This window comes from Hyaena hyaena, unplaced genomic scaffold (assembly GCF_003009895.1).
Source record: "Hyaena hyaena isolate Hyena2069 unplaced genomic scaffold, ASM300989v1 scaffold_495, whole genome shotgun sequence".
NCBI classification, from domain to species: Eukaryota; Metazoa; Chordata; class Mammalia; order Carnivora; family Hyaenidae; genus Hyaena; species Hyaena hyaena.
The window spans coordinates 552,199-624,287 of record NW_024081128.1 but is presented as its reverse complement, the minus strand read 5'-3'; the positions used below and the strand labels follow the sequence as shown (position 1 = coordinate 624,287).

General features: G+C 40.6%; 1 long non-coding RNA gene across 1 annotated transcript; it reads right to left on the bottom strand.

Annotated features, from left to right (window-relative positions):
• Positions 1-60,471: 60,471 nt before the first annotated feature.
• LOC120246949 lies at positions 60,472-61,662 on the bottom strand. Its single transcript, XR_005532191.1, has 3 exons — positions 61,595-61,662; positions 61,213-61,374; positions 60,472-60,529 (listed from the first exon to the last, which is right to left on the bottom strand). It is a non-coding gene; the product is annotated as an uncharacterized LOC120246949 (long non-coding RNA).
• Positions 61,663-72,089: the final 10,427 nt, after the last annotated feature.

Here is a 72,089-nt window from a genome sequence, read left to right as displayed (position 1 = left end):
CATATGTATCTGAAGTGTAGGTATTTATCTAAAAGTGAAACTGCCAGATCATAGGATATGCTATGTCCATCTTTTATGGATCCTACCATTCAGTTTCCTAAACTGGCTGTGTCTATTTATACTGCCATCAGAGGTATAGCCATATGGCTGGTGCCCAGTGGCATTGAACTATAGCTTAGCTTGCATCTCCCCAGTGGCTAAGAAATTTCTAAGTTCTTTTCATATGCTTATTGGCATTTAAGAAATCCTTTTTTTGCTAAATATCTGTTACAGTCTTAGTGCCCACTTTCCCCCTGGGTTCTCTGCTTTTTTTCTCCTTGGCTTTTATAGTAAGAAACGAAGGATAGGAATGAATCTTGTCAGATAAATGTATTGCAAATATCGTCTATGTTCCATGGCTGGCCTGACCACACTCTTAGTTATGGTTTTAATAAGCAGAAGTTCTTAATTTCAGTGTAAACCAACTTAGCAATTTTTCTTTATCATTGGCTTTTTCTGTATCCAATTTATTACATCTTTGCCTTCTCTAAGAAGTCAACCTACTATCAATATCTTACCCAAAATTAGGTACTACGGCTAAGTATTTCATTTGGAAGCTATTGCTCCCTATGTGATCCCCAAAACATGTAACACCATGGACTATGGCACTCACTTCAATGAGTTTGACTACCTTGTTTTGTGAAGTATATAAACGCCTCATAGCACAATACTGAGACACTGATACACCATCTGCCATAAAGGCCAATCAAATGTTTGTTGCATTTGGGGCCCAGAGACAATGCATGGGATTTGGAATCAGAAGAATTTGTACCCACCTGCATTTCCATCATTTGCTTTTATTAGTCACCGGGGAGACCCACAGTACTTAAACTTGCTGGGCATCCGTTTCTGCATCTGTAAAAGGGGGATGGTAATGATTATTTTAGAGTCTGGGAGAGGCTCACATGAGATAATATGTCTGAAAATATTTGCATAATCTAAAACGCACCTACAGACGATACAGATACAGATTGCCTACGTTTTAACGGCAGTGACGAGGAATTCTAAACACAAATTAATTAGATCGATAATAGCAACTGATACCTATTGAACTAACAATGGGGGCGGCACTGTTTTAAGCCGGTTACAACTCTTCATTCATTTAAATCCCTCACAACCCACAGCTTGGGTTCTCTCAAGAAACTCATTTCCAGAGGAGGCCAGAGGAACAAATAGGCTGTGACTCAGCAAAGGTCAAGCATCTAGAGAGAGCAGCAGAATGTTAACCAAACAAATGGCTGCAAAGTTTACATACTTAAGGGAATTATGCGATGCCATGGCCTTGGGCTGGATTCATAGAGAGAGGCCTCCCAGCCTGATGATAAATACAGTCGGAAGGAATGGGAAGCTTCTGTCCAAAGCTATCGTCAGGCCACTTGAGTGAAGGATGGGGCTTCTATTAAACCTCACAGAAGCATGTTTTAGAAGAAGAGAGGGGATTCATATGTGTTGAAGGTTGCCCAAAGGGAGTGTTAGGTACTTTACAATCACCTGGAATAGACCTTGTCATTCCTATTTTACAGATAAGAAACAAAGGTTTCTTAGGTTCAAAGCTTTGCTCCGATTTACAGATCTAGGGATAGCATCAAAATTTGAAGCCATATATAAGCAGCTTTTTGCCCTAAACCACATTTCTTAGGACATTTAAGAACTCCAGCTAAGGGTGTTGTAGGACTTGTTTGTGCCTGAGGAGTCAGAAAATTAATAAGCCGCTGCCATCAACCACCACCATCAGACATGTAATGTTAATAGCACTCAATCTATCCTAACTCCTAGGATTTCTTAAAGACAGAATTGAAAATGGTTGGAAAGGCCAGGCAAAAGCATAGGATCCTCCTCTTGAAACAATGGCGATGATGAAACTATGAAAGGATCAGAACAATAAGAAAATTGTTCCATACTCAAGAGCGGCCATTCATTCATGATTTCCACCAAATCAGTGAAAACCAACAGTTGCCTCCGATTGTTCAATCTGCTTCTATCTGTGCTGCCTCAGAGGGACCCAAAATTAGACATGAGACAAGTTAGCATTCCTGATGAATGGTGCTTCTGTAGAAGCAACAATCCGAGCAGACACCTAATAATAAGAACAAGTTCTGGAAAGTTCTGGAAAGTGGCAAGAACTGCAATGAAAAAAGAAACAGTGAGTCACTGATCTATAAACATTTTCTCCAGAATGATAAAGCCTATCAGGAAAATGAGCAACAATAGCAATGAATTGTCCTTTGATTTGATAAGATTAAAAAACTGGGAGAAGTACATTCATTTTCTAGATTTTATACACACCCACATATATGAGAATTCAAAAGTGTGTATCTAAAAACAGCTAAAAATATGTTTGTTTGTCCACAGATAGGATGGGTCTGGTATTTTCTCCCCTTTAAAATGGAGAGAATGCTTGCCTGTGATATTTTTATGATTTATATCGAAGATTCAATATGTTAAAGATACAGAGCTATATAATGTTAAGCTAACAGTCATTGCCTTGTAAAATAGGGCCTCTATTAATTAACAAAAAGATGTTTTATTAAAATATATCATTGAGCCTGATTATGTCACTCGTAGGTTAAAGGTCGAGCTAAAAAGAAAACTCAGCCACTTTACAGGATGAATAGAGTTCATATCTTCATTCTACAAGGATAGCAAAAGAAAAAAAATCTGGTTTTGGCTATCCAAATGTTATATTCTTTCTTCCTAGAGCAAAAGAAAGGAGAGAATTAAAAAGAAAAATTACTAGCCCTAAAATGCACAAATCTGAAACAAAATAAAGCAGTGGCTAAGGCTTCCCTCTGACCAAACTTCTGTGGATGTTTTAGGTCTAGGGGTTAAACCGTGCTGGCCTCAAGTCTTTGATCTTTATATCCATTCTCTCTGTTCTGCAGCCACCTTCTGGAACTTTCTCCATCCTCCCTCATCTTCAATTCAGGGATATCACAGAAAAAGGGGCAAGCAATAAGTTGGTTCTAGGGCTTTCCTGGAATGATACTGTGATTTATCATCTACACTATCACTGTGGCACAGAGGAGATTATGGAAATCAGTACGGGTCAGAGTTTGGCCACTGAAACGGAAATAGGTACTTCTTAGACAAAATGGCAACAGTTCATTCAGATGAAGTTGCATTCCAGAAGTTACCTTTATCAATGCAGTTCACAGAGATACATGCAAAAGAAGTGTTTGAATTGAGTCGCATAACTTTTTTGGAAGTTTTTGGTGGTAGGGAGAGAAGGAATCTGAGAAAAAAACTTTTGGTACAAAGGCTCTGATAGCAACAACCGTGAGGGTACTGGTCGAGGGGAATGTAAACAAACACAGAATTAGGGAAGAGCTTTGTGGGGATAGAACTGGGGAAAGTGAAGCAATCTAGACTCATGTCTTGATATTCTAGAATAATGTATTGTGAAAATAAGGAGGGAATAAGTACAAAGTAAACAAATACATTAGGCTGCCTCTAAGGTTAAGAGATTTGGTCCATTTTCTCAGTATTGATTTTCAAAGTCAGACCATTTCCTCTTAATGGATTTTGCTTTTTCTGCCGACATGGTCATATTAGGTTCTTTTTTTATTATTTTTTTATTTTGTTATGACTCCTCAATAACAATGCTCTCTTCTGTTCCTTAGAAAACACCCTTAGTGGCACTACTTGCTCTTTTTATCTGCTCCCCACTCCCAGTCCGTGAGGCTTACGTGGAAAGGGTGAAGTTGGGTTAAACACAGTCCTACATTTCACTTCCTTTTCCCTTTTGTCTTAACGTGTAGAGCTCATTACATTACACTGTACACTGTGTTACATATAGTAAGGCATTCATGGGCTTCCTTCCTCATGGTGCACAAAGCAAACTCACATATACTCCCCACTCATTCGTTCATTCCGTAAACAATTAGCAAGACCACATTAGGCTCCACCACTCTCCTGGCACCAAGCAGATAGACCAATCTTAAGCAGGCAGTGTTCTCTTCATCTTTTAGGCAGTAAAACTATGCTCCAGATCAGCGACTGGATGAAACGAGCCCAAACAGGAAAAGCATGAGTAGAAGACACCAACCTGCTCAAGACAGTTACTCATCAAGGGACCCTGAGCTCATGATCTAATCTCTCCGAGGTTCCGCTTTCCAGTCTACAGCGCAGAGACCATGATTTTACCTCATGGTGAATTCTGAAAATGAAGCCAGACACTGTGTGCCAAGTGCCTCGTGCAATTGCTGCTCATGGTACACTCTCCAGGAAGGCCAGTACGAGCAGGGACAGAGAACGCCAGATGTGTTCCTGGGAAGAGAAGAGGGCGGGATCCTGCAAACATGTGCCCCAATCTTTGCTCTGCCCCTGGGGAGACAAGTGACTAAAAATTCTGCCTCTGAGTCTCCATTAGCCGTAAAACAACATAATCATTTTCCCTTCCTAAGAGAAGTATTAACAAACTTAAATGAAAAACAGCACATTTCCTACGGAATCATATGCTCAGGGAGAGGGGATCATGCATTTCTTCAGGACGCTGCTTTCATTGCCTGGCCCCGCACTCTGCCCCAGGCTTACGGGTCTCGGGAGGGAGCCTGGACACCTTGGCTCATTGCACTGGTACATATGGCAACGGTAAGAAAGGGAGAATGAATACCCAGGTCTTCTGAATCAAAGTCACATTTTCTCTTCTTTAAACATCAATACTGTTTCATGGGGGAAGGAGGAGAAGCATGACTCAAAGCTGAATGGTGAGAGAGAGAGAGAAAGGAAGCAAGGAAGGAAGGAAGGAAGCAAGGAAGGAAGATATAGGTAAAAAAAAAAAAAACGCCCACATACAGTCCCAGAGAAGAATGATTAGAAGGAAATATACCCAAACATTGGGAAGATTGGTAGAACCACTGCCGATTTAATTTCCTCTTCATCTTTTTTCAATTTTTCAAAATTTCACCAATGAACATGAATTACTTTTATCATCTGAAAGGCAAAGAAATAAAAATAAGAAAATAGTGATAATTTCCAAAATGGGATTGCAACCATACACCATAGCACACATGGAATGATAGATCTCATAATCTTCCTTCCTGTAATTCACTTGGTTTGAGTTTCAGTCACTTCAGTTGTCTGACATAACTCTGCAATGTCTTGACTGGTACACAAGTTTGAAGGACCTCCGTCCTTCAGATGGAAGATGGCTATTTTCAAGATATAAAGATGCTCTCCCCACAAGAGTAAGAGGAAAGCTAGCCAAGGAGCTAAAATACCAAGAAGTCATTTGGGGGGGAATGGCAAATCTGTTTGGAAAAAATTCTATCATTTCCGGTAGCAAAACTCTTTAAAGGCATGCTTGCTGAACAGGAAAATAAATGATTCTTATTGAGTTATGGGGTAAGCCTTGGATGATCATTACGAAGGTTTCTGTTGTGGGTGTTTACCATAAAATATTCAGCATCTACATGTAAATTAAGGAAGTAACGGTTTGTGTAAAGGAGAAATGCAGCCTGCTTGCTGTCCGGCTTCCTAGCCAACGACATGCAGTATCTGAATGCCCATGGCAATGAGAGAATGTGCCAGCCATTCATCCGTAACCAGGAAGAGAAGACACATCAATCTGACCGAATATTCCATTTCCACGCTATGAAACAGCATGCGGTGCCACGGCCACATTTAATGGCCCAGACAAAGTACAAAAGGAAACCTGTCATCCTGTTATAAATATCAAGCGCTGAAGACTGAAGCTGGGACCAGAACGTGTGGAATGTGCTTTTAATACACTTCTGGGTTCCCAAAACAAGCAGAGGTTGATTCCCAGGAGCTGTTCCCAGCTTACAAGCACAACGTCCTGCAGTCTTATTTCAGAAATTGCTCTGAAATTGTTTCCTAGACTTGTCTGAAAGCAAAGCATTGTCTAAAACCACGCCAAGCGTTTCATTTTACAGCACAGGAAATATTTTCATCTTAAAGAGAGCAACTGCGTTCATAGTGGGGTAGTAGCTTAGGTATTAAAATTGGCTTATTTGGCTATTTTTTTCACCAGCGAATCTACACACTAGTAAGAGCCTGTGATCCTAATGTCCACTGGCTTTGTAGCTATCACATCCACAGTGAGAGGACCTTGTGACCGCTCTTTACCAACTGACGTAGTCTCCATTTATTTCTTCAAAAGCACAGACGGCTTCCTCCCATGGCCCAGTCAGACAGCGTCACCGTCCGTACTGTGCTCTCCTTCTTCTACCCCACTTGTCCTGATCTGCATGAAGCCGCTTGAAACAGCCTTGCTGCCATCACTATATGTCAGGCAAATGCACTGTCCATGCGCCCAAGGCGGTCTCTGACTGTCCCCTGAACACACAGGCATCACCGTCCCAGACTGCACGGGGTCCTATGCAAAGCCAGGGGAAATCCTCTCTACCCAATCCAGTGCCACTGCCGGTGAGCCTCACAAGGTGTCTCCTGAAGATGTCTCTTGCCTCCTAGCCTGTACTTCATGCCCAGAATAATACCATGTTTCTCATGAATACCCATAGTGAAAGCATCTCCAACAAAATGTGCAGAATTTGAAAGGGGGGTAGCTGCTCTAATACTTCCTCCATACTCCACACCTCTCAACTAAAGCCCCTCCCTCCTTTACCAATTTCAGAAGTCCCCATGGGTTTCCCAGTAGATTCACGTAGATATTGGTTTGGGGAAGGAGGAAATCAGGGACGCAGAGAGGAAGAGGAGGAGAGGTTTACATAGATAGTAGCTTTGTCTCAGCTCAGCCAGACCAAAAGCCCCAGAAGTAAGATTAATGAATATCATTCTGTACCTACACTCAAGAGTGGAAGATTCCATTGCTAGGCTCATTCATCACACCTGACATTTGCCCTCTAGCTGAAACAACATATAGTAGAATATGGAGCTGTTGACCAGAAATTAGGAAATTTTGATTCCAGTCCTCAGCCCGTCCGTTCCAAGCCTTGAGTCCATGGACACACAAGAAGGGACGCACTTTGTCTTCTCCAGAGCTCTGTTCTCACAGCCGAACAACTGCTCGGCTAATGTTTTTACCTCAGATTCCACTGAGCTCCCCCCTCGCATTGTCCGTAGAGTTGAGACGATAACAGCTATGTTATCTGCCAAATGGGGCTGTAAAATTAAGATATATCACATGTGAACATATACATTAAGTGTCTCCCTTCTCCCACGAGTCCAAACACAATCTTAACAAGACTGATAAGTCACAGATCACACTACTGTAACTCCTCATCCAGGAAAAGAACCAGGGCCCAGCTTTTCAAATCCTTCCATGAAAGTACTCACACATCTCCTTCAGGGGATCCTTCACGGACAGAATGGATGAGCCCATCCTCCTCACAACCTCCTTTAATTCAAACACTAGCATTCAAGAAGAATATTTTAATGTGTTTATTATTTTTGTTTTATTTCCAGTATCTTCTACCAGCTTTCGTTATAAAATGGCTAGTACTACAGCAACTGAAAAGGCCACGTATGCCCAATAATGTGTAACAGCGGACCCTCTACTCACATGGCTCCTCAAGTGGCTGCAGAGAACAGAGTCCATGCCCCCCCTCATTGGACGTGTATCAAGAGGAAGGAGCAAACTTTCTTTGTGTCGCCAGAATGTCAGAGGTAATCTGGAGACTCAGAGTAACTTACTGTATCCTGACAAAATAAAACGATAAAAAAAATTTTTTTGTTGGTACTTTCAGATAGGTTAGCTATTGCATGAGTTAAGAATATGCTGTGTATTAGAAGCCACAGTAAAAACATTCCACACAAGAAGTCGGAGATCCAGACTCCAGCCCCACCTGGACCGCCATCTTGTCATGTGGTGTCGCCATCTCTCTGTTATAATGGCTTCTTTCTTCTTTTAAAATAAACAAGATAGAAGACTCATTAGCTTCAAAGGGCTTTGAGGCCTAGCATTCTGTACATGAACTTCTGATTGCTTATCTAGGACCCTATCCACTACCTATAACTTTCCATAGCCCTGCTTTCATCACAAAGGAAAAAATATATAGTGACTGACAATTGTTTGGAGCACAACCCATATTTTAATATATTTTTTAAATTTCTATTTATTTTTGAGGGAGAGAGATAGAGTGCAATTGAGAGACAGGCAGAGAGAGAGGAAGACACAGATCCGAAACAGGATCCAGTCTCTGAGCTGTCATCTCAGATCCCCACACGGGACTCAGGCTCACGAACCCCAGATCACGACCTGACCCAAAGTCTGGCGCTCAACTGAGCCACCCAGGCACCCAGAAACATAACTCATTTCTAAGTGTAGGGTGACATTAAGGTCAGAATCTCATTTATCACCAGGCTACCTATAAATCCTGCACTTGAATATTTCTGGAAGGGGTGTGGGCGAGCCAACACATCTCTGGTGTTGGGAGTTGAACTACTGGCTTGTGCTGAGGTTTCCTGCAAACATTGGCCTTGGTGGCCGTGCTAAGCATCAACTGCATCCATTAACGTCTCATGCTTTGCTCGATCCGTGCCCTGCTTGTCATCTAACATTTTATCTGAGTCATTTTCAAATTCTCTCTTCTGAACAAACCTGTACTGACCCCACGATTGGGTGCCAACAAAATCAAGTCATGTTTGTACATTCGTTTTTACTGCTTCGACCTGTGTTGAGAAAAATGAATACCTTTTGCTTTTGAATAGTGGATAAAGAGTGCAAATTTGTGCAGGTTAATTTTGTCTTAAATGCTGATCCTTATCTTGTGGTTGAGTTACCTGAGTTATAATTTAAATATATATACATTATTTATTATATATATACACACACATATATATATTACTATACACAGAAAGTAGAATCAGAGTTCAAATGAATAATAAAAATATATTACCCCCTCAGAATTTATACTATGTATAAATACACGCACATATATATTTACTCTCTGATGCTAATTTGTATGTTGTAAGAATGGGTCTAAAACAGGGGAAATAAATATAAGTGGAATAATATTTTGAAAATCACATATGAGTTTTCCTTTCCACCTTCCATGACCTTGCACACTGGCCAGCACAAAGCATCCCTGTGGCTAAGCGGAGATGAGAAGTTATTGCAACAGTTAAGGAGAAAGAATGTGACAACGGTCCGCATGGGACATTCACAACAGGACAAGAGACTTGAAGGCCAGGCATGGCTGAGGAGGAAGGCTTTTCCAATCCCCTTTTCCCCCCTCCCTTATTTTATGCGCCTCAAAGCCAGAAGACCCGTGGTCTGTGTGTTCTCCTTAACTTGTAAGAGACTTATTTTCTACGCAAGAGGTAGAGGCCATTAACTCCATCCTCGGGATTTCGGGAAAATTCAAGCAACACCGACTCCTTTCTGGTCCCACGAAATGTAAGAAGAGCAAAGAGAGGGAGAGGAACAGGTCAGTAAGAGGCCCAGAGGGGGTGAGGTAAGGATTAGGCACAGAATTACTGATGATGCACAGCCCACTGCCTCCGTTTCTCCTTTGGGTCTTGGGGCAGTGACTTGCTGACAACAGTCCATGGCGGCTGTGCAGCTTGCGCGGCACAGGGGGACTTGGGGGACTTGAGGGACTTGAGGTCTTACTCTCCCAAACTCTCCTTGGTTTTATTGCGGGACGGAAAGTTGTGGCAATTGAGGGTCCAGCTGGTGAGTTTGTGGGGGTCGAGAGTGGGGGCTTAACACGGTGGGACAATGTCCAGTGGCCATGACCGCAAGAAGGTCACCTGGCGTGTGACCAAATGGGAATCGCAAGCAGGACATTAGAGGAGTCTGTTGTGGCAGGGAGGGCTTGGGGCACCATGGGAAATGGCCTTGGGTTCACCAGCCACTTCAACAACCGGGGCAGCAGGATCAAGCACCCAGACCCACACCCCAAGAAACCAGAGGACACGGGGGCCTAGAAGCCCCCAGTGTCTCCCTCTGCTTTGCAGTCAGTTACACTTTATTTTTTTAATGTTTATTTACTTTTGAGAGACAGACAGAGCATGAGTGGGGGACGGGCAGAGAGAAAGGGAGACACAGAATGCAAAGCAGGCTCCAGGCTCCGAGCCATCAGCACAGAGCCCGATGTGGGGCTCAAACTCATGGACCACAAAATCATGACCTGAGCCAAAGTCAGACGCTCAACTGACCGAGCCACCCAGGCGCCCCTCAGTCAGTTATACATTAGATGCCATCTTGAAGAGAAGGAACCACGAGAGAGATGGAGACTGAAAAATCAAAGACACATCACATTAACAGAGGTGACTATCAAATTAGTGTCTCCTTATTCATAGTTGTGTGCTGAATGTTAGTTACTCTCTCCCACTGACCACTGTTTCCACTCATAAAGGAAACAAGATCACCATAAATAAAGTAAGCTACATTTTCGTTACCAGTCCAAGCTGTCATGTGCGTGAAAACTCTCTTCTAAAATTTTTTTAGTTAATTTATGTTTGAGAGAGAGAGAGACACACAGAACGTGAACAGGAGAGAGACACAGAGAGTGGGAGACACAGAATCCGAAGCAGGCTCCAGGCTCTGAGCTGTCAGTACAGAGCCATACATGGGGCTCGAACCCACGAAACAGGAGATCATGACCTGAGCTGAAGTCGGACGCTTAACTGACTGAGCCACCCAAGAGCCCCTAAGTGAAAACCTTCAAGACACTTCACAAATCAAAAGAAAGTGGCACAGAGGCACCTGGGTGGCTCAGTCGGTAAAGCGTCCGACTTCGGCTCAGGTCATGATCTCATGGATCCGTGGGTTCGAGCCCCATGTCAGGCTCTGTGCTGACAGCTAGCTCAGAGCCTGGAGACTGTTTCAGGTTCTGTGTGTCTCCCTCTCTGACACTCCCCTGCTCATGCTCTCTCTCTCTCTCTCTCTCTCTCTCTCTCTCAGAAATAAATAAAACATTAAAAAAAATTAAAATAAAAAAAAAAAAGAAAGCGCTAAAGTAGATTTGAAAGGAAATAACGTAAGTACCTTTGACTCACACTGGAAGAATTACGATGCTATAAAAGCAATGTAGGAAAAGATAGCATAAAGTAAGTTTGTTTTTATAGTTATTCTGCGCTCCCACTCAGTGAGGGGTACAGATGCAATTGTCTGCATTTTAAAAATATTTTTTTATGTGGCATAGATCGTATTAATACCAATAGGCATTAGGTGCCTTTTCCATAAGGGGTTTAGTCACTTCACCCCTCTACACTGAAGTGTGGCCATATGGTTTGCTTTGTCAAAAAAAAAAAGGTGAAGAGAAGTGACTCCTCTTACTTCCGCACAAATCCTTAAGAACCAGATTACGGTTCACCATGATTTTTTCCCTTTATCTCTGGGTTTTAGAAGCACAGGCCAATGGAGACACCATCAACCTGAGCTCTTCAGCAACTAGAAGAAGCAAAGCCCCCAGCTGACCCAAAGGAGCATGCAGCATGGGTGACAAATAAACCTTTTTTAGGCCACCAAATTATTCAAGCTGTATGTTATCACCATAAAAGTGAGTCTATCCTCACTAACACATATGAGAAGTGTAAACTTTAATGTTTATGGTTTTGCTTTTGGTGAGTTTGAAGAAATATTACAGAAATAGTACAGGAAATATTAAATAAAAATTTAAAGGGTGTCGGTTATATTCAAATAATTTTAGAATCTTGACAAGACATAGAAGAGAAAAGAAACCAGGTTAAAAAACCTATGATGAATGACCGAAGTGCTCATGAATAATATCAATATTCCATGCAATGTCGCTTTCAAAGAAATTCTCTGTTAAGGGAATAAATACCATTCAAGCAATTGAGCAGAAAATAATCTCTCATCCAAAAATTAATCAAGGTCGTGAACTTGTTCAGATTTAGTGAAATGAGAATGGATGGAAAAGGACACACGTGCCAAGAGAAGCAGAAGACATTGTAATGGATATTATCTTTCTTTTCAATCATTTTTATTAAGATTCTTGCCTTTTTATCCTGGAAATTTGCGAACATATATAAAAATAAGCAATGTGAGCCTCAGTGTGCCCACCACCCAGCATCCACGGCCAGCTCGTGCCCAGCCTTATTTCTTTACCCATCTTCACTTCAATCCACCCCTAATTATTTTAAGCAAATCCCAGACATCATGTCATTGATAAGATAGATACATAGATACATAGATGATAGATACTAGATATAATATGTGATGATATAAATACATATATAATATGTAATTATATATGCAGCATATATAATTACATACTAGATGTGATAATTATTTTTGTATATGCCTTTAAATGACAAGAATTCTTCATTTAAACATAGATAAAAATTGACTACTGCAGTCCCCTAATATCATCAAAAATCGAATCAGTGTACTAATTTCCTTGAGTTTCCTTCCTATTTTTATTAGCTGTTTGGTAGTCAAACAAGGTCTACACACTGATTACACTTGATCTGTATGACTCATGTCTCTTTGGCTTATATGTTCTTCCTTAATTTTTGTTCCCTCCTTATAATCTTACGATTATGGTTGAAAAGACAGAACCATGAGTCTGAGATTTCTCATGATCTAGATTTTGCTGATTCTATCGTATGGTGTCAGTGTATGTGTTCCTCTGACTGCTCTCTACCCTCCTATCGTATATTGATAGCTCGGTCAGTAGTTAGATTAGGCTTGGTCACGAGATGTGTTTCAATCCATAAACTATCGATCGTGATTATTGTTTCTCAAATGGTCCCACCTTTGGTCTGTGGCAACTTTCCAATTTGAGTCCTGAAACTTTGTGCCATGACCCTAGTAATCTTGGATGCCTTTCTTGTTCCTTTAGAACAAGATGTTCAAAGATCATCGTTCGTTTCCTGCACAGATCTGGGTTCTGCCATTCTCCAAGAAGCCTTCGTTTCTTTAGGACAAATTGCATCCTGGGGGTTCTCACTATAGCAGAGTTGGGCATTTTGCTCTAACATATTTTTAATGGAAGAAGCTAGAAAAACAACTTTTAAGATGGAATATGTCATACATTTATACTTAAATTTTAAATTCAAAATCAGCTCTCTGAGACGGTCTACATAATCTCATCCATCTTACATCTCTTCACACTCTGAGAATTCCAGTTCTTAATGTCAAAAAGCAAATTAGCTCATCTGTTCCATCACATATTATACACACATGGTCTCAGAATAACAAATCAACATCACCATCAAACATTTAAGATTTCGGGAGGGAGAAATATTTTGTCCTTAGGGTATGTTCCACTAAGGATGTACAGCTAAATTACTGGGTTGTAAAGTACTTGCAATAATTACTCTCTGAGTGGTTATATTGTCAACCTGATATACAGTTAAGTTCATTTGCTTCATTTTAATCCTGACTTCTGAGGGTTGCCTTTTTAAAATTTAATTTTCTTTTCTAGTTATACAAAAGATCTACATTGTTTTAAATTACAAAATCATATATACAAAATAAGACATATTCCAAAAAATTTTGCTTCTATTCATGCCCCTTCCATTCGATTTTCTCCCTCCTACCTTGGGTAACTTTTAAAAATGTCACTATATGATTTATTCCTATATTTTTAACATATATATTAAATATAAGAATGTAATATAAAGATATATGTGCCTGTGACTATCTGTGTGAATATATATTCTCTTCTTAGATTGTAATATATTATACACACATTTCTCCATCGTGCTTTTTCTCGCTTATAAAAATGTATTGTACAAATTGATCTAAAGTAATATAGAAAGGTAGTCCTCACTCTGCTTTAAAAAACACATAGTATTCCATCACGTGACTATGCCATAGTTTATTCACTCAGAGCACTCATAGGGCGAATGAAAGAGAAAAATGTTTATATAATTTCACCAGACATTGCCAAATTCTCTTCCGTAGATATCATACGATTTTGCAATCCTAACAACACAGTAGAACATTGCCTGTTTCTTCACAGTCTACCAACAGATTATTTTAATCTTTTGGAGTTATGCAATCTGATAAGTGAGAACATGTATCCCATCGCTGTTTTAATTTGCATTTTTCCCATTATAAACAATGCTTTTCATGACTGAGAACCATTCGAATCTTGTTTTCTCCGATGCAGTGTCCATATCTGTAGCCCATTTTTTTCATGACAATCGTTGGCCTCTTCCCCCCTCTATTTTGAGAAGCTCTTATATGTTAGGAATACTAATATTTTGTGAATATGTTGCAGTGAATATCTTTGCAGTGTGTTATTTTTCTTTTTGACTCGGACTGTTTTTATTGTTGCTTGGTTTTGTTAAGGGAGTGATCGTCACACAATGGGTGATCTTTTAATGTAATCAAACTCATCAATCTTTTTCCTTGTTTCTGAATTTTGAGTCATACGTCAGAAAGTTTTCCTTTCTAGCAGCATACAGGGAAATTCACCCATAATTTTGTCTAGTACTTGCTTGATGTCACATTTTTAAATGTAACTCTCATATATTTACAATGACCCTGGAGTTCGATACAAGGAATAAATCTTTTTTATGCCATAGTTGGTTTTTTTTTTTTTTTCAGTAATCCCAGTGCTACTTATTAAAAGTCCATCTATTACTCATTTATTTAAAATAACACATTTGTGTGATTGATAAGTGCCATTATGCAATGGAATCTGGTACTAGATTTTCCATTTTGTCCTATGGCTCAGTCTGCCTAAATCAAAATCAAACCTTAATTACAGAAGCTTTATGTTATCTTGCAATATTTAGTGGAGAACAGCTCAATCTGTTGCTCTTCTGTTTCTACATGGTTTTCTAGCTATTCTTGTAAATTTTCTTACAAATGAAAGCCACCTCCAAAAAGTCTCTGGTGGCATTTTTAACAGAGTATATTAAACATATAAATTGCTTTTAGGAATAACTGACTTTTTCATGATATTGAATCTTGTTAGTCATAAGCATGGTGCTCCCTTCTGTTTATCCAACTCAAATGTTATGTCTTTCAGGGTGTTCATGGTTTTCCTCATAGAGAATTGTGAAATTATTAGAAAGTTAATGCCGTGGTATTTTGTCTCTTTTTCTGTCACAACCATATTCTTTTGTTCTATTATATCACACTGGTTTGTATTTGAATATGTGAATATATGTAGCTTTTCGGTAACCTGCTACTTTATAAGTTGTATTTTTTTTACAAAATCAGCTTAGTGTTAAAGGTAACTTTCCTTTTACTCTTTGTATTTTTCAAATATAGATAATGATATCATTGAGAAGTACAGACAGTTTTACCTTTTTCTTTCTAGTTCTTAGGCCTCTAATTGCTCTATTTTTATCTAATTGCATTGAGAAATTCTCCTAACATAACGTTAAATATAAGCCCTTTCTTCCCCTCACTTTAACAAGAAAGGCTGTGGTGTTTCTCCAGTAAGTAAGATGAAGGTTTTGGGGATGAAATACACATGTGTGCACACATACACACACACACACACACACACCATGCATAGTATAAATTAAAGAATTATCCATTAGTTTCTACTTCATTTAATCTTTTTCACATGAACAGGTGTTGAATTCTGCCCAATGCATTTTCTGTGTCTATGGAGACAATCATATTATTTTTCTCCCAAACCCTATTAATAAGATGGATTATAAAAATGGATTGTCTAATATTGATCTACCCTTGAATTTCTGCAATAAAACCTACTTGGTCATAGTTTCTTAATTGTAATGTGCTGTTGGATAATACTGATAATTTATTTATGATTTTTACATCAATACTAATAACTGAAATTGATCTGTAATTTCCTTGTTGTTGTAATCTTCACTGAGTCTGGGGACCAATGTTATATTCACTGTATATAAAGAATTTGAGGGGCACCTGAATGGCTTAGTCGGTTAGGCGTCCAACTCTTAATTTGGTGTCAGGTCATGATTTCATGGTCGGTGGGATCAAGTCCCACATCAGGCTCTGTGCTGACAGCTCAGAGCCTGCTTGAGATTCTTTCTCTCTCTCTCTCTGCACTCCCCCTTGCTCACATACTTCCTCTCTCTCTCTCTCTCTCTCTCTCTCCCTCAAAATAAATAAAATTTAGAAAAAAAGAACTTAAAAATGTCCCATTTTTTATATATTCTGTTTTCAGTAGAATTTGGATTATTTTCTCTTTAACAGTTTGATAAATATACCTGATAAGCCATATGGTCTATTTCAGTTGGAGGAACTCTAATTTCTTTACTCTATTATAATGAGTCTATTTAGAATCTCTCTCTACGGAGGTCAGTTTTGGGGTTGTATTTTTCTTTGAAAATAATTATCAATTTAATTTATTCCTTATTCATTTATTTCATTTACTACTAAGCCTGTTTGGGGCAGTGAAGCTCTGCATACATGCTGCAATCTGGAACTTGAGAAGAGAAGACCTTGTACATTGAAGCTCACTGTCTTGCTGCACTTGAAGGGTTGGGACCACCCGGTAGGTGAGCCTGAGCTGGCTCCTCATGTGAGGAAGAAAGGCCACGCAGAAAGGAACCAAGAGGCCACAACCATCAGCCTACCAAGAGTCAGAGCTACCAAGAGCTCACAGAACTCAAGAGAGAGAAAAATCATCCAGTCAAACTACAAGGAGAGAAAAAACAGAGATTATTTTAAGCTGCTTCCTCAGAGGTTGTTACTCAGAGGTTGTTCAGAGCTGTTTGTTATGCAGCATGAACTTACTGATACAGAAGTCAACCACAAAAAGGATTATAAAATTCTGGTAGTCTCTTCAGATACACAGTCTCTGAAGAGGTAATATTTATGTTGAGATCTCAAAGATGGGAAGAGCCAGATTTTTGAATGTGATGAAATTGGGGATGAGGGAGAGGATGGAGAAGGAGCCACAATTAACATGGAGCTGAAAGACTATGCAGAGGATTATAAAAGAACAGACAGAGTTCAAATTTCAGGGACAATAAGAAGTCATTAAAAAGGCTCTAAGTGAGGCGATCAAATTTTCAGGGTTTTTTTTTTTAAGCATATAGATGATTCTAATGCATAGACTGACATTGAGAATCACTAATTTTGAAGCTGTAAGAAAGGCCATCAAGGAGATGTCTGAAATAAACCACTAGTTGCTTTAAGCTGCTCTTTCATTTATTTCTTCAGCCATTTGTTTAGTTTCTACCATGCACCAGGCCCAGTGATCATGACTAATGATACAAAGAGGAATGATAAATGCACTCAGGTCAGTGGGAGAGCAAAATAAAAATAAATGATGCTGATACCAGTTAAAATTCAGTTGTACCTTTGACTAAAGTCAATACCATAGTTTATAAGCTGAAATGATCTCACACTTTTGTAATTTAAGTTATTTGCTTGACCTGCAAATACTGAATAAGAATAGAAAAAGAGAGAGGCAAAAGGTGTCACAGAAAAATAGAAAAGAGCTTAAGCTTATTGTAAAATGTGAAGGCTCGGAATGCCGTGATGAAGGGAAGAAAGGAAAACAAACATGGCACCTGCATCCAGGGATCAACTCTAAAGCCAACATGTGAGTATCTAGTGGTACAGGAAAGGGTAAGCCTGGCTTGGGTCAGACAGGCCAGGCTTCAGCCTCCAAGAAAGACTGATTTTGTCGGTAGCAGCTCAAACTTCCTAAGACTGGGACATCCCAGGCAGTATCAAAGCAGCACTCTGGGACCTGCGCACGGTGAGCTGCGTCCAGCAACATCAACTCTGGCACAGCCCCCACTGGGCTCGGCATTTCCATTTCCTATTTACAATCTGATCTGCGCAGGGTTGACTCAGGAATTAGGTGGGAATCATAAGCCAGGTGGTAATCCGAAGGCATAAGCTCCGAAGGGTGGTCAAACCAAATGCCAGTCATGTAGGAGTCAGGCAAGTACAGTAAGAAAATAAAACAGGAGAGATTTTCAGGCATGGAGCATTCTAGGAGCACCTGGGTGGTTCATCTGGTTAAGTGTCTGACCATTGATTTTGGCTCGGTTCATGGGGTTGAACCCCACGACAGGCTCTTCTCTCTCTCTCTCTCTCTCTCAAAATAAATAAATAAACATTTTTTAAAAGGAGGGGCATTCTACTGTTACCCTATTGGTTTGCATTATTGTTTTTCTGTATTTCAACTATGTCGGGGGGGGGATGTTTTAGAGAGTGGTGGGGACTGTGGCAAACTTTAACACTCACCTCTGACCAAAGGTGGCTTCCAAGGCTCTGGCAACATTTTAAGTATTAAGGGCCCAGGGTTCCTACACCTTATAATTTTTCAATATAATACAGGAGATAACCAAAGGAAATCTTCCAAAAATACCATGACTCTTAAAAATTTTGATTGCTAAGGAGGGAGGCAAACCATAAGAGATTCTCAAATAATGAGAACAAACTGAGGGTTGATGGGAGGTAGGGGAGCGGGGAAAGTGGGTGATGGGCATGGAGGAGAGCCCTTGTTGGGATGAGCATCGGGTGTTGGATGGAAACCAATTAGACAATAAATTATACTAAAAAATAAATAAAGTATGCCAAAAAAATTCTGTTTTTATTGCTATCCTCTTCAACAACAGCAAGAACAAAAAGAAAACTACACGTGTCATACATCTGTATGCAGGAATAAACCCCCCAGTTTCTAGTTTATGAGTTACCATCTATGAAAATTTCATCAAATGGGCAAGAAAGGGTCAGAATCTGACAAATGAGGTTTTCAGCTAGGGAATGAATTCCTGCTACCCCAAGATGCAGACAGCAGTGGTACAGAGCTTAAAAGAAAGTTGGTGGACAGATGGCGATTATACATTTATACCAGGGGCCAGCATCAGCCAGTATTTGGGGGTCATTTGAGGTTAAAACCAGGCCTTCAATATAGAACCCTAAAGAAAAAAAAAAAAGTTGCAATGTCTTTGACTTGAAGAATCCGTTTTTCATGGGGGCCGGGGTGTCTCAGTCATTTAAGCCTCCGACTCTTGGTTTCGGCTCAGGTCATGATCTTACAGTTCGTGAGTTCGAGCCCCAGGTCAGGCTCCGTGCTAACAGTGTAGAGCCTGGTTGGGATTCTCTGTCTCCCTCTCTCTCTGCCTTTCCCTTGCTCGTGCTCTCTCTCCGTCTCAAAACTAAACATGAAAAAAAAGGAATCTTTTTTTCCTCTATCTTCTTTTTCTGGGTTTCTTTAGCAAGTTGTTCCTTTCTGGCTCCTAATTCCTTCTGGTCCTCTAGTCAAATGAGCTTTCTGTACAATATGTCCCCATTCTAGGATTTATTTCTCCAAGATTCTTCAAATGAACTCTTTTCCCAACCTCAAAAGTACATCTTATGGTAAATAAGTACATAAAAAGATTGCAACACCATTAGTATTCAGGGAAATGCAAATTAAAATAACAACCAGATAGTACTACAGTACACTCTTGAGCATGACTGTAGTAAGGAATGCGGACAGCAGCGAATCACTCACCTATTTTTGGTGGGAATGTAAAATAGTGCCATCACTCTGGAACACAGTTTGACCATTTCTTATCAGACTAAACACGCAATTCCTAAGCAACCTGTAATTGCACTTGTGGGCATTTATCCCAGAGAAATAAAAACTTATGTTCAGACTAGAACCTACACACAAAGGCTTGTAACAGCGCGATTCGCAATATCCAAAAACTAGAAACAACTCAAACGTCTTCAGGACATGAATAGTTAAACGGAAGTGTGCACAAACCATTGGTAAGAATGAACTACTGACCTTATAATTCCGGTTTTCTTATTAAAAGCTTTAATCCTTTCAGATTTCTTCTTTGTAAATAGCATAACAAAGAACTGTAGCTTTATTTATCTTAGTGGCCCAGTACTTCCAACACCAGCGAATGAAAAACCCATTTCCCCAGGGTTTTGACGTGCCGACTTTTTCATATACCAAATTCCTGGAGACATACTCCTAAAGTTTCTATTATGTTCCATTGGTCCATTTGCATGATCTTGCACCTTTGCCTGTAGGTTTTTATTATCGCAGTTATGTAGTACACACACACACACACACACACACACACACACACATATATATGTACTCGTAGTATATATTGATGGTTGGCCTGGGGAGTTTCTCCTCTTTGTTCCTTTCTGTAGCTATCTTGCCATTTACGGATATTTAAAATCTCCTATTCATTTTCAAATAGGTCTGTCAAGTTCTCCAAAAAATCCTACAGGAAGTCTTACTGAGAGAGCATTGAATCTGCATATTATTATATTTGCATGTATATATTTACACAAACACTCGAGTTGTCTCACCCAAGAACAAACTGTATGCTTTAATTTAATCAGATGTTTGCATCTTTTAATAACATAATAAATTTTTGCCGTGAAGTTCTTAGTCATCACTCGTTAGCTGAAGTCTTAGGTCCTTGATTATTCTCGCTTGGTTTTGTAAATAATACCTTATTTTCTCTTATACGTTCCAATACCTTGTTTTCCATTCTACTTTCTATTAGTTTTTGCAGCATCGTGGAACACTGTTGATTTGATACATTTCCCTTGAATATGCAAACTCGTACTTTTATTAGCTTTTCATCATTTTTCTGTTAATTCCGTTGCCTTTTTCATGTAGATAACCATACCGTGTGTCAATTATGGCACTTTATCAAATGTATCATATTACGACAGGTCCAAGTCTTTCTTCTTAGGTGGTTTTCTTGTCATACAGCAATAGCATCACTTCCAGCCATGTCACTTGGTACCAGTAATAGTGAACATCATTGTCATGTCCTAATCTTAATGGAACTGCCTCTCTAGCTTCTCCACAAAGCATGGTGCTGCTTTGGGGCATAGCCCTGTGCCAGGCAGGAACTCATCTGCCCTCAAATTCACTCGTGCCCCTCCCCTGTTCTATAAGCCCTTTATTACAGACAAATGAACCCCTATAGCTGCACGTCCGGGTGCCCTCTCAGATCATTCCCAACTGGGTCTAGCCCAAAGCCCTGGCAAGAGATTGGATCACAGGGGAAAGAGAACCAGGATATCTCTCCACTTCTCTCCTTCCTTCTCTTCTTGGTCCAGTCTTGCTCTCCTTGGTCTCCAACAATCCTTCTGAGACTCCCATTCTGCAGGGTGACAGCCCCTGGGCTCTGGTGGCTCCACCCCTGACCCCCCCCCGTGTCAAGTTGCTAAGGCCATCTTCTCCCTATGAGCACCCCCCCCCCAGTGCTGGGGTGCTAATGACTTCCCGCTTGCTAGTTTCATCACCATCCCATGTTCAGCATCCCACCCGTTATCTGTGAAACAAATCCCCTGCATTAAATTTCCTTGGATGTAAATAGTAAAGTGGTTTGTTTTTCTGGTGAGGCCCTTGGAGCGTTGCATAAAAGCTGGAGTCTTATCAGGGTGATAAATCTCCCTCTAAGGCTAGTTTCTGAAAGTGTTATGAAAATAATAAACAGGTATTTTCCTTTATCAAATATTTCTTCTGCACCATTTGGAAGGCAGCTCTGCTCACCACTATACCACCAATGCCGGCCATATTTTCATAATCATATAGTTTTCCTCTTTTTGTTTATTGATGTGAATATTATGCTGATAGTTCTGCTATGGAATCATCAAACTATTTGATTGCCCTGATTACCCACTGTTTTGTTTAAAATGATTGAAATTCTTCTGCTACCGCTGTTAACCTGAGTTATGTGTACGCTTGCTGTGCTCCTTCGCAAGCTGCCCCGGGCTGCCTGGCCACCCTTAATTATTAGCCTCCACAGTCAAACCCAGACTGGCAAGGACTTCTTCCCATATCCTTAACTTCCTGCTTCCTACCACATACCACCAATTAACAGAAATCTACCCAAAAACAAACTTTCTTTTTTGTTGGCTTAAATCCCCCTCATTGGGCGACCATCATGGGCTCTCCTAACGTTCGTATGCATTTAGTCCTTATAAATTATCATGGAATAATTTGTGTTCCCTCAAAATTCATATGTTGAAGTCCTAACCTCCAGTATGTCAGAATGTGACTATTCAACGTAAGGTCTTTAAAGAAGTAATCAAGTTCAAATGCGGTCATTAGGATGGGTCCTAACCCAATATGACTTGTGTCCTTGTAAGAGGAGGTAATTAGGACACAGACACTCACAGAGGGAAGACCATGTGAGGACACAAGGAGAAGATGGCCGGCCATAAGCCAAGGAGAGAGGCTTCAGAAGAAACGAACCCTGCTGACACCTTGATCTTGACTTCTAGCTTCCGCAACTGGGAGACATAAATATCTCACACCAAGTTTAATCCACACCCAGTCTGTTACCTCTTGTTACTGAAGCCCTAGCAGACTAATACAGAAGTGTGGGAAAAGTGTGTGTGTGTGGATGTAGGTGAACCTGAACCTGGCCAGTACCCCTGCAGAACAATTTATGCCTTCGCATCCTTTATCCACACCTACAGGAAAAGTGTGTATTGAAGAAAAGCCACTTCATATGAAAATCATTTTCAATAAGTAAAGGATCACTAGTATATGTTTCTCTGGGAAACTGACATGAAAGAAATAGGAGTAATAATAAGAAGCAATAGTAGTTACATGTAAAAGTATTAATAATAGAAATCGGTTACTAAGATGCTATTACTCAAACAGTGCACTGTAAGATTTGCAAGCGTTGTTTTATTTTTAATCTTCAGAACCCAATGAAGCGATTCTCATGAGCCCCATTGAACAGATGGGGAAATGGAGGGTCACAGAGCAAATAACATACCTAGGGTAACTCAGTAAATGGCCAAAGCAGATTTGAACTGATGGGTCTAATACCAAACTGTATTCTCTTTCCAATGCAAACCATGTTTTTAAAAATTATTCTATCTTCAGTCCATTTTTATTGGGAAGAATGTATGCAATCATTATTTTATTTAACACCACTGGAAAAGTTGGAAATAATTTTAAAGCTTGCTCTGGAAGGAAAGTAAACCTATAATCAGCCCAAGATAAATTATCTTTATCTTTCATGGAAATAACTATAATCAAAGCTGTTCTCATATCTCACTGGTGCTGACCTCCTTTTTAAATGGCTTGCACCTCAAACTGGAATGCAGGCACAAAAAGAAGGCGAAATGGAACATGAATCTATCTGCATTAATCAGAAGAATTTTCGCATTACCTAGTCTTAAGAATTTTATACTCCAAAAATATAATATTTTACCGACATTAAAAAGCATAAGTTTTAATAATTCAAAAAATTAAATTAAATTTAAAAACTTTTAATAATTTAAAAAATGTTTTAAAAGGAACTTTAAAAATATTATGCAACTTATGGGGCGCCTGGGTGGCTCAGTTGGTTAAGCGTCCGACTTCGGCTCAGGTCACGATCGCACGGTTCGTGGGTTCCAGCCTCGCGTCGGGCTCTGTGCTGACAGCTCAGAGCCTGGAGCCTGCTTCGGATTCTGTGTGTGTGTCTCTCTCTCTGTCCCTCCCTCACTTGCGTTCTGTCTCTCTTGCTCTCAAAATAAATAAAACATAAAAAAAATATGTATTATGCAGCTTGGGGCACCAAGGTGGCTCAGTCAGTTAAACGTCGGACTCTTAATTTTGGCTCAGGTCATGATTTCTCGGTTCATGAGATCAAACTCTGTGTTGGGCTCTGAGCTGCCAGGACAGAGCCTGCCTGGGATTCTCTCTCTCCCTCTCTCTCTGTCCATCCCCCTCTCTTGTGCATGCGCCCTCTCTCTCTTTCTCTCTCAAAACAAATAAACATTGAAAACATACTATGCGTCTTTACATGGGTGTAAAAACTTTAAATCTTTATAGAACTTAATATAAGAAATGGTTATAAATATGTTCTAGTTGGAAAAAAACTGAAGTGTAATTTAAATACAGTATAGGCATGTTTGGAGGAGATAATGTTTTTTCCTTGAGTTATTTTCATGTATTTTTTATTTCATTTAAGAGGATTTACTCACTTTAAAAGGCTAATGGGAACCATCTTCTCTTAATTTTATCAAGCAGTGTCTTGCTTTTAACCTTTTTTATTTTATCCAGATTCGCCTAATGTAAGAAATCTGTGTCTCACTTTGCTGTCGTTAGGAATTGTGACTCCAATCTTTCTCAAAATACCACCCCCCTCCCCAACCTATACTGTTTGCTGTGTGAGTAAAGCATTCAGCTATAGAGAAAGTAGAATAAAGAAAGTCTACCATCACTTAATGGACGTGCTTCCGAAGACAGATGGAATTAAACTTTTGGGGGCACATTGTTGGTATCTTTTAACTACATCAGTAAAGATTTTATCTTTGAACAAAGACATGTTAGTATTTTATTGGTGAGGTCTGGTCTGAATAGAGTGTCTTATCTCCCACCCCTGCCCCCCCCCCAACCCTCTCACACCTCCAAGATCACTATTGCCTAAGATTTTATTGGGCTGTTTGTTCATTTTCCAGATAAATGTTAAGAGCTTAGAATCCGAAACGAAGAAGTAATTACATCACAGCAGTTTTTAAGGAACTATGGAAAGATTTAAAATTGGGCAAACAATCTTCTGTTTTCTTCCAAATGCAATTTATTTGAAAGACTTTCCAGTGAATGGCTGTTTTAGATAATGCTGTCAGTCTTACTCCAGGAGGGTCCAAATGAGAAATACCACAGTGTGGATAAGTTCTGTTCTTACTCACCCTCACCCTCCCCGTGCAGGAGGGAAAAACGAAGTACAAGTTTCTGCCTAAATCTCCTGATTTAGTGGAGGGGGTTAGCCACTGTTAAATAATAAATTACCCTAAACTTTAGTTTAGAGCAGCAAAAATACATTATCTCACATTTTCTGAGGGTCAGGAATTCTAGAGTGTCATAACCAAGTGAATGTGCTTGGCGGTCTGTAATGAGGTGTCAGTCACAATATCAGCTAGGACCGTGGTCACCTACAGGCTTGACTTCGACTGAAAGAATAACTTCCAAGATGACTAAGCTCCACACTATTGGCAAGAGGTCTCCATTTCTCTCTGGCCCAATTCTTTGCCATATGGGCCTCTCCGTAGGGCTGACTGTGGGGCCTCACAACATGGGAGCCAGCACCCCCCAGAGTGAGTGATCCAAGGACTGACCAAGGACACAACTCCAGGGTGCTTTATAGCCTGGTCTCAGAAAGGACACCCCTTCATATCTGCTGCCTTCTATTTATTAGAAACAGGTCTCTAAGTACTCAAGGGTTAGGAAATAGAGATCTATCTTTCGAAGGGAGGGAAGACATTAAATAATTTGTGGATACATTTGAGACCACTACCCAGAAAATCTGTCTTAACCTATTATTGTTGTTTTGAGGTGTACTTTGCTTCAGGAAAGTGCACATATCTTAGGTACACGTACAAATGGGTGAAGGGCGTCAAAAATATAAACTTCCAGTTAAAATAAGTAAGTCTTGGAGATGGAATGTACCGCATGGTGACTCTACTTAATAATACCCTATTATATATTTGGCAGTTGCTAAGAGGGTGGATCTTAATTTTTTTTTAATGTTTTATTTATTTCTGAGAGAGAGACATGGCGTGAGCAGGGGAGGGTCAGAGACAGAGACGGAGACACAGAATCTGAAACAGGCCAGGCTCTGAGCTAGCTGTTAGCACAGAGCCCAACATAGGGATCGAACCCATGACCCACGAGATCATGACCTGAGCCGAAGCCAGACGCTTAACCGACTGAGCCACTCAGGCTCTTAAATGTTCTCATCACAAGAGAAACATTTGCAACTGTGTCTGGTGATAGATGTTAACTACACTTACATTTCACAGTATCTACAAATATTGAGTTGTTATGTTGTATACCTGAAAGTACTATCGTATATGTCAGTTATAGCTCAATGTAAAAATAAAACAAAATAAAACCACTCTTGTAGACAAATAATGCTCTCCCACTGAAGTCTGTGCCCTTATCCTCAGAACTTTGAATATGCTATGTTACATGGGAAAAGGGACTTTGTTGATGCGATTAAGTAGGATGGAAAGACTATCCTACATTATCCATGTGAGCCCAATGTCATCATGAGAATCTTTATGATAAGTGGACAAGAAGACCAAATGCAGAAATAGAAGGTGTGACAATAGCCACAAGACGTTGGAGTGATCCAGGGAAGGAGTCACCAGCGAGGGGTGTGGCTGCCATCCACACACTGAAAAAGACAAGCAGTAGATTCTCCCCTCAGAGACTCTAGAAGGAACCAGCTGCTAACACCTTGACGTGAGCCCAGTGAGACTAATTTTAGACTTCTCCAGAACTGCAAGATAATAAATGTGATGCTTAAAGCCACCATGTTTGTGATCATTTGTTATAACAGCAATGGGAAATTAATCCAGTCATAGTGGGGTATTATCACATACCAACCAAAACTGGCAGAAATTAAATAGTCTGACAGTACTTATGTGGCCAAGAAGATCTAGAAGTAGGAATTGTCATACACAGTAATCACGATCAAAGTGTGGGGGGCATCTGGGTAACTCAGCTGGTTAAGCATCAGACTCTTGGTCTTGATCAGCTCAGATCTTGACCTCAGAGTGGTGAGTTCCAAGCCCCGCGTCGAGCCCCACTTTGGGCTCTGCATTGGCCATGAAGTCTACTTTAGAAAAGCGCGAGAAGGTACAACAACCTTGGAAAACAATTTGCCACCAGCCAGTAAAGTGAAAGTAGCTGTACACTCTCCAACCCAACAATTGCCTTTTATAGGCAAGTATTGCAGAGAAAATCGTGCACAAGTATGCCAGGAACACGTGTGCAACGAGCTTTGCAGCAGGGCTGCTTGTGATACTAAAATTACTGAAATCCTCTTAAATATCCGCTGAGTTGACTGGAGAGAAACGATGGCGTAGGTTCATAGAGTGGAAGCCATACAGCACAAGACTGGAGGTGTTAGGGTTACGTGCGTCTTTCCGGATGCCTGTGCAAAAGCACTGGCTATAGAAGGACACATACGATAAGATTCCACATTGATAGGATTCAGAACAGACCAAGCTAAATAAATAGTTAGACACGTGTTAGAGAGTAAAGGAGAGCAGGGAGATGGGTGACGGAAGCTTCAGGACAGTGGGTCTGGAGCAGGCAGGGCAAGGGGGATTTCAAAGACCCAGAGTGCTAGTGTTATACTTGCTAAGCTTGGAGTAACTTTCTGTAAATTGGAGTTTCTTTCTTTAAATTGTTTTTTATTTTGTTAGGTTTATTCCCATGTACTTTTCTTTCTTTCTTTCCCTTCCTTCCTTCCTTCCTTCCTTCCTTCCTTCCTTCCTTCCTTCCTTCCTTCCTTCCCTTCTTCCTTCCTTCTTTCCTTCCTTCCTTCCTTTCATTGCAATTATAAATGGCAGCTTTTTAAAACCTTGGCTTTAATTTTTTTAAAAACATTTTGAGTCTAGTCGACACACAACATGACGTTAGTTTCAGAAGTACACCATAGTGATTCAGCATCTCTATATGTTATACTATTTTTAAAACTGTGTTTATTGCTACTTTGTTAAAACACAACTGACTTTTATATATTGCTCCTCCTCTGGGAACATTGTTAAACTCTCAACTAATGATTTCTCTGTAGATTACTTGGGTGTTCATGTAGATAACATGTCACTTACAAACAATGACAATTTGTTTCTTTCCTTTGAAAGGGAACAAATATCCCTTCCAACTTGTTTCATCTTTATAGCTTTGTTATTTTTGTCTGTGTCTTGCGACAAAGAATAAAAGTTTCATAGCAGTGTTTAATAGACAGAGTGCTGGTAGCTGTGCTCGGTTTGTCGCTGGTTTTTAAATCTCATTACTGAGTAAGACATTGCTGTAGGTTTCTTTAGACATTCTTCCTCAGGTTTCAAAAGTTCTCTTCCATTCTTTATTTGCAAAAAGTGTGTTACCTAAACAGCTGATGAATGGGAACAAAGCTTTTTCTGAACCTGTTGAATTGATCATATATTTTTTCTCTTTTAATCACTTAACATAGTAAATTACGTTCCTAAATTAACCTGATTTGGTAATAGTCTCTATAGTGTCTCCAGTTAAAGCCCATTTTCATTCCAAATAATGGTAAGTTTTTTAGACAGAGACATATAGGGACCTACATAATGTGTCTCTGTAGGTATCTGTTATGTCTTTTGCTGTAAAACAGAGCTGAAATCGGTCTGTAAGAGAAAAAATTTTTAAATGATAGGATTCATCCTTACAGATTTCTCTTGTGTCCTACACAAAGGTACAGAATCTATGATCCTATAAAATTGTCATCCACTTCATTTCCTAGCAAACCATTGCTATGGTTATAGCAATAGTACACGCCATTTGAGAAATACCTAGTGTATCATTTGAAATGCCAAATAAGTGTTCAGTCCTCATCTGGAACTCACAAGCAAGGTACGTTACTCACTGCATTAAGCGTCTCTCGAGTTTGGAGGTTAAGATCGTGTATTATGTATTTTGACAAGCCAAGAAAAGACCTGTGTCCTTTTTTCCTCTTGCTTTTACATGCTGTGTAACAGCAATGAGGTTTGAACTTACCCACTTATTGGCTGCATGTACCACCAACACCCCTGCCAGCTACACGTTTGATTCTTTCCCAAACGCATCACGAGGAAGAATGGCTTATGATTCCTTCCCCTGAATTTGTACTATGAAGGTATTAGAAACTGAGAAAGAAGAAAACAAATAGATGTAGGAGGGGGAAAACCTCTCACAGTTTCATGTGAAAAAACTCCATTCCCAAAGCAATGGGAGGAGTCACTCGTGTGTGTTGATAGCAGGTAGGAGCAGACCCAGAGCTCAAGTTAAAGCTGGGGCTCTCAGTCCAGGGCTGCGTCAAGCCATGGATGCAACTGACGATTTGACCACACTTTAATGGGAAGGTCACAGATAAGCTGCTCCTGCAATATAACCTTCAACCCTCCTGGCAGGTCAGATGTCAAAAATCATTAACTAGTCAGTTGAAATCAAAATGGAATTTATTGAAAGGGACTGCTATTTACCAACCTTTGCCCTAACAAAGTGTCGCTCATCTTGGATTGATTAAAAGGCTTTTATTAAAGTGTAAATAAAAGTGGACAGATGGCATTGAAGTTTTCCTGAGAGGTTTCAAAGGACCCTATTCTTTAAAGCACTAGGACTTCCCTTGGAGCAAAGCGATAGGTTAGTAGGCTCTGGAGGGAAAAAATAAAATGGTCTGATGATCATTTTTTATTCTCAGTAAAATATTGATGGAGCACCACTGTCAAAATCCATTTGGCAAACGGCATAGTGGGCCTGAAATCACACCCCTTTATGTTTCCAGACACAAAGAACATCATCTTTCAAAATGTTCTGAAATTAATAGGTAAGGGGAAAAAAAATCATTGAATTCTGGTTTATATGTTTAATAGTAAAACCATCAATATCGTGTTTAAAGAAATTTGTATATGTCACAACACCCAGCAAAGTTCAATGAACCCTCTGACTGTGCTCACATATGTGTACTGGAAATTTATTTTTTATTTCCATTTAATTTCAAAAAGGATCATCTGTGTCACCAGTTTTATAAATCGTTATTAAGTATTTTAACCATTTTATTTCTAGCATCCGTAAGCACGTGCTATGCCAGTTTAAATCCCATAGCAATAGGAGAATAACTCAAACCTGACATGCATTTATTTACCAAATATATAAAGAATATTCTTCTGGCTTATAGCTGATAAAATGTTTTTTATATGCAGGGACTACATTCTTTACAGCAGTAGTATAAAAACAGTAGAGAAAGCATTTTGTCTTTTTATAATGTATGCTGCTTTCTTTAGCTTAGTTTCAGCCAACCTTTAGTTCAGTTTTATTACTTAGAGAAAAGGCAGCCAGATATAGCTTTCAGCACGTAATTAAGGGTTCTGTTCTCTTTCAATTTCTTGTACTTTACCAATTACATTAGAACAAAGCACATGAAAACAGGAAGCATAGCCATCTAAGTTTAATAAAACATTTGAATTCCTTTTACAAGCTTTAATAAGATTTATTTTTATGTAACATTTTTATTTTAGGACATTTGTAGATTTACAGAAAAATTGCACTGATATTACAGAGTTCCCATATACCCCACACCCAGTTTTCCTGATTATTAACATCTTATATTAGTCTGGTACATTTGTTACAGTGAATAAACCAGTATTGATAAACTATTATTAACTAAAATTCATACTTTATTTAGATTTCCTTAGTTTTGTTTTTTGTTTTTTTTCCCTAATGTCCTTTTTCCAGTCCAGTACTCCCTTTAGGACACCTCATTAAATTTAGTGTCTCAGGCTCCTTTGGGCTTTGACGTTTCTCAGACTTTGCTTGTTTTTGATGACCTTGGCAGTTTTAAGGTATGTTGGTCAGGTATTTTGTGGAATGTCCCTTAGTTTGGATTAATCTGATGTTTTTCTCATGAATAAACTGGGGTCATATATTTTGGAGAGGAAGATCACACAGATAAAATGTAATTTAAAAAAAGTCACATTGTTGGGGCGCCTGGGTGGCTCAATCAGTTAAATGTCCGACTTCGGCTCAGGTCATGATCTTACAGCTCATGAGCTCAAGCCCCGTGTTGGGCTCTGTGCTGACAGCTCAGAGCCTGGAGCCTCTTCCAATTCTGTGTCTCCCTCTCTCTCTCTGTCCCTCTCCCATTTGCCGTCTCTCTGTCAAAAATAAATACACATAAAAATTTTTTTAAAAGTCACATTGTATAAATTATACACACCGTCAACATGATTTATCACATGATATTGAACTTGGTCATGTGGTTAAGTTGGTGTTTGTCTGGTTTATCACTGTAAAGTTACCTTTTCCCATTTCCATCCTGTACACTTTAGGAAAAAAGTCACCAAACACAGCCCACATTTCAAGAGTGTGGGGCTATGTTCTCCTTCCTTGAGGGCAAATTACCTGCATAAATTATTTTGAATTCTGTTTCATAGGCGATTTGTTTACTCTCTCTCCCATCTATTTATTTATTCTTTTGTTTATGTAATTATAGACTCATGGATATTTATTTTATGCTTTGGGTTATAATCCAATATAACTTCATTTATTTTGTGGTTCCAATTGTTCTGGCTTCAACCAACTAGAAGTCTTTCATCTGGCTCATGTCTCTCTGATATACCTTTATTATTACATATGTATGGGATTTTTTTTTTTTTTCTTTATTTTATAGCTTTTTAGCACGGTTTCACTTTCTGACCCTGTAAGATACTCCAGGATCATCTTGTTCATTTCCTGGCTCTGTCCTAGAATCACCCATCTGTCCGTAGGGACCAACTCCTTGTATTAAACAATGGTATTAGAAACCAAGGCCTGGGGACTACGTCTGCTTATTGCTACTGGAGTATCATTTATTTTAGTCATTCTCAGCTAACAGAGCAAGGAAATATACGTGTGTTTACTAATCTATGTACATGCACGTCTTAAGTATTTCTTTTATGGACCCATGCATATCTATGTGCCCATCCCTATCTATATTTCCGTAAACAGGAGTCCATACCAATGTCTCCAATTCCTACCCATTATACAACAGAGTGTTCTAGCCTCGCCTTCTTACACAGAGGACCCTCCTGCCCTAACGGTGAGAGAACTACCCATCCTCCACCCACTCAGTTGCTCAGTTTACATACACACGTGTAGAGACACCAGAATTGTTAACCCGTATCTTCACGGAAACCTTTATCAGCTAGAATAAGGTGCTTACGGACAGTTTCTGTCGCCTGCGCTTTCCAGACTCCACCCATTTCCAAGGTTACTCGGGTCAGCACTGCCTCCTCTCCACCCCCACCTGGCTGTATTTTTGGAAGAGAGGGGAAGTAGCTGACTATTGTCAGCTGGTATATTTGACACTTTGGTGTTTCCATTTACAAATTAGAAAGTTGCAGGAGGAGGGGTGCCTGGGTGGCTCAGTCAGTTAAGCGTCTGACATCAGCTCAGGTCATGATCTCACGGTTTGTGGGTTCAAGCCCCCCGTTGGGCTCTGTGCTGACAGCTCAGAGCTTGGAGCCTGTTTCAGATTGTGTCTCCCTCTCTCTGACCCTCCCCTGCTCATGCTGTCTCTATCTCTCTCTCAAAAATAAACAAAACATTAAAAATATTTTTTTAAAGAAAGTTGCAGGAGGAATCGAAGAACTCACCACTCAGATCACAGTTTTCATAGCTTATGTCAAAAAAAAAATCCTTTAGAACAAGAATTAGACAAGCAAGCTCTGGAAGGAAACCTTTTTTACCGCCCAAAGAAATTGAGAACATGACAGTTCCGAATATTGCTATTGTTTAAGCTTAAATACTCAATTGTCACTTTGTGTCAACAGGCCAGCTACAGAAACAAAAACAAGGCATAGGAAAAGAGGTAAGAAAGTATCCCTATGAGGGAAGCAGTTTGTGACACTCCTGTACTCCTCAGGATAGAGCCCAACTGGGGAATTGACCTTTTAAATTCAATATAGTCTCATATTCAAAAACAGTAAACCTTGGATTATACCTTGTTCCACAAGAGTGCCGCAAAACAAGCAAACACTTCTAATAAATTTTAATTTGATAAATGAGCGATTTCTTGTAATATGAGTAGTACCTGACCCCGACTGTCACATGATCACAACTGAGCCAATGGTTCTTCTCTCTCTCTCTCACTTTCTCTCTCTCTCTCCCTCTCTCTCTCTTCCTCTCACTGCGGGATTGTGAGTGATCGTCTCCCATGCTTGGATGCTCAGTCTCAGGCCACGGTGTTTGGCAGAAATCAGTGACTTTCAGAACATTGGAGTGCCCACAATTGGCATCGGTGTATTTTTTGTCACTTCAAAGCACCTATGGACAGTTCTTGGCTTTTCCATCCAAGAGTAAGCTTAGGAATGCTTTGTGTCATTCTAGTTCATTGGATTGATTCTTTGTTAAAGTTGCACAAAAAGAAAAAGATTCCATTGAACCAATAGACAACAGTGATTCCATTAATGGTAGTGAAAGTCATCCTACACAATAACACTCCCCTCTCTTGTCTCCTTCACACCAGCCACAAAGGTTTTCAAAAGTAAGTTCAGGTTAATTTGTGTTTTTTTTCTTTATATTTTGTATTTTCTTTGTTATTTTATATTAAATTAAAGTATTCTTTGATTTTTATATGAATGTTATTGGGTTGTGGAGCGAATCATCCAAATTTCCATTATTTCTTAAGGGGAAATTCACTTTGATATCCAAGTGCTTTGCATTACAAACATGTTTCCAGAACGGATTATGCTCACAAACCAAGGTTGTACTATGTATTCTTTTAACATGCTTTTGGTTATTCATAGTAGCATTGTGAAATAATGGCTTAAAGAGGTTTAAAGAATCAAACTTCAAGGAACCAAACTTTAAGGAAATATTGTCTTTCTAAATTCAACTCTCCAACTAGCTTAGATACTTATGAGCACAGTGCTGTCTGGAAATGAAGTTTCTTAGTACTGCAAAATAAAGACAGAAAATGGTGGACTAACTCTTAACATCTCTTTAATTACTGGGCGCCTGCCTCTGGTTCTGAGGCACTTACTTTAAATAGTGCTCTCTCCGAATTAATTTTCCTTTCTTCTTAGCTGTATGACATCTAATGACCTAATGGCCTATTTTGAACAAAGATGAATAAATTAGTCATTTATGGAGCTGAATGTATTTATCGTGATTATGAAGGAGTGAATATATTAAATATATGAATTTATATAATATGTATATTGTCCTCACTCAAGGTAGAATACTGACCAAGGGCAACAATAAAATCTAATTCCTAAAAGAGGCCATGCTTTCCTCCCTGAAGGTTAGAAAATCCAGATAAAATTATATAACCATCTTGGAGTCCTTCTTTGAATCTTAGTAAGACTTTAGAGCTCTTTCCTTTATTTGGAATGAAGTTTGAGGTTGCTAAAATTGACAGTCAAAAAAATCGCGTCTGCCTTCTTATCTCTCTCGTCTTCAAATCTCATCTTTCATTTCATCCACTTTTCTTTTTACATCCAGAAGGGGCAAAAGACAATTAATCGCTCTTCCGCGTGTCACACCGAACAATGGGCTCAACCTTGTCACCGAGTCGATTGATTACAGTTGAAAGAACAAGGGCAAAATGAGCGCTTGAAACATGATCAATTCAGTCCTTGCCCACAGTGACTTTGTCGGAGAGTAGAAGAGTCCGTAAATGTCTCTATGTTCACCTCCACCTGATGCTAGGTGCTGCTTTCGGTCCCGGTTTGTTTGAAAAGGCCAGCTGGCCATGGTCAGAGGAGAAGCGTGCTGTGGGTGACGACCAGTGCCTGCCACCAGTGAGGAAATGAGATAGAGTGGCAGAAATACTATACATTTACCTTTTCTCATTTATACTGTTGACTGTTTGTGATAGCATTAACTCCTGCTTTCACTCCAATCACTAAAATCAGTGTAACTTTATCTGATCAGCATTTATGACATTTTTTGCTTTACGCTAAACTGATTCCATTTTGGGTCTCTACCCATATCAATTTTCCTGCTCCTGGGAACCAAAGACCATAAAATATATTACAGAAAGCCTCCTAAGAAGTCATTTTCCTAAGTAATTCTTTCTAAGCCCACATGACTGTATTCTACTCTATGAAGGTGGAAATAATGCCTGTTCATCTCCCAACTTTCTGCAGTGCCCTGACCCAGAATTTAAAGTCTTGACTCTATCGCATCCACCTGGCTTCCCACTCGACTTAGAATCAAGTCCAAGGCTCTTACCATGACCTCCCGCACTCCCGACACAACCTGGCTCCAGGCCACTTCCTTGCCCTTCTCCCACTCACCCTCTCCCTCCCTGCAATCCAACCAGTCCGATCTCCATGCCGGGCTCCTGAGAGGCTGAACCCAACCCAGCCAGGGTCTAAGAATTCACGGCATCTCCTGACTGCCATGTCCGCCCTGAGGCATCTACACGGTCCACTTCCTCACTCACTGCATTTCAGCTGCTCAGGTATCATTGCCTCCGGAGGACAATCCTGCAACACGGTCCATCCCCTCTATGCCTTCCTGCCTCTTTTCACCCCAGCGCTCTTCACCATTGCGTATTCTATCGAATACTTTCGTGCATTTTCTCTTTCTACCACTGGAAGGTAAACTCCAAAGGGCAGGAAATGTATCTTTTTTCATTCATTGCTAGTGCCCCATCAGCTTGAACACTAGAGGACACATGTAAATGCTCAATAAATGGATTCATTGATAAATAAACACAGTCAGAAGGGGCTTCTCCTAGAGCCCAAATCCCAAATCCCAATCTCTGCCCGGACCCCAGAGGCCTTAACATGGAAGGAAAGACCTAAATCCCCACCCTTGAAAACCTGAGCTGAGTGGTTTCCATTTAACTTTTGGGTGCAGGGCTGCCTGGGTGGCTCAGTCAGTTAACCATGTCAACTCTTGGCTTTGGCTCAGGTCAGGATCTCAAGGTTCATGAGCTCAAGCCCCTCATCAGTCTCTGCTTTGACAGTGCAAAGCCTGCTTGAGACTCTCTCTCTCTCTCTCTGACTCTTTCTCCTCTCTCTCTTTCTCTCATAATAAATAAACATAAAAAAATCTTTGTGTGCAGCAAAACTTCCCTTCTACACACACACACACACACACCATACAGAATTCTAAATATATAAAACAAGATAAGGAGAAGGTACATAGGCCTGTTCGAGGATGGAGGAGCCTAGGGGACTCTTCTTCCTTCCCGAAGGTTATGGTTAAGGCACTTCTCCGAGACCTTCAGGCCTCAGGGGCCCCAGTGGGCCAGCTGCTGCCTGCTGGGTCATCATATGATGTTCTGGACACCACCTGCTGTCCTCAGCAGCAGCTGAAGGTCATCTACACTCTCTTATTCTTGAACTTCGAATTACAGAGCAGCCGACCTGAAGCCTATTGTTAGTTTCTATGGGGACATCGTAGACAACACTTCACCGTATTCAGCACGTCAGGTACACAATGTTGAATATCATTCTTTTCTCAAGCTGGCTCACTGGAGTGTGCATGCCTCTTAATAAGAGTGTAATTATTTTCTTTTTTAAAAAAATATTTTTATTTATTTCTAGGAGAGAGAGAGAGAGAGACAGACAGCATGAACAGGGGAGGGTCAGAGAGAGAGGGAGACACAGACTCTGAAATAGGCTCCAGACTCTGAGCTGGCAGTCAGCACAGAGCCCGACGCGGGGCTCGAACCGACGAACTGCGAGATCATGACCTAAGCAAAAGTCGGACGCTCAACCGACTAAGCCACCCAGGAGCCCCAATTATTTTCACTAAGCATTACATACATTCTAAATTTATTTGCACTTCAGCTAGGGGTTCTTCCTATTTAATAAGGTTTCAGGATGCAATGGATGTAGAACACTTATAGTGGCAATATTTAAATGTCCATGAAAATATTATCGCACTGTTTGCTACTTTTTCAGCTAAAAATAAACCACTGATAATCCATTTCCACCTTTGGAGAATACATCAAACAAGGAGTCTGCAGAGTCACAATGGGTGCATTTAACTGGAAGTTCGAGACAACCACTCTGACAATAAATGCCCAGCAGTAGAAACTATCCAGGTCTGAAATGGATTAAAATTCTAGTGGTTTCACAAGTTAAAACCCAAGTAAGACAGATAAAGGTGGTATGGGGAGGGGTCAGCAATCACGACAGGGAAGTAACCTCTTTCCTTACCTTAAAATGTTTAATTGATGTAACTTCACATGCCTCTCTCCCAGCCAAGGCTTTCCAGCTAATTCAAAAATAACACTTCATTCACCTTAATCCCCAATTTTCTGTTGGAACTAATGAAAGGAGGGAGGTTAAGTGCTCGATCCAGACTGCTCAACCCTCCAAATTGTTCCCAGCTCTCATTTCCCACTCGTGATACAGACATAGGACAATCTTTAAATTATATTGCTTATTCTCTATCATTTGCTAATGGTTTTAAAATCTTCCACATGGACAATCAGCGAATAAGGGAGCAATGGAAAATGTCCCACCCGCCCATCTCATTGGATTCCGTCATCTTCACTATATTCCTTTGTTACGTGTGAAGCTCCCAGTCGAGTCGAGAGATTTCCTTTTCCTGTAGCGCTGCCAGCAGCCGCGGAACCGGTGCGTTCGACACGCGTAGTAGTATTTTCCTGCCATGTGGACGGGGTCCAATTTGGGCAGAGGTTATATAGTTAATAAGCTAATGTGTTAAGGCACTAATTTGGATCTGGAATATATTTCCTCCTAGAACCAGTGGAACATATGGTTGTTAGGCGTTAAGGCAAGCCCACAATGACGATCTGATCTGTAATAAATCAAAATTAGCATACTAATACATGGTTTGGATGATGTCAAAGCCCATTTTCAACTTGATGTCTATAGGAAAATGCATTCTGAAAAGCAAATGGGACCCTCAGGATTATGTGTTTTCTAAGCAGGGGATGCTGGGGAATAGGAACCCCATATGGAATGCAGTGCAAATGATGCAGGCAACTGTATTAGAAATCTAGTAACTTACAAGTCTCTTTCCCACTTCATAAAGGAAGGCAGCTAAGGCAATCAGATTCCAAACGATGTCATTCAAACATCAAGGGTCGTTATACCCACAAGTAGACAAATCACCTGGGACTTACCTGCCAGACTTTTGTGTTCAGGGTTCTTTGTAGGTCAAATGACTATATATCATACACGGATTCCAATCTGTTGTTAAGGAGGCGGCCCCGCCAGTAGGCTCTGCAGGCGGCTGTCAAGGCAAGCGTGCCACGAAGGGCTCTGAATGACCAAGCTTCCTGAAACTACGGTCGCTTTGGCTTGCCGCCTCCTCTGGTGTGACACTCCCACCTTCATGTAACTCGGGGATTCGCAACGTCCGCATCAACAGGTCTGTAACTGTAACTTCCACACTGGAGCGAAAGGGCACATCTTTTCTCCCTTTTTTTCTCTTAAAATGCCAGAAAACAATCAAGAGGAGAAGAAACAAAATAGCAAATGTACCCATTGAAGAAACAGGTAAACTGCTGTAGGAATCTCCCTTAGCCTCCTTTGACACCAAGGGAACTGCAAAGGAGGCAAAATGGAGAAGGCAAGGCTGACCTTCCATCTCTGTACCCAGGCTGTGGGGCAGCCCGACACCTGTCCCTCTTGGTCACACGGGGAGAAGGAAACGCTGAAGTCCCTTGCACATCAGACCCCACCTATGTCTTGCCTGGCTTCATAGAGAGTCAGGAGGGTTTGCTAGCTGCTCTAGGAAGAACACATCTCTTCAGAGATGATGACACAACAGCGGGCTCATCTCAGGCTTCTCCACAGGAGCTAGAAGGCAACAGCAGCGTGCCTGACCACGGAGAAAGACCCAGAAAGTGCATACCTAGTCAAAACGACATCAGGCACATGCAAATGAAAAGAATTCTACAAAATAATAGATGTCAGCTCTTCCAAAATGTTAAGATGATGAGAGACTGTCACCAATTGAAGGGCACTGTGGAGAAAGAAGTTAATGGAATATGAGATCCTGGATAGGATCTTGGAGCCAGAAAATTAAAAAAAAAAAAAAAAAAAAAGATACTAGTTTAAAAACTGGTGAAATTCAAACAAGGGCAGAGTTCACAGCATCATACCAAAGCTAATTTTCTGGTTTGGGTCATGTTGCTGTAGTCATGCAAAATGTTTACACAGAGGAATCTAATGTGACTTTTGCAACGTTTCTCTAAGTCTAAAGTGAGTTCAGAATTAAAGTGAGTTTAAGAAGGAAGGCAGCAGATACCTATATTTTAGGATGCAAGAACCTTGTGTAGTCCCCTTGAGTTCTTCTTAATAAAAATTAGTAATGGGTTTCAGCCAATGAGCAAGGAAGGGGAAATCATGACAAAAGGATTGTTCACACTGGGGGTGCCACTCTTGATTCCCGCTCAGGTCACCATCCCGGGATCACTGGACTGAGCCTGCTGTAGGTTCGGCAGGGAGGGTGGGACCTGCTTCAAATTCTCTCTCTCCCTCTCCCTCTGTTCCTCTTCCAGATTGCACTCTTTCTCTCTTTCTTAAAAAAAATTGGGGGGGTGGTTCGCCTGGGTGGCTTAGTCAGTTAAGCGTCCGACTTTCGCTTAGGTCATGATCTCGCGGTTCGTGGATTCGAGCCCCGCGTCGGGCTCTGTGCTGACAGCTCGGAGCCTGGAGCCTGTTTCAGTCTGTGACTCCCTCTCTCTCTGACCCTCCCCTGCTCACGCTGTCTCTCTCTCTCTCTCCTAGAAATAAATAAAAAACATTAAAAAGATTTTTTAAAAATATTAGGGCAGCTGGGTGGCTCAGTCATTTAAGCATCTATATGGCTATAATAATGGCAATTGCCTCATAATATAATATAATATATAGTAATATTTATGTATAATAGTATATTTATATATTTAATAGTATAACCTTATAATATAATAATATAATCATAATTCTATTTATATTATATATATTACTTATATATTATTAGTATTTTATAATAAAGTTATAATGATAGTTATATATATTATATAAATATATGATATACTAAAAAAACTGGAAGCAACCTAAATCAATTACAATAAATGAGAATACCATATATCTATGAAGAAGAAAAAGGCAATAGCTCTATATATTGATACAGAATGATCTCTAAGGTGTATAAAAAAGAAAAAGAGAGTTCAGTATAGTTTGTGTAGTGAAGAAAAAAAAAAGAAATAAAGAAAAGTCCCTGCATGAGTGTTTGTGTGCTTGTATCTTAGAAGACTACACAAGAAAGCAGTAATAGTGGTTTGCCCCAGAGGGAAGGAATGAATTGTAGGACGTGGATGAAAGAATTTCCATTCTAGATGACCATTTGTGCCGTACACATTTTGCATTTTGTAAATGTACTGCCTATTCAAAATACAGATAGACAGATGATGGGAAAAGCTATTCACCAGAAACAGTGTTTAGAACAAAGCACAGGGAAATGCTGATTCCCAGGGTTTCCACATTACCTGCAAAATTGTGCCGGCAGTGGAAGCTTCCAGAGTTGGACAATGCTGGCTCTTGGAGAGAGGTATAGTTTCCCTGATGCGTGAGAGAGAGCACCGAAGGGCTTTTGACCACGTCTGGGCTCCAATGAAGCAACTCGGAAACTGTTCTAGCAAAAAGAGGAAACCTGGACTTCTTATGACCAGGGCTGATGATTTCATGACCAAGAATGGGTGTACGGGGTAACAGGGAATGAAAGACGCCATCCAGAGTTCCAGCTTAAGAAAGAGGGTGGGATGTGGCTCCATTTCCAGGACAAAACGCAGAACACAAATGGTGGTTTTCCTGGTGGTGTTGGGGGCGGGGAGAGATGGGAGTAGAGGAGGGGTTCTTATTCTTGGCAGTAGTAGGTCAAGTGAACATACGGTACGTTAGGTTTGTGCCCGGACCACGGACATCCAAACCTACATGCTCATTAACTACTTGGACTTAGTCTATATCTCAGAAGAGAGATCTGTCTAGGAGGTAATAGATTGTGTAGACATCAACGCATGGCTTTAATTTCAGCCTCAAGGAAGGGTAGAATTGAGAGCAAGATATGCAGACTGAGGAGGGAAGGGCAGATGGAAAAGGGAAACAAAAACAAAAGCAACCCCACATGTAAGGATGTGCAGAGGAGCAAGAGCCCTGCAGGAAACTAAGAAGGAGAAGCCAGAGAACTCACACACTTCACAGCACCCAAGGAGAAAGAACATTTCCGGTGTTTCAAGAAAGAGAGCTGCGCCCAGGAGACATGCAGGGCAGAAGCTGGAGAATGAAGCCAAGTTCAAAGAGAATTGTTTTAAGACAAGAGGCTTCCTGGGGTGCCCGGGTGGCTCAGTGGGCTAAGCATCTAACTCCTGACTTTGGCTGAGGTCATGATCTCACAGTTTGGGGATTTGAGCCCTGGGTCAGACTTGGCGGTGACCATGCAGAGCCTGTTTGGGATTCTCTTCCTCCCTCTCTTTCTGCCCTTCCCATTCTCTCTCTCTCTCTCTTAATCTGTCTGTCTTTCTCTCAAAATAAACAAATAAAAAAGACAAGAGGCTTCATATATTCAAACGATAACCGGAGGGCCCAGTGGACAGGGAGGAACTGAAGATGAGGAAGTGAGAAAATGGGCGGTGCTCCCGATGAGGGGGAGATGATGGTCTCTGAGGCCATGAGGAGGGTAAAGGCTGGTGGAAGGTGGGGCCTATGTCTTCTGTCATAACCACGAGGAGGAAGGAAAGAAGAGCTCCAGGTGCAGATACACTGGTTGCCGCATCGGCAGGTACGAAGGGGAGCTCTCACCACAAATCTGATGACAGCTCTTTTCTCATCGAAATAGAGAGTGAGTCATCTCCTCAAACTGAGGGGTGAAGTGGGGAGCTAGGAGGTATTTTAAGAAGGAGTAGACGTGTTATTATTATAGCTCCTGTGCAGGAAAAGAAAAACCGCCATCTATAAAAGACTGGTGGAAGAAATAGGAATCCATAAATTTGTGTAGGTGAGAGTTGGCAGGGTCACGGGGGCTTTGTTTTGGTTGGCTTGGTTGTTTTCAGCATCGCTCAGCAGATCAGATGAGGGCGCAAGAAAAGAGAAAGCACCTGTATTGATCCAGAGCGAGTGCAGGGAAAAAGACACGGGGGTAGGAGTTGGACAATATAAGGAGCTGGTTGAAATAACAGACAGTGAGATAGAGAGCAGACAGAGGAGAAACACAAGACAGAAGGGAGCTGATGAAGGGGAGCAGAGTGCTTGAAGTTCTGGTCTCAGTCAGGTACCGAAACACATGTATAGACTGAAGCGAGCAGACTGGAGACTTGATAAACACACGGAAATTTCAATGCACGGCTAAGGGAACTATACAAGATGTGTCTGCGTGAGTTTAAGTGCAAATCAAAGCATTTTTACTGGTCAGATTGACAAAAAAGTAAGTCGGATAGTGAAGTACTAAGTGTGGTGAAGATGTGAGGGAAGGAACGCCCTCTCACACTGTTAATAAGACTGTAATTTGGCAATATCTACGCAGGTTACTAGCGGCCACATTGCTGAGCAGGGAGTATCAAGGCTGGGAATTCAGTCTAAGGGCGTCCTCAGACAAGTTTTCCGAAAATGCACGTAAGGGACATTCTCTGCATCATGTACCTATTCCTTCAGCAATGATTTACTGGGCATCTATGATTGTTCCGGGGAAAGATTGTCAAAATGTAATTTTCTTCCTTTTTTTTTTCACATTATAAACATCTGGCAACTGATATACAGAATGTAATTTTCCCCCCTCAGGTTTTATTTAAACTCCTGTTAGTTAACATACAATGTAAGATTAGTTTCAGGTTTAGGGTTTAGTGATTCAACACTTCCATATAACCGCTGGTGCTCATCACTACAAATACTCTCTTTAATCCCCATTCCTATTTAACACATATCCCCACCCACCTCCCCTCTAGTAACCATCGGCTTGTTCCTTATAGTTGAGACTCTGTTTATTGATTTTTGTATCTTCCCCCCACCCATGGATGGTTGTTTTGTTTCTTAAATTCCACATGTGAGTGAACTCATATGGTATTTGTCTTTCTCTGACTTATTTCGCTAAGCATAATATACTTCAGCTCCATCTATGTCATTGCAAATGGCAAGATACACACACACACACACAATATACACAATGCAATATTACTCAGCCATAAAAAAGAAAAATTTTGCCATTTGCAACAAAATGTAATTTTCAGAAATGAAAACGGTGACACTCAAACAAAAACTGAATGAATGCATGTCACTGGTTTCATTCAACTCATTAATCATTGAGGCCAACAGTAACGTGGTCAAGCTGGTTCAAAGGAAACTTGGAGGCCAGGGGATTTACGTGGTCCTTTACGAAGAGAACGTTAGAACAAGATTGTTAGAATATATACAAGCTGGTTAAGTCCCAGAAGGAAAGAAACTGTAAGCTTTGAAGTTATCTTTTCTCTTGGACAGAAATTATTTGCTTTTTGACTAGACACAAATCAGTTAGTTAATGTGTGTCCTTAGGAAGCCCGAGCCCTTAGTTAAATGTAAATAGCAGTCAAACAATATATCCTTCTGGGAAACTTAATTTTGGGGTGGGCTGGTTGAATGTTGTCCCAGAATGACATTGAAAACATATGTTGAGCTCTTTTGCACTTATTTCCAAATGCAGATAATTTTCTTAGTATGATCTTGGGCTTGGGGTGCAACAATGAACAAGGCAAACAAGTTCTTTGCCTTCCTGGAAGGAATCCCCCAATGCTGGGGGTAGTTATGTCTCATAGGGTATGTAGGATACAATGAATTCTATGTAGCCTCTAAAAAGACTAAAGCTGATCTGTAACTGTTGTTGGCCAGAGGTCAGAATAAAATTGTTTTGTTTTTCATTAGAGTGAGCTAACTTTGCATATTGAGCTAGAAGGAGCACTCAGAATCTAGAAGCACTATGGCTTGAGGCACCTGGGTGGCTCCGTCCGTTAAGCGTCTGACCCTTGACTCCAGCTCAGGTCACGTTCGTTTGAGCCCCACATGGGGGTCTGTGCTGACAGCGCAGAGCCTACTAGAGATTCTCTCTGACTCTCAAAATTAATTAAAATAAACTTAAACAAAGTTTGGAAGCACTAGGTCTTCATGTCATCCAAAGGAAGGGAGGGCTATGGGGCAACAATCCCATATAAGGGTTTCGAGGAAGTCTGGCCTGGTAGTTAAAATGAAATAAAGTCCATCTAGCTGGAAACAGAAATTTGAAAGAGCACACTGAAAACATTTGGAAGGAAGGGGAAGGAAAAAAGTGAGAAATAGGAGTTTGAGTCTAAGAGCAAAAGAGTAGAGCATGTGGAAATTAAGAGGAGGAGAGAGCTGTTAGGAGCCACCCAGGCTTGACACTGGTGGGAGTGACCAAAGATAATGGTGTGTGATGAGGTGATCTGACCCCATTTCTTAAAAGGATTCATCAAATTTCAGTTTCAGCTTCAAAATATAAAGAGCCTGGGCATTGTCAACAACCATCCAACAACTTCTCACAGCCAAAAAAAGGTGGACAGACTAAAAGTCAGTGACTTTTTTGAACCTATCAGGGAATTGAAGTCACTCTGGAATCTTGACTCAGGTGGTGCTTCTAGGGAGATTCTGAAACCAAGATCTACTTCCCCAGAGCAAAAGCCACAAGAACCATCAAGAGTAGGAACAGTTTCATGGTAGTGTTGACAAGCTGATGGGACCCCAGTGTGGACAATCATGAAGGTGAGAACCTCTCAGAGGTCACAGCCTTAGGGACACTCCCTGACCTCCGTGGGGTTTTCTCTCCAGAAACTCCAGTAGGCACTCGCGGTCAGAATCTGAAACGATCCCCTGTGACTGCGGCAGTGGAGGGGAAAAGCCTTCTCCATGATGAATGGCTCCTCTCCAGGTAAAAGGAATTTGCAAGATCTCAATTCTAAAACCATATCTCACCTGGAGGAAGAAAATTCCTTCCAAGTCCAGTTCCCTCCAGCTTTCCTGTCTCATTTAAGATGAAATGCACACACACACACACACACACACACACACACAAACAAGCACACACATACACACATGCACGCATGTGCAAACACACACACGGTCAAGAGTCAGGACTTCAAGAAAATAGATTGGCAACCGTGCAGTCAAGGAAAGGCACAGGGGGCAGGGGGTAAATAAAGAAACACTTACGAGGGTCACAAGCCAGAGACACAGACCCTCAAAAAGACCAAGATTTTTAATAAAAGATTACAGAATTCTCTCGGCCTCCACACCTCACCACCACACCCCAAGACCCAGTGTAATAACAGAGGATCTACCTATAAGAGCTGCTGGACACAGACTTTCTGAGGAAACATACTTAGGTAACGTGAGGAGAGGAGACAAAAGCAAGGACACTGGAGGTGTACCTATAGCTACACTAAATATTAACACAAGCTGATATCTGATCAGATTAATATAAACCCTCACACTAAAGCTCGATTTATTTCAGTTCTTCTTATCCAATAAAACATACTTGAATTTCAGCAGAAAATTCCAAGATGTGCTAAAAAGCAGAAACACACACACACACACACACACACACACACAGCAATCATCAGAACCCAACGCAGATACGATACAACTGTGGGAATTCTCAGGCCAAAAATTTAAAATAACAATGACTAATACACTAAAGACATTAATGGAAAAAGTAGATAACATGCAAGAGCAAATGGTTAATGTAACATAAGCAGAGAGATTAAAATGTTAAGAAAATACAAAAACACCACCAGAGAAATGAAAAATGACTTAGATGAGTTCATCAGTAGACTGGACATGGCTGGGGAGAGAATCTGTGAGCTTCAAGAGAAGTCCATTAGAAACTGCTTGAACTGACATGCAAAGAGAGAAAAAGAATAAGAAACAAAAACCGGAACAGAACATCCAAGAACTGAGCGATACCAGGAAGTAGAAGATACACATAATTAGAATACCTGACCGAGAAGAAAGGGAGAATGGACTGGAAGAAATATTTGAAATAATAATGGTTGAGACATTTCAAAATTAATGACAGACAAACCAAGATAGACATTCAAGAAGCTCAGAGAGCGCCAGGCAGGGTAAGTTCCAGGAAAGACTCCACCTAGGTATGTCATGTTCCAAGGAATGCTCTAGCACTCACCTGTTAAGTGGATGGTTAAGTGGGGATCAAACAATCGGAAGCATTTCTCATAGGCACTTCAAAGTTATTGCACACTTCAACCCCTCCCTCTTTTTCACCTTTCACATCAAGTTGCTCACAAAATGCTGCCAGTTATCTAAGAAATGTCTCTCAGATCTAACATCTTCCTTATCTCCCTATTGCCACTGCTTGAATCCAGGGCTCCATCATCTGCTGCTTGGAGTTATGACAACAATTTTTTTTTAGTCTGTCACCAGCGTCTTCCCTACACACATCGGCCAGAGTTAATAGCCCAAAAGTTCAGCTGACTCTTTGGTACCTGCAAACCGAATCCCAAAGTTCTGCTACAAGCCTGGCTACAGGCCCATTTCCACTCCCCACCTCCATGCACCCAAAATGAGCTCAGTACCTTTCCTTCTGGGCCTTGGCGCATGCTATACACTCTTCTGGAGCCACATTCCCCCCACTCTTCATCCGTCAACTAACTCATCTTTTCGTATCTAGTTCAAATATTACCCTCTTGGTGAAGCTTTCCCACATCCCCATTGTTCAATTAGTTGCCCTAAAATCTTACACCTTAGTAGAATTTTATTAAACTTCTTGAAGCGGTTATCTTACATTACAATTTATTTGTTGACCTGCTAATCCAGAATCCTAGACTGAGGGCTCCCAAGGGCAGAGGCATTTGCACATAGTAGCCACTTAATATATGTGTTGGAATAAAATGAAATGAAATATGAGACGAGATCATTCTTTGGAAGGGTGTTGTCAACAAAGCATGTTCGTGATAAAGACAAAGAGAGAAATTTTCTGAATGAAAGGAAAATCTTATCACAGCATTTGAAGCTTCACTTCACATTTGACTGAATGCTTTGCAAACAAGAAGCTGATTTTGCATTTGCCCATGAAGTGAGGTAGCCACAGCATTCTCTACTTCAGAAAAAAAGCCGATACCTAATACGCAATTTCATATCACGGATTTCTTCAATGAAGTGAAGCCGAGACTCTCTCTCAATGATGATGTTCCCTCTTCCCCGTTGTCTTTGTCTGGGCTGCTATAACAAAATGTCCCAGGCTGGGTGGCTTATCTACAAGTGAAATTTATTTCTCACAGTTCTGGAGGGTGGGAGATCCAAGATCAAGGCGCCAGCAAGTCTGGTGATGGCCTTCGTCCTGGTTCAGAGCTGTGACCGCACATAGTAAAAGGGGAAAGGTATCTTTGTGGGGCCTATTTTATGAGAAACTCCACCCTCATGACCTCATCACCTTCCAAAGGCCCCTCCTCCTGATACCATCACCTTTGTGGGTTAGAATTTCAACACGTGAATTTTGGGAGGATACGAACATTTAGACCATAGCACCTATGGTCTGTCCTCACTACCTGCCCTTGTCATTATGGGAAGAGTTTCATGCACCATCTCCCATATTCAGACTTCTGATGACCATGAATTAGCAGAAAACCCAGCTAATAAATACTTAAGTGATACATTTTTAGAAGTATTTGCATCAAAAACTTAAATTTTTTTTGAAATTTTAGCAACTGAGGTTAATTCCTTTTCTAATGTTATTATTTATTTCATTTTGTTTTGGCCCAAATTCGGGATGTAAGCTCAATGATGGTCATTTGAATATTTTTCTGGACAGGTTCCAAGAAGACCTCAATGCTTCTAGCTTGGCCATTTTTAGGCTTCCATGAAACTTGGCCACAGTGCCCATCACAGCAGTGTGGCAGCCCAGAGCAGAGGCTGTGGGTCAGGATGGTGAGGAGCAGGCAGTGGCCTCACCTGCTGCGTCCACAGCTCAGTCAAGGGTGAGTCAGGTGTCCCAAGAAGGCCGAGGCCTTGGGCTCTCAACCACTCCCTTTCCTCACTGCAGGGGTTTTGAACTTGGTCTTACAGGGTCTTTGAACTTGCTTGTGGGCTCTATGGCTAGAACTATATTTCAATGTTATTGATTTCCTTTATAATTCTATGAACTTTATTTTATGGCTTAGAAACATCATCTTGTGAAGAGGTCCATGGAATGAAGAGCCTACAAATGCTGTAAGGTTTCTTTACTAACGGATCATATTTTAGGGAGATATGGATCCCCTGAAATAGAAACACCACTTTTATGATATGCACCTTTTTTTCTGAGAAAGCTCAGGGCTTTCACTAGTAACAAAACAAGGTCTCGAGAGCCAAAAAGTCTGGGGTGAGCTCTCCAGGTTTTAGTAGGCTTGGGGTGGCTTTTAGGGGTGCCCTAAAATCTTCCTGCCACTATTTCTAAAATCAAGCACTATTTCTTTTAATTTCTTCCACGGTTAGTGAAAGGGTGACTAGTAAGTGTGGTGCATGCTAACTGATCTTGCTTTTTACTTAGATCCCCTAGGGGCAGACTAGGGCTTACATTCTCAACTCAGCACTTTAGGGAGCTTTATCCATGCGACATCCCTGCATCGGCATCAGAACGAGTCATTTCGGTCAGGGCATTATACAATGACCAGTCTTTCCACAAACGCTATGTCATCTATTTTTAGTAAGTACGCCCGTGCAGTGTAGTATAGTCGAGTGAGTATACAAGTACATTTAGTCAGCTTGTCTGGGAAGAATTAGTCTCCCAGGTTAGAATCCAGAAATGGTGTGACTTCAGGCAAAGTCCCAGCCTTAGCCTGATTCAGCAGGAGAGCCCCGCAAGGGAGCAGGCTTTTAGATCTGTTCCCCACTTACACCCTATGTTTGCATCACTGGTCATTGGCAGCGAGCTGCCCCCAAGGAGAGGATGGGAAATGCAGACTCTCAGGCCCTTTGGACTCTCTGGTGAACTGGGTTCAGGAGTCTGAGAACAGTTCTACAAAGAGGCCACAGGTGCCAACCAGTAGAGGCAAAGCCACACAGAAGCTAGGGACGGGTGCAAAGATAAGGTCCCAGAGATTCTGGGGGACTTGGATGCAACATTGCCAATATCTGCCACAAAGAAGCTAAGTAATTTTTCAGACAAACCTAAAATTAAATATAGGTCCTCAAACTTAAAACATCACTATTACATTGAGTCTCCCATTGTCTAGAAACCATGCTTTTTCAGAACATTTTGGATATTTCTACCATGGTTCATAGCTAAGACCTAACTGCCATCCATTCTGTGGGGACTATTACAGACCTTCCAAAGTCTCTTAATAAATCCCAAATGATAAAATAACATGTCCTGCTAACTTAATTGCTAAAAAAATGTTAGTAACATGCTTTGTCAGGTCGCTGGTGATGACTGTGGCTTCCATCGACAAAACACAGGCTGGGACGGAAGCTGAGAGACCGGTGACTGCTGAAAGAGTGGCCTGAATCGAACATCTCAAGTCAGATGAATTCACAGGAAATGAAGCTGCATTAGCTCTGATGCCTCCATATGGAACTACTTGTTGGGTCAAGAGTTTTCCAGAAAACCATATGAAACCCTGGGAAATGTCTGTTTTGGATGCAAGAAATCTCCAGGGATTGTACGGATTCAAATCTTTGTTATGGAAAAAGGAACTTTGGGTTTAGCCTGGGAAGTTTGCTTTCTGGGAGACATGCCAAGCTCAAAGCTGATGTGATTTGCAATAACCTAGTTAATCAACCATAAAAATCAAGGCTTTATCATTTTTTTTTTAGAGATAATCACACACTGTAATTTCAAATAGTAAGACTGACTGTGAGAAAGCCATGTGCGTTAGCTAGGGGATATATTCGTTTAAAGGACAACTAACCGTAAAAATCTCAGCCAAGAGCTTGGCTTATATATAAATATCCAATATACCGACATTTTCAGATCACATTTGCCCATATTTTAAAAAGATAAAGTGACTTCAGAGGCCTTTCATGACTTAAATTTGGCTTTGGTAATTATAGGATCATTTTTTAAATACAAGAAATGGGCTTTTACTGACAAAAGTCAGAAACTCATCCATCACTTATGAGTTGTGTGAGGCTGAATTTGTATGTAAACAAATCAGAATTTTGAAACTGGGACACAGGCAGGCAGATTCATTCCTACTAGGATGACTCTTCCTGAGACTGTTATTTCCTTTAAATAATCAGAATCCTTACCTACTTTTGAAAATATTTATAGACTATCTGAGATGGTAGGCTGAAGTTTTATAGTCTAGAAAAGCAGTTGTGAGGGGCAGCTGGGTGGCTTAGTCGGTTAAGTGTCCAGCTTCAGCTCAGGTCATGATCTCATGGTTTGTGAGTCCGAGCCCCGTGTCAGGCTCTGTGCTGACAGCTCAGAGCCTGGAGCCTTCTTGGGATTCTGTGGCCCTCTCTCTACCTCTCCTTGTTTGCACTCTGTTTCTCTGTTTCTCAAAGAAAAATAAAACATTTTTAAAAAAGAAAAGAAGTTTTGAGGGTCTGGCAGAATGCAGGTGAAAATGGGCAGAGAAGCTGATCAGAAATATGAATCCCGAGAGAAATAGTGACGAAAGCAAAATTGAGCCTTCTATCTCCCACGTGAGGCCCTTTCCTTTTGAAAGTGCTTCAAAGCATTTCGGGACCCTCCATGAGTCTTAACCAGCTATGGCCAGTAGCACAAGTTATAGAGCTTAAAAAAGAAAAGTATGAGTTCCTGAAACAGGTTTCCAAAGTAGGCTCTAGTTACTCCTGGGGATCCCTGAGACAGTATCAGAAGGCCACCAGGAAAAAATATTTTCTTAATAATGCAAAGGTGTGATTTGCCTCTTCATTTATATTTTCCTTTAAGTACTCTGGAGTTTTCCAGAGGCTACATAATGTGTGATATCACGACAGCTTGAATGCATGTCAAAAATAGCTAGTATAACAACTAAGTAGATGTAAACATATGCTTTCCCAACAGGATTTGATTAAAAAAAAAAGTTAAAAAAAAATCTCAATCCAAAAAAGGCAAATAAAGGAAGGGGTGGTAGGTGGGGCAGAAGGAAAGAGAAGAATCAAACCAAACATGGAATAGTAGAAAATAAACTTGAGAAATCACAATAAAAGTAAACGGATTAAACCACTGAGGTAAAGGACGAAAAATTAATCTGACAAATATTTTAAAAATAACTACAGGTTGTTTATAAGTCTAAAACAGGGTTAGCAAACTACCCCGAAAGGCCATGTTGAGCACTGCTCCCCACCCCACCCCATCCCCACCTTTTTATATATGTTCTTAAGTGAAGGATGGTTTTTATCATTTTAAGTGATTGGGAAAAAAGAAGAATCTATGACAGACACCTCATGTGACTTACAAGTTTAAGATCTTTAGTATCTGGATCTTTACAGAAAAAGTTTACAAACCCCTGCTTTAACATATCAACAATAGGGGAGCCTGCTTGGCTCAGTAAGTTAAGCGTCCAGCTTCTGTTCAAGTCATTACCTCCAGGTTTGTGAGTTCGAGCCCCACATCTGGCTCTCTGCTGTCACTGCTGGGCCCGTTTCAGACCCCCTCTCTCTCTTTCCTTCCCTCTGCCCTCCCCCATTCTTGCTGTCTCTCTTTCAAAAATAAATAAAAATGTTAACAAAATAAATAAATAAAATATAAAAGGAAAAGATCCAGAGCGGGAGACAGACTGGAGACAGATTTAGAACACAGTCTATTTTCCCCCATTCTCCAAATAGTAGGTGGATGTGTGATATTGGCACATTCATTAGCCACCCCACCCCCGTGTTGTAAGGTATGGCCAATAGGAAGTGAGCTGCTGTAACTGATATAACTCCCAGGTCAAGTATTTGTAAAGAATACAGATGTCTCGCACTTCACTTTCCCTCCTTCCTATATAACAGAGAGAAAGAAGCCATCTGTGGAATGAGCCGTCTTTGACCACGTGGATGAGGCCATCACTTGGAGGCGAGCAAAGCAATGAGAGAGGAGCCTGAGTCCTTAGACAACTTATGAAAGCAAAAGTATCCACTGCTCCCTGTTCTTCCCACCCCCAAACCAATATAGATTAGGTAGAAATGGACTTCACTTTTGCTTAAGCCACTGTTAGGTAGAGCTCTTTGTTTCTGTAACTTAGCCTGTATCCTCGCTAATACATTAGGCAAAGGTCAGCAGAAAGAAACCTATGTTGCTGTAATATCAGACAAAATAGGCTTTACAGCAAAAAGGGATCAAAAATGTTCTAACGGAAAGGCTTACATTACAGGAAGATTTAAAATTTCTAAACTCGAGTTTAGTTCTACAGTTTTATGTATCTTCACCGACCTACAAGAAATGAATAAATCGACCATTCTTGTGGAATATTTAACACCTCTCAGAAATCAATGGGTAAAGCAGAAAGTGAGCAATAAAAGATTTAAATGGAAAAATTATTATGCTTTATCTAGCAGATATATAGAGAATATTACATCCAACAATTGAGTAAGTTTTTTTCTTTTAAAGCACAGTTTCGAAAACTGACCACATTCCCAGTCATAAAGCTGGTTTTAATAAATTTCAGCGGATGGCGGGATACAGAATACCATCCCTGACCACAGTGTAAGTACGTTAGAACTCAGTAACAAAATAAAGAGAAAAAAGATATTTACACATTTGATAAAATTCTAAATAACTCAGGGACTAAAGAAGAGAGGATAATGCAAATGAAAAAATATTTATCAATGAGCAGTAACGAAAATAGTATGCAACAAAACTTGTGGCATGCAGCAAAAGCATTGCTTCGTCACAGTTCCATAACCATGTGAAGTTTCATCGAAAGGTAAAATCATGACTCTCATACAGATATAAAACAACACATGTTAAAAATGTTATCCTTTTCATTAGCCAACGAGGGAGTCAAGCGGATGTTATAACTGTTCAAAACAGAATCCAAAATGTAGACACGTGTATAGATAAGGGATATTGAAAAGAATATGCAAATGGGAGTAAAACTGGATTTTTCCATAGGGGACTAGGGAAGTCGGTGGAACCTCCCCACCACATAGGACAGAATCTGCATGTTTATAGATGAGAACTATTCCATTGCTATCAGTTACTCGCAGTGTCACAAAATAGCTCAAAGACAATGACAACAGTAGACATCAAGTCACCCACATGGTAGACAATGCATCGTTTTCAATGGATGTGCAAGCTTATCCTTACACCCTCCTTCTGATCAAAACTACTATCACAGATGAACTACTGATAATCACGAAATAAGCCTGGTCTCATTAGCTTTGGAAGTCCAGCAAGAGTGGTATTTTATCATCAACCTCTTTGAGTTTGTTTGTTTGTTCGTTTGCAATGAACCAAGCATATAACTTGTGAAATACGGGAGAGAGAGGAAAAAACATACGGCAAAATAAACCCAAGGAATAAAAGATACAGCACAGTGGAGAAATCATGAGAAGTAAAGAATTCCTGTATCTTCTTCCCCAGGACGCAGAGGGCGGGAAGAGCATACTCCCACCCTTACAACAAAATCAGCCATGCTCACTTCAAGTTCATAACTGTGTTTGAACCCACTGGGGAACCAGGTGGTAAAGCAACAAATGGTCTAAAAATCTCAGGAGACATGGCAGTGCAGGAAGAGGGGGAGAGAAGACAGACCACCTAGCTGGGTGTGGCACATGGAACCAGACACCAATTAGATCATTAACCTGAAAGAGTCCAAAAACTCTGGTGAAAGCCACATGTGAACCAGCCAGTCAGTGTGAACCCCCTTGGGGTTGCAGAAATGGAGTTTGGCCCCACTTGCAGTCTCTTTCTCTACAAAAGCCATTGGGTGCTCACAGAGAAGACCAGAAAGAACCCTAAGAAGCACTCCCTGTGGGGGCACCTGGGTGGCTCAATCTGTTTAAGGGTCTGACTTTGGCTCAGGTCATGATCTCGCAGTTCATGGGTTTGAGCCCTGCATCCAGCTCAGAGCCTGGAGCTTGCTTTGGATTCTGTGTCTCCCTCTCTCTCTGCCCCTCCCCCACTCTCTCTCTCTATCTTTCTCTCTTTCTCTCAAAAACAAATAAACATTAAAAAATAGAAAAGAAAAGAAAAAGCACCCATTGTGAGTGAAGGAGGAGAGGGGCAGAATTCCAGGAGAGGCAAGAAACTATTGCTGCCTTTAGGGGAACTTCAAAAACTCTGGGCTGGGAGGCTGGGGGAAGGGAACCGAGGAAAATATTACTCCTGGAGAAAGAGCGGGATTACACTGACCTCACGACTACAGCCAGCACACGGGAAGGAGTTCACACACCCTGAACCCAGATAAATTACTCAAGCCTGAGTGGAAGGAGAGTAATCAAAACAACAGACCAACGCCCCCAGCCCCGAGCTACCAAGCTTGAAATAATCAGTAACAACAGCAGAATATTAATGGGCGGGAACAGAAGACAAGAGCGTTCAAGTGATGTTTTTTGAGGCACGGTGCAAAGGGAAGACCTAAAACTCAGAAATCCGCAGGCAGACCCCCACACTAAACAGAAAGTATCTCTTAGAGCCTTGTGAAACCTGTGGTATACTGACAGTTACCATAGCAACGACAAAGCTCCAACCCAGGCCATCTCGTATCGGGCCATGAAACAAGTTCAACAAATTTTGCAAAATAGAAAGCACATAAACTATGTTGTCAGATCATCATGGAAATAACTCTCAAATCTTAGCAAGCAGAAAACAAGTGACCCAAAACAGGGAGGGGAGGAAAGATCTGAGAAGATACTTGGTCAAAGAAGAAGTGTATAGACAAAATGAGCATATAAGAAGATGCTAAACACCATAAATTATTCAGAAAATGCCAATCAGAACAAAATGAGGCACCACTACATCCCCAACGAAGATCTTACCAAAAAAAAACCCAAACAAACGAAAACAAAAACAAAAACTAGAAATACCAAGGGCTCACAAGGATGTGGAGCAATTAGGACTCCCATGGCAATGTAAGACAATGCAGCCATTTTAGAATGAACAAACCTAAAATTAGTTGTTGGAAACCCGTAGTGAAACACACAGACTTCCCGGCCCACAAGGTGAACAGAGAGAAGGCATTAAAAAAATACAGGTACCCCTCCAACCCCTCCATAATATTTTCCCTCAATTTCTTATGAACTCTGGGTTCATAAGATGGGCCCAAAGGTCGGTGATGGTGACATTCTGCTTTGGTACTAGGAAAATGTATGGAATTAGAAAGTAAAAAGGTAACTGACCTTTAATCAAACCCTGCTGAAGCACAGATTCTAGATCCTGGGGTGAAATGGACCCAACATGGTCCAGAACTCTGTTATACTTGCTTCCTGTTCCCACAATAATCCCCAGAAGAAAGCAAATGCATCCCCTTTTTACATATGCAAATACTTTCACTCAACAAGCTTAGGTAAACTGCTCACAGTCATACAGTTACTAATCGGCAAATAAAGGGTTGAAGCCAGATTTTTCTAACACTTAGGCCCTTGATAATTCTACTACAGCCGTATGTCAGCTAATACGATACTTCATTTAAATTTACAGTCAGGTGAGTTAAGTGATTTTTACTTGTTTTACTAGCTCCAAAACTGGCTCCACCTTCTTTATTTCTCCATCATGAGCCTTTATCTTTAAAGCTAAAGAATGAACCCCAACCTCCCATAAACCTCTCATCTCACAAAAGAAATTTTCATACTTCCCACCTTGATCGATTCATCCCCTATGGCTATTGAGTAAGATAAGAGCCTTTCCACATCTGTATAAAACTAGTCCTGTTCAGTGTTACTATGCATGAGCCTTACGAGGAATTCTTTCTTTTCAAAGTGGTGGTGTACCTTGAATTTGTTTGGCATAGCACAACATTCTAGTCTGAGCCTCACTGATGATTTATGTCCCCAGTGGGATTTCCTTTTCTAAGTAATGTTGAATTAGATTTAATCTGAGAACTTCTCCAGCTGGCTTATTTTCTTATAGTAAGTATTGAACCGAATCTTTATTCTGACTCCCTTGGTTCTTTTCAGATGAGAATAGCCCATCGAATCAGTTCTACATCATTCTTGGATTTGAATAAAATCTTCAAAGCCGGTGGGACTTAACATAGTAATAAATACCTTAAATGTAGGTAAAAGAAGCAAAGGTAGAAAGAGCTGCTAGCACTAAAGGAAAAGAGAGAAAGAGCAGGCAGATATTCTCTCAGTTAATTGCAAATTCAGTCTGTCTGATAAGAAGGAATGCTTCCTAGTATATATTTTCCCTCTGAGGGTCTTAACACAAGGTTACAAAACATCTCTTGATAGTACCTGCCAATGAATGTTGCCATTGTCTTGATATATATTATTTGAAAATGTGGTATATGGAAGTAATATTCCAGAGTAACTTGTTATTTGGATGTTTATGCATCACCCCAAATTCATCATATTTTAAATGAAATTTACCAGCTCCCAGGCAAGTTTATGTAGATAGTAAATTGCATACATTATATCATATGCAACGTATATTATATGAATGACTCAAGTCATTCTTCCCTCCTGGCCTACCTTTCCCTGGCAATGACCACTCCTTATAGAATTTGCACTCATCTCTAATTTTATATGATCTTTAAGTAGAAGTATAGGGTGGAGAGAATAGCTTTGGTGTCAGATAAACCTGGGTTCAAATCCTGACTCCAGTCTTTATTAATTATATGCCACTGACCAAGTCATTGTAACCAATTTGAGCTTCAATTTACTCATTGTAACAAAGGGATCATAAAGTCGGCCTTACAGCTGACAGTAATTGTGAGTTATTAAATGAAATAAAGTACACATAACATCAAACATGGAGCCTGATATGTGTTGAGTTCATAGTACTTACATTCTTATTGTTAAAAATACAGATGAAGCAGTCTTGAAAAAATCGCCTGTTGTTTTACCCAGGCCATGGAGTTAGTAAGTCCATTTGAAATTGCACAATAATTTGCCACAAAACAACAGAACCTGTGTCAAAGGAGAGATTCAGTGGAAACAATCAATTAGAAGAAAATATGTTGGTTTCTATCCGCCACGTTAAGGTCAACCAGGCTAAGAGAGGAATTGACATAATCCAGTGCGGAATTCTCACAGTAGGACACGAGATGGCAACCAGCCAGTTGTGAAGGGCCAACTGGTGAGGGGCAGAGGGTTCTAGAAGTGCAGGCTTTGGCTCTCAGGGAAGTGTAGTGTCCACTTCCACAGTATTTCTAACTTCACATTTGACTAAAGGCTAAGTATTAGTAACCTGCTTTGTAAGTTATTAAAGGTTAAATTAATTGATATTTATAGATAAGTGCCTTTACTTATTTGATAATGACTTTAATTCAGTATTCTGCTAAACCACTAAAAAAGACCACGCAAAGTTACCAAACTGTAAACTTCATATTTTGTGCACTCACAGAGTTAACACGCCTACCATTTTCAAGAAAGCGGCTTTGAATTGGGCATAGAACCTCCATTATTTTTTTTGCCACATCCTTATGTAAAGGACATTCCTTTTATATAATGGCAAGTGTTAATAAGTAGTAATTATTAGTGTTATTCGATTCCCCACAACCGTTTACTTACGAAGCCCAAGGTATTCTGCCTCTGAAAAGCTTCCACTCTCCTTTTCTACCACACCACGTCCTCCCAGGATAGGACTATCACAGAGCCAGATAATTTAATACTTTCCAGTCCCCTGGACCTTTCTGCTAAACCAACCTCCAGCTAAATCAAATGCCCTTTTTTTTTCTTAATTTTATTTTGGAGAGAGACAGAGACAGTGCAAAAGCCGGAGAGAGGGGCAGGGGGACAGAGGATCTCACACACCCAGGGCAGAACCAGAGGTGGGGCTAGACCCCATGACTCTGGGATCACGGCGTGAGCCAAAGTCAAGAGTTGGCTGCTCAACCAAAACTGAGCCACCCAGGGGCCCCTAAATCAAAAATGTTTTAAATACCACTTCAGAGTAGCGTCCATTGCCTTCCCCTTCCTTAAAATACCCAAACTCGGGGCACCTGGGTGGCTAGTCAGTCGAGCAACCAACTCTTGATTTTGATTCACATCATGATCCCAGGGTTGTGGGATCAAGCCCTTGCATCAGGCTCTGCACTGAGCATGGAGACTGCTTGAGATTTTCTCTCTCTCTCTCTCCCTCTCTCTCCCCCTGTCCCTCTCTCCTGCTCATGTGCTTTCTCTCTCTCAAATTAAATAAAAAATACCTAAATCAAAATGCATGTATGTGTCTAATTTTTAAAACCACCTTCCATAATCTTCCCTATCTGTCTAGCTGTCCTTGATTCCCACAGTCTTCCAATAAAAATTCTCCATTCCTTACAAATGAGCCCTTCACAGACTCACAGGACTGTTGGAAACTTAAAGTGATGTTTTGGGGCTCCTGGGTGGCTCGGTCGGTTAAGCGTCCAGCTTTGGCTCAGGTCATGGTTTGTGAGTTCAAGTCTGGCATCCAGCTCTGTGCTGACAGCTCGGAGCCTGGAGCTTGCTCTGGATTCTGTGTCTCCCTCCCTCTCTGCCCCTCCCCCACTTGCACTCTATCTTTCTCTCTCTCAAAAATAAATAAAAATATTTAAAAATTCTCTTTAAAGAGTGGTATTCTGAGTAGAATACCGGGGAAGCTTTAATAGTAGGTGGGTGGTGCTTTTTGCTAAACTTTTCCCAAACTTGCCAGTCATCAAGAGGCACACTGACTCCTCAAAAATTCTTTCCAACCCACTCTAACCACATTAATTTCCCCCCCACCAAACCTCTGAGCACTTAGACACTGTGCCACACAATCCAACACTTAATTATGCATTGTCTCACAAAGTTCTTTATCCATTCCATATACACTTCCCATACATTATCCTCTCCTGTCCAACACATAATTTCTCCAAGGGTAGAAACTATGTTTCATTCATCTCTTACATTTTAAAATAGTGATGGGCAGGGGCGTCTGGATGACTCAGTTGGCTGAGCGCCTGACTTCAGCCTAGGTCATGATCTCATTGTTCCCGAGTTCGAGCCCCGTGTGGGGCTCTACGCTGACAGCTCAGAGCCTGGAGCCTGTTTCCAATTCTGTCTCCCTCTTTTTCTCTGCCCCTCCCCCACTCATGTTTTCTCTCTCTCTCTCTCTCTCTCTCCCTCCCTCAAAAATAAATAAAACATTTCAAAAAAATAAAATAGTTATGGATATGTAAAATACGTTGTCGCAGACTGTACAATTATTACTATCAGGCAAATTGCTAGGCATTTTCGCTGAATTACTTAAGTTAATATACACAACAATCCTATCAGGTAGGTATTTATTATTCTCCATTACAAAGATGAGTATTCTGAGATTTGAAAACAAAGTTACATGCCCAAGGTCAGCAAAACCACAGGTTAGTTCCCAGAATGTCTGAACCCTGAGTCTTAACTTTGGCAGATATTTGGCAGATAGAACACAGAATCGATTGCTGATAGGTGTTTAATATGAGCTTGCTCCAATACAACGTCAGTAACTTCCAGACCACTAAATATAGAGTGCAGAGTCTCAAGTCTCCATAAATCCTTGTTGATGGACTGACTCTAGGTAAATCTCATGCAATTAGCCACACACGCTTTCAGTATTGTGTTGGATATTATAGCACACGACCGCAACTTCCAAGACGACTGAGAATTCTTTCAGCTGGTTTTCAAAAACGTAGAATTCTCCTACATATTTTCCATTTGGGGAAATAAACAAAGACGGCCCTAATGAGAACCGAGGCTGTTCATTCAGATCTTGTTACGGCAAGGGCGTCAAACACGATCACTTGCCCTTGGCAGAAGCTCAAGGCAGCCAAAGGAGTGGCAGAGCTTTATGGCAGATGAAAGGGAAGCCTTTAGGAATGCCCTGGTGAGAGGCTGTTGGTCTGGGGTAGCTGGAGGCGGGCTGACTAGAGCAGCATCATGTGATTGGTTTGGGCAGCTTGCCTTTCTCTGGTCGGTTCTTGAGTTGAAATGAGGGTGGGAGTGTCAAAAAAGAGGGACGCTGACAGTCACTGACCAAGTCTTGGCCTTTCTGGACCCGTTGTTACAGAGGCTGGGGGTCAGAGTTCAGTTGTCCTATATGGTCTGGCCATAAAGGTCCATTGGTATATTCATTCTCGCCCACTTCACAGAAAGCCCCCTTTTCTATGAATTTACATTTTGCAGGTATTGTGAATGCTGCTTCTGTCTTCTTGTTGTTGCTTTAAAGAAATCAAACAATTTCTTTTCAGACTTAAGTTTAGTGGGTTAATATTGCTTTTGCAAGAAATGCAATTTTCTATAGAGGCTGCCCATTTCTTTAAAAAAATAAGCTCCTCCTGAAAAAAAAAAAATGGAGCACCTGGGTGGTTGAGTTGGTTAAGCGTCCGACTTCAGCTCAGGTCATGATCTCATGGCTCATGAGTTGGAGCCCCATGTCAGGCTCTGTGCTGACAGCTCAGAGCCTGGAGCCTGCTTTGGATTCTGTGTCTCCCTCTCTCTCTGCCCCTCCCCCACTTGTACTCTGTCTCTTTCTCTCAAAAATAAACATTAAAAACTTTTTTTAAATATGAAGAAGCAATTAAACCAAAAGATGACTACAAATGTCACTTGTCCTACATAAAACTGTGACATTGTAGTGATGCTAAAATATGTTATTTCAGAGGCCACGGATTATAAATAAGGACATTGCCCTGGTTTCCGTGTATACTACAATGAACCTTCTCCTATTACCACACTCAATACTATGTTCAATCTTTAAAGGTTTTGGCATGTGTAAAGTCATTGAGTTTCTTTCTCCATTTTTACTACATTCTGCCTTGCTTATTTCTGGCAAAACCCAAGATACAAAAAGCAAAAACCGTATAAGGTAGTTCAGGGAAGGGACAAGGGAAATCTCAATACCTTTCTCTCAGTTTTGCTGTAAATCTAAAACTGCTCTAAAAATTAAGTCTTCAGTGTGTGTGTGTGTGTGTGTGTGTGTGTGTGTATCTCAACTCTATAACCAACTCAATTAAATTTTTGCCCACCAGTTTCATCCAATCTAGGGATTTAGGCACCTTAATCTCTGAAATACTTAACGTTTGTAGATGCTCATTTTTCCTTAATCTCCAAGCCAACTTCCCCTCCTCGCTGTAAATTCAATGTACCACAGTTGTCTTTATGGTGATTACATCAAGCTGGGAATCATAACTAGTTTTATTCGAAGCTTTGGTCCTGGGTCCAAGAGAAGACAATAGGCCATTATTTAGAAGTGTCGTTATCTCTTACCTGGAAATAAGGGAAAAGTCAGCTTAATTAATCTTAGCAAAACAATAAACGATGTTATCAGGAATAAAACGTAAAATAAGACACTTCTTAAAAATCAGGATTCTTAAACACGAGAATTAGCACACAGTGCTTGGTGCTATAGTGAGTAGGCCAAAGGAAATGGAAGATGACCTGGTTTTTAGGAAACTCTGATCTAGTCAAGCATCAAAACCACAAGCCTAGGTGTGAACAGGAAGAAGGAAAGGCAAAATATTGGAATGTGGCATGAAACGCATGCCGGTTGGGGTTGGAGGGGGAGTACTAATGAGTAGGGGAGTAGGGTATTTAAAACATATTCTACACATCATAGGTGGGGATGGTAAGCCCCGGGACTACTTCTACTTAGCTTGACCTCAACTTCCACGCTGTAATTTCTGCTGCTATCAAACTATGAGCCTCATTCCATCCCTAAATAGGGTAATATAAGAGCAATTTGTTCAGAATTCAGCATTACATCAGCCCAGCCACTAGTTAGATTATTATGCCTAAGGAAATAATTTGCTCTACTCTCTCCCAAATGTGTCTTCAGAACAGTTTTCCCTCCTTCTTTTCTTCTGCTGCCATAAAAAATAAAAATAAGAAATTCCTATCCAGGTGGTGTCAGAAAGGCAAGAGTAAACGAAACAACATGCGCTCACACTCACCGGCATACACATCTTAACTCCCACAAAAGGGTTCGCTTTTTCATCCAGTTGAATGAGGAAGTGGTCCGGTCCAGGTATAATTTGAAATTCTTAATCAGTCTGCACAGTCTGCTTCTTCTGGTTATTACTATCCTCTGGAGTCTTATGCATTGAACGTCAGCCCTGGCAGGAGAAAGAAAAGCTTTGTTCGTGACCCTAGGCTACTCTTTCTAGGGAAGGAGAAAAGCTTTCTCATTGCAGTCCCGCTGACGTCCTGTCTTTATCTGCCTGTCTTCCTCACATTAGACTGAGTTTCTTCAGGGTGGGGGCTGGCTTCCCCACAGGGAAATCAAAGAGTAACTCCATCAGGGGGCCAAGACTCCCACCCTGCATATTTGCCCACCTGCGGCCCTTTCTTCTTCTTGGCCAAGTCATCCTTCAGCTTCAAACATGTTGAATTTTGGTTTCATGGAAGCCTTGGGAGGGATTACTTCCGGTGTGACAACTGCTCCTTCCGTTTCACCCCTGAAACCAGCAAAGTAGCTCTAACAGCCTCCTGTGCATTTGGTTGTGTTGTTACTGAGCCCAACGCAGTTAGCTTGGGATCTTTAAATAGCACCAGATCTGGGGCGCCTGGGTGGCTTAGTCGGTTAAGCGTCTGACTTTCGCTTAGGTCATGATCTCGCGGTTCGTGGGTTCGAGCCCCGCGTCGGGCTCTGTGCTGACTGCCAGCTCAGAGCCTGGAGCCTGTTTCAGTCTGTGACTTCTTCTCTCTCTGACCCTCCCCTGCTCACGCTGTCTCTCTCTCTCTCTCCTAGAAATAAATAAAACTGTTGCAGGATTCTCACTCAGAGAGTCGTGACACCGAGACTTTTCTTTCCAGGAAGCAACTGTATTTTGCCGGCACCGCTCAGTTGGGTTCGTACCCAAAAGAACTGAGCGGCCCACATCATATGGCATAGGTTTTTTAATGCATTTTCTATTTCTTTGTCTCCCATATATGGTAACACACATAAACATGCAGTCTGATTAAGTTGTTTCAGTTTATAAGGACATGGGGGATGTAGGCAGCTGGACTCATATCTAGGTGACCTTGAAGTCTTCTCTCCTCTCTTCTTCATTTTTTTCTTTCTCCTTAGGGAGGGGTTCCTACACAAAACATTAAAAAATTTAAAATAAATAAATAAATAAATAAATAAATAAATAGCACCAGGTCTGACATTTCCACTTTACAAGCATCTTGGGGGATTTGAGAAGCACCCTTGACAGCTGCGTTTGAGCTGGGTTTTGATGAACTAGACTTGAATGAGCCTCCTGTAGGGCAAGGCGTGTGGGCACATCTGTTTAAGGCTGATTATGAATTCCTGATAATGAACGACTAGACTGAAGTCATGCCCTGATAACAAAACTGTTTGGAACAGTAAATAGCACTTTTTAAAAAATATTAGAGATAAATGTTATCTCCTTGAATGCCTTCTCTGGTAGTTCAGAGCCGGTTTACATTTTTCCAATTAAAGTGATTCATTTTTGGTTGCATTAGTGGCCAGAAAAGAAGGAACACTTTGGAAAGAAGAGCACGTCACTAGGGGAAAGGTATTTTAAATATAAACAAATGATTTTAGAGGCAATAGTAGATATTTAATCAGTTTCTCTTTAACTTCAATACCAACGTACTGATGAGCATGAAATGCAGTTAAAGAATAGAGGGAAGAAAGGAGGGTTGGAAGGAATGGAGGAATGGAGGAAGGGAGGAAAGGAAGAAGGTAGGAACTTTAGATTCTTTTCAGGTTTGTCTTCCTGTTTTGATCTTCCTAACACTATAGCTATGCTATTGACAGTACAGAACCAAAACCTATATGAATTAACACATGCTCATTATGCCCACAGCAACCCAGGTTAGGAGAGAAAGACTAATAAAAATTAATTCTGTCACAGAAATGGAATGAGAATTAGAAAGCCAAGTTCCTTCGGTGATAAATTATGTTTTAATCAGTCTTAGAGACTAAAAGGGAAAAATCCAAAATCAACAGAACCAGTCATCGATGGAAATGTCTTTTAACAATGCAATAATGAATTTAAGCTTCCTGCACACAATTTTACTGGTAGCTGTTTTTTTCTCCAACATTTCCAAAATCTGTGGCTTTGAGCCTGGCTCCACACTGTCAGTCCACTTTAGCACATTTGGATGAAGGGAAAATAGAAAACATTCCTCTCTAAACTGCCTCACAGTGATATTTAACAGTGTCTGAATGTGCACTTAGTATCTTGGTGTTCACACTTGATTTAGAAAACGCTTTGAAGCTTTGAATTAGAGTCATCAATATAATAATTGGACAGCATTAATTCCACTTGGTAATAAAAAGTCCTTCTTTTTTGGAATCTCTTAGCATTTTAAAGAAACAAGGGCTTTCAAATCCCTCCAACACACAAATTCCAGCAAAAGGGTACTTGTGTTCTCATATAGACTCCGAAAGCATGTTTTTGTTTAAAAATATTAATATCCACTAGCCTCTTACAAGTGTCACCATTAAAATTTCATTTATCTGTATCATTAATCTCATGTGAATACAGAAGATGAAGGAACTGAAGTATAATTCACTTTGAGACATTCTGTGTTAATGGCATTTCAGCTAAGTCCAGTGAGATATGATTTGAGTTATTGAAAGAGGGCACAGAGTGTGAGGAATAAATTAGTCATTAAGACATTGAAGATGCCAGGGTGAGGGAAAACACTCCAGTCAAAAAACCCCAATAAGTTAGGAATTACATGATGACACCCAGTCTGTGGCACAATGTTGGGAAGAATGAGTGGCTGCCAATAGTGACCCGTCCCCCTCCCGCACCCCCGGGTCCATTATGCTGAGCTGGGAGATGTGGGAGAGGAAATAATACACTCAAGGCATTAATAACAATATTCCCACACAGAGTTCCAGATGGCTTCTACAGTATAGACGACACCAAAATTTTCTGTTGGCTTCTTAAGCGATGCGTTGTGAACATTTTATTCACAATTGAGTTAATTTCATAACTCAAAAAGTCAATCTGACTGTTGAAACAGGTTCAAGCAAATTCCCTGGAATAATAACATTAGCCTGGTGTAAAAACTAGTGGACATGTTCAGTGATTTCTGAAAGCGCTAATATCGTCAATGAATAACAATAACACCATCAGAGTCAAAATTAGGACTGGTGGCTCTCTGCAAGGTTATTGAGAAAGCATGCTTTGCTGTTAACTGCTTGCTCAAAGTCAACGAAATTGGAATTGGTGGGCTCTCTGCCAGATTCTAGAAGGCCAAGAGGTCTGTCTGTGTTATGCTGATGGACAGCCCTTCTCACCCAACCTTCCCATTTCTCTTAGGGAATCCTGCCTGTGTGAAAGTCCAGTTAAGGTGCCACTTCCTCCAGGAAGACGTCCCTGAGCTTTCCCACTCTGAAAGATTCTTTTTCCTATACATGGCAGCACACATCACAACAGCCTTGTCCATAGGGAATGAAGACTGACTCTTTACATTTGAGTTCCCACACTTTTAAGAAGTTAAAAATAATAGTAGCTAGAGGCGCCTGGGTGGCTCAGTCAGTTAAGCATCTGACTTCAGCAGAGGTCATGATCTCGCGGTTTGTGGGTTCGAGCCCTACGTCGGGCTCTGCGCTGACAGCTCAGAGCCTAGAACCTGCTTCAGGTTCTGTATCTCCCCCTTCCATGCTCAGGCTCTGTCTCTCATTAATAAATAAACATTTAAAAATTAAAAACAAACAAAAAAAAGAATGGTAGCTAGCTGGTCCACCATGCTTACTATGTGCGGGGCACTATTCTGGGCACGATGTGTCTGTTGACTCACATCTTTCTAGTAACATCCTTCAGGCTAAGTGGTGCTTTGATCCCCATTTTTCAAGCGAGTAAAACTAAACCACAGGAATTAGGTGAGTTGCCCCCGGTCACGAACTGGCACTTGCTACAATACCTCCTGTTTGTCACACACTGGACAACTGAATACCCTGAACATGCCCAGAATGTTTTATGTTTGACCAACCAATCAGAAGTAGCCACAAAGACTTTACTGCACTCTGTGCATCCTTGACAACTTATTCTCATAGGATGTGTGTGTGTGTGTGTGTGTGCGCGCGCGCGTGTGTGTACAGGAAATCTAAACCTACATAGCCTCATAAATTGCAAAATTGCTTCCAAAATCTTGAGACTTAGCACCAAACTAATTAGGTTCTGATTCCAGAGTCTCCTGCGACCTGGAATAGAGCGTGGGGCGACCAGAGTTGTACCTAGCAAGTGCTGACTGCCCCAAAGTACTGGTTGACTCCAGTCCTAACAGAAAAGCTGCCACACAGTGTGGCTAGGTACACGTGCCCTCAGGGGGAAAAAAGAAACAATCTTAGTTCCGTATCTTTTTCCACATTTTTTTCCCTTTTCGGATATTGGTTCTTTCTATCGACATAGTAGCAATCTGTTATTTTTTGTACATTCAGGACTAGTTTTCTGTAGCTGTAGGAACAAAGCGCTACCAGCTTAGAAACAAATGTATTCTCTCCCCAGTGTGTAGATCAGACATCCATGTGGGCTCCGCTGGTTTCTCTGCTTCATGTTTCACAAAGATGAAACTATGCTTACGTTTCGGAGGTTCTAGGAATGAATGGGCTTCCGGGCTCATTCAAGCCCTGGCTCTCCAGGCTTCTGGAGACCTCCACACACTCCCTTAGTTCATGGCGCCTTCCTCCTTCTGAAAGCAGCAAAAGCAATGGCAGAAGCAGGGATGCATCTCTCTCCTGGAGGGGTCTCTGGCCTTTTCTGGTCCTCATCACCCATCACCCTCTCCCGCCTTCCTTTTTGTCATTTAAGGTCTCATGGGATTATACTGAGCCAGTTCTGATAATCCAGGATAATCTCCCTTTTTAAAGTTGGCTGATTAGTAACTTAATTCCATCTCAAAACTCCCTTCACAGCAGTATCTAGATTAGCCTTGGATAGAATAACCAGAGGACGGGAACTGCAAGGGTGCGGCGGGGGGGGGGGGGGGGGGGGGCAGATCTTTAGAACCCTTCCAACCAGACATGCTGACTCTCAAAATGTAAACATGAAAATGTTTTCTTAGCCAGAAGTTAAGAACTTTAGTGCTTTTTAATTTTGTTACTCCCCATTCTGTATTTTCCAATTTAATAGCTCTTCTACCTATTAAAAACACATACAATGGAACTAGAATTCAGGTAGGTATAATGCTAACAAAAAGACTTTTACAAATGAGTGTATCACTTACATAACATCCCTTTATGATTTGTAAGTATACAAGTGAATGATATGAAATACATGAACACATTAACTGCTGGGTTTTTTTTTTAACTCAGTAAAACTGTCTATAAAATAATTTCAACACCATAATTAAATTTTGCTTCAGATTTTAGATGCAGCATCATGATGCAAGCTTCTACAAATAGTAAGATGGGCAGGATGAAAATATATTTCCCAGAGATAAGATAAGTAAAACAGACAATTAGTTACAGTTCCATCATACTAATAGATAATTCAAGGATTTATGAGAATTTTACATATTCTGAAGAGGAAATCGGTTGTCTTCAACACCATTTTTGACCATATGGGGCACATAATAGTGCCCAATTATGCCACTGAATGAATGAATGAATGAATGTGATTTGGTGGTAGTGGTAAGGTGTTTACTAATTTGCTCTATTGAATGCTCAATGAAATGGTCTAAGAATTAAGCTTTGTTTTCTCATTCATGGAAGAAGCTTACAATCACAGGTCATCTAATACCCCCCTGGCTTCATACCCTATCATCATGATTTATAATAATTTTCATTCTGAGTTCTTACTGTTTATTCTATTTAAGATATCCACAAGTTTTCTGAAGAAAATTTAGAAAGTAATTAAAATGGAATTGCCATAAGATTTTGTCAAGTGATGAGAGGTGCAATTTGCTTTCAGTGATGGTTATCTGTCCCAGATCTGTGAATTCTTTTTTTTTTTTTTGCAATTTTTAAAAAATGTTTTATTTATTTCTAAGAGAGAGAGAGAGAGAGACAGCGTGAGCAGGGGAGGGTCAGAGAGAGAGGGAGTCACAGACTGAAAGAGGCTCCAGGCTCTGAGCTGGCAGTCAGCACAGAGCCCGACGCGGGGCTCGAACCCACAAACCGAGAGATCATGACCTAAGCGAAAGTCGGACGCTTAACCAACTAAGCCACCCAGGCGCCCCCCAAATCTGTGAATTTTTAAGATATTAGTCAATGGCCCTAACTGGGGAGACAGGAACAATATGGTGAGAAACAAAGGATATGGCATTTCTTTTTGTTTGTTTGTTTGTTTGTTTGTTTTTGCAGTAAATTGAAGGTGGTATTTTAGACAAAGCACTTAACTTTTCTGGATTCCACCATCTTAATCTGTTAGAGAAACGGGGCTTTCCAAATGAAGGGATATTCCATCTAAATAATCAATCTCATTCCACTGGGGTATGAGGCTATTTCTAGTGACTGGAGCCTCACAGGAAGTGGAGTCACAGCCCACACAAAGTTGTTAGGAAAGGCAATGGCATTGGCTCTTAATATATTTATTTTTTTACACAAATCTTTGCAAGTTGATAGGTACATAGCCTCTCCAACGTTGAATGGCATTGTGTGCCTAGATCATTAGAGAAAGACACATGTCAATCTTTTAAAACTCTCCAGAGATTATTCTATGGTGTCAGACTCCCACTGTCGATGTTTCCTCTCCTCTTCACATTTCCACTGCTGCACCCAAAGGCCATTTCCTTTCGGTCCATCAACAGTGGGAATTGAAAACAGCTGCTCACCAATCCCTTGGATAATAAGCTCTCTACACACATCATCTTATCAGATCTTTAAAGTCACCTCCAATATCTGAAGAAGACATAGAGAAGAACTTTAAAGTTGAAAGGAGCCTTAGTAAACATCTAATCCAACTTCTACTGAGCCCAGCGACAGGGGATTCATGACCCCCAAAGCAGTATACTTCTTGTTCAGATGAATTGTTAGAAACGTTATTCTTATATTTAAGTGGACTCAGACCGTAGTTTCTACAGAAGCTTATTCTGTTACCTAGAATCAAAACAGTATGAGTTCATGTATTGCCTTTATATGGTAATTCATCTATAAGAAGAAAACTCTCCTATTCCCCCAAATGGTTTATTCCAGTTTAAACTTTATGTGAAATGGTTTACATTCATCTTACTACCTTTTTTATTAATGTCTGCATGTTCTTTATGTGGTGAATGCCCCTCTTTTAAAAAGCTACTCAAGTAATCAAATACACTACAGTTCAGTGAAATTTAATGATCTCCAGTCACAGGCAAATATATGGCTGAAACTTGCAAGCAGAATATTCAATAGAATGAGCAGGACCCAAAGGAATACAGTATATTTCATTCATATGAATTCAAATCTATCAAGACTGCATATATAGATACTGTAACTATAAAGAAAAGCCAGTTAATGATTATTATGAAAGTCACGATAGCGCTTTCCTCTAGAGAGAGAATGAAGGTGAGGTTAGAGAAGACATGTAGCTGGGTTTGGAGGATAGTCAATGGTGTTTCATTTCTTAACTTTTTTTTTGAGAGAGAGCGAGATAGAAAGCATCTGCGCATGAGCAGGGGAGGGGCAGAGAGAGGGAGAGAGAATCCCAAGCAGACTCCAGGCTCAGCACACAGGCTGATGTGGGGCTTGATCCCACAACAGTGAGATAACGACCTGAGCCGAAATCAAGAGTCAGTCGCTCAACTGACCAAGCCACCAGGCGCCCCAGGAGTGTTTTATTTCTTGACCTGAGTGGTGATTTCATGATATTCACCTTATAGTTTTATCAATTTACATATATGTTATGTGTAAACCTACTTTTCTGAATATAGGCTTTGCAATTGTGCCTGTTTAGCATTTTGTTCTAAAACTTTGCATGCATTCATTTGGACTACATAATTCAGCTTCTAGAAAATTGTCCCAAGTTAAATTAAGGATATACACAAACTTTTTAGCTCAAGGTATGTTTAATCCAACACTGATTATAATAGATAGGGGGGGTTGGAGCCCAGAATGAGTTAAATATCAAAAGTTAGATTGAGTTCTTTGTGACATAGGTACGTCTTAATATAAAAGTACATTTATGATTTTTTCTGAATAAAATAAAATAAGATGCAACTCTGTAGATTACATTTTTGAAAAAATCTGAAAGGGATTTTAATGAAATATTAATAAGTATTTCTTAGAGACTTACCAAGGTTTATTTTTATTTTCCTTCCTCTTTTTCAACTCTCCTTTTATTTTATTTTATTTTTTATTAGAGAGAGAGAGAGCACAAATGAGGGAGGGGGCAGAGGGAGAGAGACAGAAACTCACACATCCGGCAGACTCCACACTCAGCACAGAGCCTGATATGGGCTTCGATCCCATCATCCTGGAATCAGTACCTGAGCTGAAATCGACAATCTGACCCTTAACTGACAGCCTTACAGGCACCCTCATCTCTGCTTTTAGATTATTCTATAATGATATGTGCACTGTACTGCTTTGTAATAGAGGTATTATTAAAATAGAAATAAATTATAATGGACTTTGTGGTAATAATACTCTAAATTGAGCCATGGATCTCGGCTTGTGTCCTTTACAGTGTATTTTTCAGTGCCGTGAAACTTTGCACATACTTTGTCCCTTCTCCTCTCCCAGGGTCTCCGTGCCCATACTTTGTAGAAGCAACTATATGACACTATGAAAAAAGAAATGGGAAGAGTCAAGTGAATACAAGATCAACTGAATTCAACCCATATCTTTTTAAATTTAGTTTCTTTTAAAACAAAGGTATTCAGGGGCACCTGGGTGACTCAGTCGGTTAAGCATCCGACTTCGGCTCAGGTTATGATCTCACGGTTTGTGGGTTCGAGCCCCGCATCGGGCTCTGTGCTGACAGCCAGCTCAGAGCCTGGAGCCTGCTTCGGATTCTGTATCTCCCTCTCTCTCTGACCCTCCCCTGCTCATGCTGCCTCTCTCTCTCTCTCTCAGAAATAAATAAGACATTAAAAAAAAAAAAAACCCAAAGTATTCAATAGCAAAAAGTCAAGTACTCTGTCCAAGCCTTGTTAGAAAATAAGCAACGTGTCATGACCCCTTTTCCCAATTTTCTGCCTCCCAGACAATTTCAACCCCTTCCCCTTATTCTTTCAGTATATGTCTATTTTAAACATGTTTACGTTGCTTCATTTTGTAGTTTTAAGCATTTTCCGTTGCCTTCCCACGGCAGAAGGTGGTGGTTTATCTCTTTTTCACAACACTACTCACATGCGTATTCCTGTCCTCACAACCCCCCATATCACAACTTTTATTAGGCATATTTAGTGTTACATCAACATGACAGACATTCAATACTCACGTCTAAGTCATGGGCTACCCAAAGCTGAATTCCTCCTCTTGTCCCTGGATTTAATAATTATTTTTGTTTGTTCATTTGCTTGGGTTTCATTGTGTTTATTTTCCCCAGTTGTATGGCCCCAAACACATTCTCAGTTGTAACCTCCCCTCAATTCATCCCATACATCTTGTATTTTTCAGGTTAACACATCTTTAAAAGAAATCTTTCCCAGAGCTTCTGAGTGTCTCTCATCAGACCTGGGTGCTCACACAAGATCCCTTTTATCTTCATGATTAATTCTTTCATCTCTCTCTTTTGCTCACTTGTTTCCTGAATCCCATGACTTCCTTCTCGTGCGCTCCCATATTTTGATGACATGCATTGCTTTGTAGTTTCCTAAAAAGAGGTGCATGGAAATATTTTTTTGAGCTTTTGAGTGCCCCCAAATGTCTTTATTCTACCGTCTTACTTAATTTATAGTTTTTGTAAATACAGAATTCTAAGCTGGAATTTTTATCTCAAAATTCCCTCAGAATTTTGGAGAACATTGCTTATTGTCTTCCAGTTCCCAATACTATTATTGATAAGTCTGAGTGCAATTAGATTCTTGAACTTTCATGTGTAGTCTTATAATCTTCTCTAAAAATATTGTGGCATCCTCTCTTTGTGAAATCTCGTCTCTTTCACGTCGTGTCTGGATACTTTGTGAAAAGTTGAGTCCTTCAGTTCTGGGACAAGCATTCTTGTTTTGAATTCCTCCCTTAGCATTAATTCACCTTTGTTTCTTTAGCCCACCCCCACCACACCAAAAGGCGCGCGCGCGCACACCCACACCCACACACACACAAAGCCTAACAACAAAAACAACTCTACTTGACCACCTTCACAGGAGGTTAATTCACCTCTGTTTCTTTCTGAGTCATCTATTATTCAGATGTTGACATTTCTGAAACAGCCTTGATTTTCCAGTCTTTTCTCTCCATTTTCCAAACATTGCCTTTTGTTCTGCTTTCTGAGAGCATTTCATCAAATAATTAGCCTCTACTGGGGTCTGAGACTGTTTCCACGGACTGGAATCCCTGACAACTTTATCTCCCGATCGTTCTATTGGGGTTTTCATTTCTGCTATTATCCTTTCAGTTATCAAGGGTGCTTATTCTAATCTGTGAATGCTCTTGTTTTTGTTTTGTTTTGTTTTTGGTAGCACCCTATTCCTATCTCATCAATGGAATAGCTTCTCTTATCCCTCTGATAATAGCTCCATTTTAATTTTTTTTAAGTTATCTTATTCCTGTATTGTCTCTGTTGCCTCCAAATTGCTTTTGTGTCCCTCCTCTTATTTCGGTCTCTTTCATATTCTGCGATTCTTGACTGGGCACCAAAAAGCCACTGGGGAGCTCAACAGAAGAGAATAGGGCTTGTCAATTACGAGTGTCACTGTAGCCTCATCTGGCTGAGCCCAATGATTAGAGCACCTCCAACGTTCATATCTTTAGATCTTCTCCGGGATTATTTGGCTGACA